Here is a 72,089-nt window from a genome sequence, read left to right on the forward strand (position 1 = left end):
CTCCCGGATTGGATCGGGTAAATTATTTTAATCTTGCTACTAATAAGCAATATACACATTTTTTGTTATGTCAATACTTAATTAATACTTTTGAAAATTCTAATTTTACATACTAGTAATGTTTAAAAATACTTTTTTACAAGAGGGTTGATGGTAATTTCCGTAATAGAAATAAATTATTATTCTCAGCTGCAACAGGGAATGGAGTGTGACAGGGCAAGAGAAATAAACTGCTGCTTCAGGACAGCAATGTAAAGAAACTGCAGCAGAAAATAGTGGAGGGAAGGATCTCTCTAGCGGATTTCCTGAACGCAGCGTCCCACCGCATAACGACCCCAACACCACCAGCCACGGACAGGAGGGGTAAGAACTGCGAAGATGTGGAGTTGTGCAACTTCGGCGTGGTCGAAGGTAATTTTCGCGCTCATGTTTTTTTTTACTAAAACAGTACAAGGGCATAGTAAAAGTATTCAGAATCCTCATTTGAAAGAAATATTGCAACTCAGTTTTTGTAGAGATTTTTAAGTGGCAAATGTGATACTGTTACATGGGTCATGTTATACATCATTTTAAAGGTATTTTATAGACAAACATTTTGGCAAAAGCATAAATTAATTATCATTTCCCGATTCAAAATTGCGGCAGTTTTTTGGGGAAATAAATATGTTTTCATTACTCTTTGTTTCCTATACCAATACACTTAGCCCTTCTCCGGTTGAGTTTACTTATTCGTCATGAATTTAGGTTTACTGTGAAATGCTACAAGGAACGGTTTTTTGAATAAAAAATTCCAAAGAAATTAATTTTTGAAAATTTGCAAAAGTTTATTGTACAAAATTGTTAAATGGCAACTTGTTTCAAGTAGCAAGTCATTTTATATGTTTTAAAATTCCTAACAACTTTGTAATTCACACTTACTTCGTATCTCTTTTAGTTTTTATGTAAATAACAAAAGAAAAACTACTTTTTTAGATCAAATACCGGTATTGTACATGTTATTTGGGCTTAACACTTAAAAGTGTTAAAAATCCAGATAACATACTATAATATTATGGTACAATACCTCGTCAAGTAATCCAAATGTTGATTGAGGTCAACAACCTACAACTTTCACCGTAAATGCGGCATTGTCAAGGTTACAAAAACTAAGACATCGATGACACAGGCACACAATAAATACACGAATACAAACATTTAACTGACATCGGTAGGCTCATTAATCGTAGCTGCTACATAAATACATAAAATACGATTAATTACGATCCTTTATTTTTTAAGGAGAATATTGTAAAATGTAGTATTCTTGTTTATGGATATATTTTTATCAAACTTAGCAAATTTATTTTAAGCTAACTGAAGCACTCTTTATACGGCTACCCTGTAGCAACAAACGTAGGTACTTGTTAAACCTAATGTTAATTAAATTGATTTAACATCCTATCAAGTACCGAAATGGAAATGTACATAGTCTGCAGGTTTGCTGTGGCGGTTTTTTAAAATAACAATTACCTATTCGGTTCAAAATTGCTGCACTTTTAACAGAGGAGCAATTAATTATTCATGTCTTTACAATTAATTCTAGGTAATAAGTATAATCAAATGCTCTTGTATTAAATTATTTGTATGTTTTCAATTATTTACTGAAGAAGCACCCGCATTGGCTGTATTGGTCAATCCATATAGTGATTAGAGGAGTTCATGCCTGTATAAGATGTGAGGCAGCGGCGTGCACATTCGATACGATGTCTGCCGACTGTAGACGACAGCAAACAGCTAGCAGAAGATTGAGGATCCGCGGATTTTCCTACCCAGCTTGGAGAGAAGTTCATGCCTGATGGGGCAGCAGCGTGCACATTTGATACGGTGTCTGCCAACTGTGGACGACAGCGAACAGCTAGCAGAAGATTGAGATCCGCGTGCCAAATATGTACAATAAAGAAACCAACAAAGTTGTGCAGTCCCTGTGACCATGTCGTGTTATGCGGTACCTGTGCCATGGACCTCGTAGGGCAGGAGATGTTTCACGGAGTCATTCTGGCAAATGGTGATATCGGGGAAACTGACATTCCATTGCTAATCACCTGCCCTGCATGTCGTGCCATCGTGGGCAGTTTTAGTTTTGTATGTACTTCATATGTACTTCCCTTCAAGGTACAGATGGGTCCCAAAATCTTCCTACTGTTGGCAGTTTTGAAAATGATAACTCGGAAGAAGTGGATGATATCGAGCCGTTGGTCGAGCCACATGAAAATTATAAAATTGACGGACCTCTTTCCAAACAAACTATTGTTCATGAATTTGTAAAATGCATTGGAAAACTCATTTGTAGATTCAGCTCTTAATGTCGTGTTTTTTATGAACTTGTCCATCCACGGCGACTGGGAGAATCTCAATAATCGGTGAACATTTGTGATTTTCAAGTCTAGTTTGACTGCCTGCTGGAAAACTGTAGAATGTGCGATATAGTGTTGTTTATCTTCAAGCGTAGAAAGTAGTTTACCCTGATTCATAGGTCATAGGGGTAAATCCCTTTTCTTTGTATTAGCTCTACATGCTGTTCTGGCACAAGTTTGGATGACTTTACAAGTTCCATCGGTGTGGGTATATGAAGCAAGATTTGCAAGGCTGTCCACCATTAAGCGATAGGAATCAAGAAACCTAAACCACATTCTCCAGATCTTGATAGATATGCTGATAAATCTTTCTGAGTTACTAGGGATCAATTTTATTTCCATGTTGGGAAATACTGCCAAGTTCTTGATAATGAAGGCTTTGTTGTATGACGAAAGGTTGTGAATATATATTGGTATGAAATTTGGAAGTTGACAGCGGGTGTTACACAATGAGCACAGGGTATATCGCAACTGACCTGTTATGTGGTCATGGTACCGATATGTCCTTGCTTGTACCAATGTGTTGTCAAATGCTGTTCCGCACAGCTCGCAGTTTGTCGCTTCATGTCGTGTTTGTTGTCCCTCATTTAACGCAACCATGCTTAAAATTTCTAGTGTACAACTTTTCCACACTTCTACAGCTAACTCCGGCATTTGTATAAGAAATTCTCTTGCAGCCAATTCCGATCCGTGTATGTAGGGAGAGGTTTTTATGTAAGGTTCATCTAGCAGCTCTTTGGGTGGGTTACTTGCTACAATATATGCAAAAGAGTTTGCCTCGTGTAATTGATAAGCATTGTATGTCTAGGGAACTGGATAGAGTGTTGTTTTAAAATCAGCTGTGACTACAATCGGTACTTTAACTTGCATCTCATAGCTAACAAGCCTTACAATTTTACTTTTTTGCTGCTCCGGCAATATCACTTTACAAGGTTTTAATTTTCCACAGAGCATTAGATGCTCACTTAGCCAGTACTGAGTTTTCAGAACACAACACCTGTTTTCTTTTGAAGTGCTACACCTTTAGCAGATTGTGATTTTATTGCTGCCTTTTGTAATTTGTGGTTGCTTTGTGAAATCTAATATTAATGTAAAATGTGCCACACCTTCATCATTTCTAATGAGGAGGAGATCAAAGTGGTCTTCCTGCTCATCAACTATCATGAGGGGAGAATATGGGCTTCTTAATCTAGTTCAAAAGTGTGTTTTGTTTTTTTCATTTTTTTTTTTATTTGAGGAATTGGTGTTAGGAAAGAAATACCATCAAAGTTACAACTTGACAGTTGTTTTCACATTTCCTAAAGCTATGCTCAGTAAGCACCGAGTCATGACGTACGTTGGGAATACTTTTACCTAATATACTATACATAAAACAGCGGTCGTCACTGTTTTTTACATTTACAATACATTTCCTTTTACAAATCTTTGGAAACAGTGGCAGATACCCACTGCCAACAGGCAGAGCATAAGAAAACTTGCTAAGTCTTAGTGTGAGGCTCTTGATCTCATGCAGAGTCCATCCACTGCCTTTCGCCTGCGCTTCAGACACTTCACGGAGCAGTTTGGAGGCATCTTTCTTCAGCATCTGTTGTAGCTCATCACAGGCGCTGTGTACAAGGCTCGATGTGGTCTTGAAATTCATAAGTTCGCAGTGTCATTCAGACTGCTCTAGTACAATTTTATGTTTGAGGGATTTGCTGAAAAGCAGCTCATTTTGTAGTATCTCGAACACCACTTCATTAGCAGCTTCAATGAATGGCGGTAGGCACTTGCGGATGTTTTCATTGTTTCCAATAACATAGTCTTTGGCTGATTGAAGTTCTTTTTCAAATACTGCGTCAGCCTTGTTCTTGTACTTGTAGGTGATGATGGACTTGACAATACGCTTGACATAGGACGCTTAGTCGCCTTTTGAGGTGGTAGTTTCCTTTTCACGGCACTGCCACTGGCTACAAATTTAATTTGCTATGAAGGTATCTTCATTGATGGCTCGTGTGACTCTCATCTGTCCTCATTGTTGCTCGCTGCTGACGTGATTTATTCGTTCAACGCCAAACACATTTGCTGATGCACGTTCTTGCATCAGCAAGAACATCAGCCGTGTTGATGACGGTTCTTGCGGATGCACTTAGGGAGTAGGCTTCTCAACAGATGGCACACTGTAGATACATCTAAAACATTCATTTCAAACATTAAGTACATTGCTATGATGAATTAAATTAGAGATTTTCTACTTACTATATTTTGTTTAAGATTGTTTACATTAAGGATGATCTTTAGAAATTTTACATTATTTTTTATAAACTCCTACCTATTTTAATATGTTACTTTAAGTTTTTTTGTCTATGGCATCAGGTCAATGATGAATGATGCAATGAAAATGATCCAGGACATAATAATTTTGATACCGTTTGAATGTTTTGTAGAGAATGAAATTAAATGGAGATTATAAGATGAGAAAAAAATGAACACACTTTTGGGATAGGAGAACAAGCACTGTTTTTATTTACTTTTTGATACACAACATGTGTTAGCAATAGAGAATAATTTAATTTGATTAAGAACACATGTTAGTTGCAAGGAAAAGAGATGTACATTAAATAAAACATAGAGTGTTAAATAATATGAATGGTTAAAGTTTACTGAACATACCGGGGGCCTTGAATCCCCAGTGGATTCAACAAAAACAGTTCACGAATCCACAGTTGGCAGGGGAAACACTTTGTGGGCAGATCTTCTGAGGTTGCCACTTGATGTTTTTAAGTCTATCACTCGCACAACCCCATCAGCCCCTGGATGAACTGCTGTAATTCGAGCGAGAGGCCACGAGAGAGGTGGTGAGTCCATATGTACCAGAACAAGGTCACCCACTTCAAGATTTTTTGATTTCCGAGTCCACTTGGTACGTTGTTGCAAGTTGTTTAAGTATTCTAGGTGCCATCTATGCCATATGCGTTGATGAAATGCTTGAACTAGCTGCCATTGCTTGAGACGGTTTTCAGGAACTGTCAGGAGATTAGGTTCAGGTACTGCTGTGAGGGGTGCACCAATCAGGAAGTGTCCGGGAGTCAGTGCTGCGAGATCCGAAGGATCATTTGAAAGAGGTGTCAGTGGTCGGGAATTGAGCATTGCTTCGATTTGGGTCAACAATGTGATGAATTCAATGAGTGTTAAGACTGAGTTTCCCATTACTCGACGGAGATGATGTTTCACATTCTTTACAGACGATTCCCACAATCCTCCTTGATGCGGAGCGGCTGGTGGATTAAAATGAAAATTGATGCCTTTAAGTGAAGAGAATCGTTGAATCTTCCGTTTGGAGTCTTGACAATAAAGAGATTTTTCAACAATCTTGCGTAGGGTAGAGTCAGCACCAATGAAGTTGGACCCACAATCCGAGTAAATGTCGGAAGAATGTCCTCTGCGAGATACAAATCGAGTCATTGCAGCAATGAAAGATTCAGTCGTTAGGTCTGTTACTACTTCCAAATGTACAGCTTTCGTGACGAGGCAGATGAAAGTACAAAAGTATGACTTTATGTGTCTCACTGCCTTGAGGTTGAAGATTTTTACAGTAAAAGGTCCTGCATAATCTATGCCGGTGTGGAGGAAAGGTCGAGCAGGAGTTACACGAGACTGAGGGAGATCAGCCATGAGAGGACACACATTTCTAGGTTTGACTTTGAAACATCTGACACATTTATGGATACGAGAGCGTATGGCACAACGGGCAGACAGTATCCAAACATGTTTGTAAAGTAATGCTTGAGTAAGCTGAGGGCCTGAATGAAGATTGTAGATATGGTAGTGGTCAATGAGGAGATTTACCACATGATGCTTTTTTGGCAGAATAATGGGATGTCGAGCATCTTCAGGAAGTGATGTCTGAGAAAGACGTCCTCCAACACGCAATAATCCAAATGAGTCAATGAAAGGTGAAAGACGTTGTAAACGAGTGGAGCAAAATGATTTCCGTTTGAGGCAGTTGATTTCTTCTGTGAATACTTCTTTTTGTACAAGTTTAAAAATGTGATATTTTGTGTCTTTCAGTTCCTGTGTTGAGATGAAACCTTGGCGTTTTTCAGAACCTTTACAGTTGTGTATGAAACGAAGGACGTAAGCAAAAATCCTAAGAAGTCGTTCCCATGAAGAATATTTAATGAGAAGATTGGTCAGCGTAGATTCAGTGGTAGTTGACACAAGTACAGTTAGAGGAGTGTGTTTTACTTCATCTAATGTTGAGATATCTGTAGGTGAAAAAGTTACATCAGGCCAGTTTGAAGGGGGAAGAGAAAGCCAAGAAGGCCCTGACCACCAAAGGGGGTGAGACACAAGCTCAGTGGCTAGAATACCTCTTGAAGCACAATCAGCAGGGTTTTCCTTGCTAGGGATATAACGCCAACAGTGATAGGGGACAAGTTCTTGTGTTTGGGCGACTCTGTTAGCCACGAATGTTTTCAGCCTGTAAGATGGAGTTTGAAGCCATGTCAAGGTTACTGAAGAATCACACCACAAATAACATTGGTTGAGTGAAATTAAGGGTTTGAATGAAGAACAACAGAAGTTTACGAGTTGAGCTAATAAGTGGGCAGCGCAGAGTTCTAATCGTGGAAGAGTCACCTTCTTGAGAGGGGCGACTCTAGTTTTAGATAAAACCATACGTGTAGTCACTTCTCCATTGGGTTGGGAACATCGTACATAGACAACAGCTGAAAACCCACGTTCAGAGGCGTCTGAGAAGCCGTGAAGTTCAACACTAGAATTTGGAGAGATTTTCAATGCTCTAGGGATCTGAATGTCTGCAAGTGCTGGTATCGCTGAGATAAAGTTACTCCAAATTGCACTAAGTTCTGGAGTGAGAGTTTCATCCCATTGTAGACCGGTCGTCCAGAGAAGTTGAATAAAACATTTCGCTGTCATAGTACATGGGCTAAGAAATCCACAAGGATCGTATATTTTAGCGACTAGACTGAGAACGTGACGTTTAGTTAGTGTTTTTGGCGGTAGGTTGAGATGAAATGAAAAATTGTCCGAGTCTGGAGACCAGTGTAGGCCAAGAATTGAGAAATGGGGATCAGGTGTATTTTCAAGAAAGACTGGAGAGTCTTTATGAGTGTCTGGAAGAGACTGAAGAAGCTCGGGAGAATTTGAAGTCCATTTTCGAAGTTCAAAGTGTCCACGGTTGAGTAGTTGAATGAGTTGATTTTGAAGGTTCTTTGCTTCATCTACCGTGTCTGCTCCAGTTACAATGTCGTCTACGTAAGTCTGAGTGCGCAAGACATTTTCTGCTTCAGGGAAGTCTTTACCTTCGTCTTCAGCTAACTGGTGGAGGGTACGAATCGCTAAGTAGGGTGAGCTATTTACTCCAAAAGTCACTCGAGTGAGTTTGTATGTGGATATATCTTCAGAGGGATTGTCACGCCACAAGACGAGTTGGAACAGTTGATCGGAAGGTTTGATTAAGATTTGAAGATACATTTGGCGAATATCGCAAGTGAAAACGATATTGTGTATTCTGAAATGTAGCAATATATCACAAATGTTGGTCTGTAATTTAGGGCCGGTCATGAGAGAATCATTAGGGAAATTCCAGAGCTGGTTTTGCAGCTTGCATCATAAACGATTCGGAGTTTAGTTGAGGTACTGGATGGTTTCACAACTGCATGGTGTGGCAAGAAATAGTGAGGAGAGTTGATATCTAGATGAGGTAGTTTTACCATATGACCTTGAGAGATGTGTTCATTTATATTGTCAGAGTAAGCTTTATACAAATCAGGAGAGAGTGTAAAACGTCGTTCAAGTGAGTGAAAACGTCGTTCTGCGATGAGTTTGGAAGATCCTAAAGGTGGATGATTTTCTTTAAATGGTAGCTGAACTAAGTAACGGCCATTTTCGTCCCTAGAGTGGGTAGCTTTAAACAGATCTTCACACTGTTGCTCTTCAACCGATATCTTTGAGGGTACAGATAATTCCTCTAATTTCCAAAATTTCTGTAGAGAGTTATGCAATTCGTTGTCAACCGTTGAGAGCAGAGAGATGGATGGAGTGTTGGCAGGCTGGGAATCGGTTGAACAAGGTGCATTCCCCATAACAACAAAGCCAAAGTGAGTTCCCATCATGTTAGGCATGTTAGGGCCGAGAGAATAGTTTTCATTCGTTAAAAGAAGAGGGAAGAGAGAAGCTCCGATCAGCATGTCAATGGGCCCTGATAAGTGGAAGCTGGGATCAGCAAGGGGGTAAGGTTTTACTTTCAATAGAACTCTTTGTGATATTTGAGATCTAGGGAGATTGACAGATATTTTATCAAGTATGTGCACTTCATGGTTGGATGCAACTAATTTTCCTGCCAGTGTGTTATCAGTGAGGTTCACAATACCCTTTGTGAGAGTTGGAGATTGAGAAAGACCAACTACTTGTAAGTTGGATTTGAAACGAGGTGCATTCAGTAGTTGAGCAGTTTTTTCACTAATAAAATCACACATGCTGCCACTATCAATCAATGCTCTGAACACATGAGAAACGTTATTTTGAGCAGTAACTTTAACCAGTGTTGTGCCTAAAATTACAGTTTTAGGGATTTGATTAGCAGGACTGGCTTCCTGTGAGCAAAGAGATACGGTAGGTTTTTCATTCGAAACATGAGTGGTTGATGGTTGTGATGATGTAGAACCTTGAGATGTCTTGTCATGTTCAAAATGAAGTAAGGTGTGATGACGTTTGTGGCATTTGAAGCAAGATGCTTTAGACTTACATGTTTTAACATCATGTTTTCCGAGGCAAGAGACACATCTGTTGTTGTCCTTTACGGTTTCACAACGTTCATTTGAAGAAAGAGAGAGAAAGCTAGGACAAGCATAAACCTTGTGGCCAGTTGATGAGCAGACAAAGCAGGGAAATGAGAAAGGATTTTTTGAGTTGTCTTGATTTGATGGAGTTGGAGTAGAGACCATTGTAACTTTCTGAGCTTGAATGAAAGAGGGCTTGGATGTGAAAGATTTGGGTTTAAAATTTGAATTGTGGTTGTTCGTACTTTGAGCAAACTTGGTATGTAACACAGCGTCTTCCATTTGGTTACACTCTTGATTAAGAAACTTGACTATTTCGACTACTTCTGGTAGAGAATGTGTTTCGCATTTTATATTAATTCTAAAAGCCTCTAGTTGTTTTAGAAGGTCATTGTCTAGTTTTCGTAAGAGTATGGTGGACAACAGAGGGTTAGAGTTAGAAGTAATGTCACAGTCAAGAGCTTTAAGTGCTTCTGTGTGTTCATAAAACAAGTTGAGGAACGTTCTGAGACATTTGTTTGAGGTAGAGGAAATGTCCGGTAGGTCGATCAGTTTGTTTAGGTGAAGTGTAGTTAACCTTCGGGTGTTGTGGTATCTGTCTCTGAGGAGCTGATAGGCAATTGAGTAATTGGCTGAAGTGATACTGAAAGCTTTTACGAGATTTAGTGGTTCATTTTTGAGCTTGCTGAGAAGATATTGAAATTTAGTGACGTTTGAAATGCTTTCATTCAGATGGATGCTAGTGTCAAATAAGTTGATGAAACTTACCCACTGTAGAGGAGAACCATCAAACGTGATGAGGTCTAGTTTTGGGAGTCTTACGTGAGCAGATGATGAAGCTGAGATGTCACTAATTCTTGTTGAATCTTTACTTTCTTCTGGAACATCTTGCGGCTGCTGTTGGAGAAGGGCTTCAATCCGAGACTTGGCTTCGACGAATAGCAGTCGCAGTTTGTCTTCAGTGTCACTTACTGCATCCAAATCTAATTCTTCTGATATATGTTCCAAGGCTCTTTCCAGGTAATTTTCATCTTTTTTTAGGCTTCATGTTTCTTTTCTAACTGGTTCGAGAAGTTGTTTAAAGTTCTGATTTGTATCACTGACAAGATTGAGGGGGAAAGTGTTTCAAGCTCTTGTACAGATTTGAGAATCTTTTCAAAAGAATTTTGTATGAGAAGGGTTGATTTGTTGAAGTTTGAGAGTGAAATTGATCTGGTAGCCATATTGGACAAAACAGATGGAGTGAAACTTTACTAAGAATTAGATAGAGTTTGTGACACTATGAGAGTGGGGAGAAACATAAAGAGATTGAATGATAAAATAAAGATATTTCGATAGCTTGAAAGTGTTCTGAAAATTGAATCCAAAGACTGAAATTCAAAATCCAGGCTCGATTAGGACCAATGAATGTTTTGTAGAGAATGAAATTAAATGGAGATTATAAGATGAGAAAAAAATGAACACACTTTTGGGATAGGAGAACAAGCACTGTTTTTATTTACTTTTTGATACACAACATGTGTTAGCAATAGAGAATAATTTCATTTGATTAAGAACACATGTTAGTTGCAAGGAAAAGAGATGTACATTAAATAAAACATAGAGTGTTAAATAATATGAATGGTTAAAGTTTACTGAACACCGTTGGAAAGAAGAGTTTCTGAACTTTAATTTTCATATATAAACGAACCTCGTAGCACTAACAGATCAATAAAAATTATGTTATAATTTGAATAGTATTTTGCGTGCGTAAAATTTTCAAGCCGCGATCGGCAAAATCTCGTAAAACATGTTTTCTTGAAAAAAATCTACAAGTCGTAATTTTGGCCTATACAGGAAGTGGTTGGTACCATTGGAAAGAGCTTGAGTTCTTCTTTATTTTCGTATAGAGAACTTTGTCATACAACGTTAGGAAGTATTTTTGAAATCAACTGTTTTGTCAGAGTGAGTTTTTGCTCAAACAAAAAAAAACATGTGTTTTCTAAATAACAAATAAATAATTCAATAATTGACATAGAGGAATGACAGTCATGCCTCTTTGAAGCTAAGAAAACGCTCTTTCTCTATGTAGTGATGACGTTTAGTTATGAGATTCAGGTGGCATTCGTCGCAACTGGAAAAACAAGCGTTGTGTCGACATTTGTGTTCTGCTCGCCATCATAACAAAAAGGTTATTAGTGTGGTTTTTCGTTACTATTTGTGTATTTATCATCAAAAGTGTTTTAGTGTAAATGAAGTGTATAGTCGTGTATTGTGTGAGTTAGTAGTAGTATTTATCCATATTACAATGGGTAAATACTACTAGGAGTACGCTCCGAAGTCACGTATGAGAATGAACGAAGACCATTTCATACATAAAAAAATGTTATTTAACAGTAGGCCTATCCACATTCATATCAGTTGATCAGCTGCTCAAGCAGTTTTAACTTCATTAAGGCACTAACACCAAATCCATAATACTTTTTCACCAAAGCATTTTCTTTACTGTACTTTGGACTTGCGTCATTAAAGCAGGACCAGGAATCATGGAGTTGGTATATGAAAGGGACCTTGGTTTAAGGTCATTAGGCAGGTTTGAGAAAATTCACTAAGGAACTATGTATAATCACTGAATGTATTTCGATGTATTTATAATTTATTTTTGTAAAAAAATACAACCGACTTCAAACGCTCTAAAAAGAATGAAATAATTTCAATAAAGTAAACTTTTGTACTAGGCAAGCTCACGTGTTTCAAGTTGGCGCGGCTCAAACTGCAAATATGATTGAAATTAAATATTGTGTGTGTATTTTAAAAATCAATAAATTGTAGCTGGATAACATAAATATATAAAAAACATACTGAACTGTTTTGTTGAGCGGAGCGAGCGAAGCGAGCGAAGCTCTTTGGGATCAACTTCAATGCAAACAATATAACACCATCACTCAATAACGGCTGAACACATTTCAGCCAAACTTAACAAGACTACTTAGACTAATAATGAGATGGTTTGTAAACAAACAAATTTCAATTAGATAATGCTAATGCAATTTAAAACGAACTTAAAATTTCAAATTTTTAACATTAGGCTTATGGGACTAAAGTAGCTATGACAGTTTTTTTGTTTACAAGAAAAATGTAAACAAGAGAATCATAAGGTATTTCTGAACTTTCTATACTTTTCTTTTAAACGTTTTTAAACCATTCCTATAATTTTAATAAACAAGAAAATGCCGTTAAAACATTTTTTAAGGCGCGGAATTCACTGAAAATCGAGAAATTATACGGAACTACTTTCTCAATGCGCGGAGCATAAACAAGGAGCGGAGGGATACGGACCGGTGACTACTTTCTTGGGAACCTATTTGTGTTGCCAGCTGATTAGAAACAGCCAATGTTAGAAATCAGGATTTAATAAGCGATATATCGAACCGCATCGAAATCGGTATTTAATCCGATAATACCTCATAGGTTATATTAAGTTGAATTACATCGACGGTACAGTAAGTTATTACACTTATTGATAAAACGCAGATTGAACACTGATCTAATTTAGGCAGGTGGGGAGGTAGGTCGGGGTTTATGAGTATTCGTGACTACATTAAGTGTTTTGAAGTAAGGTTAGATTAGGAAGGTAAAGTGTAGGTTATAGGTAGGTGATCGGGTTGTTTATTTGTGTTGCACCATATAATTTTTATCTTTTGGAATGGAATAGTTGGTTAAGGTTAAACGGGGAAACGATTTCAAAAATGCTTGCATATGGTCTTAACTTAACAAACCATCTACAGTATTCTAGCTTTGACTTTATATAAAGTCAATGATTCTAGCAAATTATTACATACTGACCAAAAGAAAAGAGAACATTTGGTTTTGGATCTTTGACCATAGCAAAACTAACATATAATTTATGGAATGTGAAAAGTTGTATATAATTATATACTATTCTGTAATATTAATAATTGTTCGGCAAATCCTCATTTTAATGGCTCGGCAGAAAATGGAATCTGCATTTTGTGAAACAGTTATTTGGTAACAATTCAGTCATTTCAAATGTTGATAAAATTTCCTTTCTCTTTTTTATACTTTAATGCCCTTTTTGGATGTTAATATCAGATTCCAACTACTGTAATATTTTCCTGGTCAAAACTACCTTACACTTCTCGAAGAGGTAAATTTGAATTATTATAATTTTAGTCTTTAAAACCAGCATTAGTAAATAAATCTATTGACCTTTTTGCATTTAGTTACTTATACAAATATCAAATCACGTTTGTTCCGCTCAACTGGCTTTCACCTCTCTGAAAGCAACCCTAGTTTATATATTAAAGGAAATATTTTCTTATATTTTATGTTTACTTCAGAATAATTAATCTATATGAATAGGAAAATAATTTAGTTTGATATTATGATAGGGAAAAGAAGCTAGTTTAGTATTAAAACGTTACTTTTCCAAGTTAGAAACATTTAAATGCGTTATAATCATTTTAAAGATATTCGTTAATACCACTATAATGCCGATCTCTGATTACGGTAATAAAATAACACTTAACGCATAACTATGAAAAAGACATGCAGATTAACACCTTTAGTTATAGATAGTCACCTGCAATATGGACACCCTCTTTCAATTTTGTATCAAAAATCATCATAGAGCCGCGCCGACTTGAAATACGTGAGCTTGCCTAGTACAAAAGTTTACTTTATTGAAATTATTTCATTCTTTTTAGAGCGTTTGAAGTCGGTTGTATTTTTTTACAAAAATAAATTATTTCATGATTTTTAGTGACTGTATAATTTTTTATATATTAATTACTTGAGGTTTTTTGATAAGCAGAACTGTTTGAAACAATCAAAAGTTCCACAGAACAATCATTATTTAAAAACTGCTTGAGTCACCTGTTCAGGTTACATAATCAATGGGTATGGAAATAAACATCTTTAGATATTCCTTAAGAAAGAAAGAGTTTTCCATTACATTAGGCCTAATGAAAAACTAATTGTCTTTTCTAGATACATTGAAATGTCAGACATCATCGTTTCCTGCAATCGGTGTATTTCTACGTTATAAAAAGAAATACAGTAACGTCTCAAGCCTTTTGGAACAATATGAAAGTTATTCCTCAGCTACCAGCACTAAAAAATCTCTCAAAAGTGGAAAATTGGTCGTTAACACGTATAGTACCTTTGGAAAATATTATATGAAAGATTGGTTTAGCTTAAAGTGGTGTAAGTCATGTAGGGGGTTTTGTTTGCTCAAGATACAGCCTAGTCGAAATTGCAAATCATCTTCCTCTAGGACTTTCCGAAGCATATCAATAAACATTCCACATCTGCAAATGCATGTTTAGTAATTAAAATATTTAACACTTTTAAGACAATTGACGATTATGCACTGTCACACTTCTTAGGTCGTGTAAGGAATAATTACATTTAATTTATATTTAGAACTATTTTACGAATGCTTTGGTTTTTACAATACACCTTTATTTGTCAATATCATACAGCTATTCACTGAAACATATATGTTTTTGTAAGTCAGAATATTCAATACTAAAAACAGAATTACTGTATACACAAATCAGGTCAAACATTAAAATATCTTTTTTTATAGTAACCAAAACAAAATGCATTTTTCTCAATGTGTCACATTTAGGCTCCATGGCAAGAAATAGTTTATTGATCAATATGAAGCAACTGTTTCATAAAGCATTGTCTGTAGCTTCATTTAAATGGTTTCAACTAACATCTGTAGGAATGTTATTATTATTTATTGCCTTCCCTGCACAAATGTAAACAATCTGCACAAATGTAAACAAAATAAATGTTGAATATTTAAGGTTTTCAGAATCTTTCACCGAAACAAATATTATACTTAAACATAATATATAAGGTACCAAATAGAAACTCTCCTGGTTATTTTGGTGGTGGAACCACACTGATCGGTAAAAGAATCACAGAGAAATTAGTGAACATACATAGAAAAAAAAAAACATCGCCACAAACAAATTGAGAACCTCCTCCTTTTGTTGGTAGTGGGGAAGTCGGTTAAAAAGCAGCAATATTGCTCGAAAATGCTAAATAATATTAGGTTTGTCAATCTATAGAAACTCCAACAATTACTTTGTGATGTTTCATTACTCTACAACATTCAGAAATAAATTATAACAGTGAGAACCATTATACATTGAGGGTAAGGACATCCCTTACATGACCCATAAGAATTATAAACATTTCAAAATACAAGAATTTAAACCTTTTAGGTGTTGCATGGGAGGAAACACTATTTTTGAACCATCAGATACTGCTGAATTTGTTGTGTGAATGATCAAACAAATGTTAACCCGAAACAGTTTTAAAACTTTATATATTTGGATTCACATTTTAATACATTTACCTACGACCGTTTATTAAAATAGCCGTTTCAGTTCAATTGTTAGAATTTAAAAGTTTCTCATAACATCATAGTTTTATCATAACACAGGTAACGGACCAATGAGGTTCAAGTCATGGTGGAAGGAAATACATAGGTGTGCTATTCCCGTCATATTCTGACGTCACCCAGATTGCAAACGAAAAATCACCTGACTGTACAGTATTGCCATATTTAAATATATATATTTGTTTTTGATTTGATTGTTATTGTTTATATTTTTTTTTCTAAATGGTGAAATGGTGTTTGCAATCTTGGTGACTGTGACTTCAACAGCAAATTACGGGAATAGCACACCTTTGTATTTTCCTTCCACGATGGGTTCAACTATTGAGATAGAGGAATTAAAATTGTAATGATTCGAACTAATCGGCTAATTTAATTGTCGAGTGGTGCTTAACAATCAGTGTTTGGTACAATGTTTAGTTCCATAATTTTCAGTGGCTATGATACTATAAACGAAAACATAACCTCTCTTCTTAGAAGTTATGAGTAGTGATTTTAAGTAATTATAACACTGTCGTAGGTAAAGTGGTGTACGCAACTCGCGTAAATAGTGTTAACGACACACGTAGAAGTTTTTAAAGCCCTCGCCAAGGGTCGTACCTTAAATTTTCTACTCGTGACGTTAACACTGTATTTACGCATTCGTTACTACTGTAGCCCTATTACTTTACTTTACCATATCGTAAGATAGTTTTAAATGCAAAATTATTATGCAGGAGTAAATATTTTGTATCAAGTATTTTTTTCTCCTGCTACTTCACACCCAACCAGCACATTGCAGAGTACTGTCAGATGGTCAACTCTCTGGAGGACGAGATCTTAAAAATCGATGGTGTTGGTGAGGTGACTGTTTGAAGGGATTTCATTGCTAGGGCGGTGGAATGGGGTTTACCCCAAACAAACACAGAGGGTCAGTATGTTGTAGAGATGGCAGCCAGGCTACCTTCATATATCCTTAATACAGGTGACATTTTCATCATCTGTCACCCCTGGCAAGGAAAGATGATCCCTAACATCTCTCTGGCATCTGACGCCCTAGCCCACCAGTCACGGACTGGTGAGTCTCCAAGGACTACTCTGCAAGGGACTTATCAGGCAATCGTCTTCAGGGAACTTCCCGAGCTTTCCTGAGTTGGGTATCCATATGTCAATTCAGCTCATCCGTCTCAATGTTGGGACCTCAGTCGTCTTTGCCAGGCCACTTTTCAGGGTTACATCAAAAATCAAACTGTAGGGGACATTAGAAGTGCCGAATTTCAAGCCACATTGAAGATGCGTCCCACCATCTTCGGCATTTGACTGTTCCATGCCTAGGACTTTCGCCCACCGCAGAAAGAAGCCAGTTTACTGGTGGAAACCCAAGATTGCAGGACCCCAGAGAATGTGCCTAGGGCTCTGACGAGCAGCGCAGCATGCCAGAAACCGGCCTGAAGGTAATGCTAGATCGGCAGAGCACAAGGCCCCCATGTGAGATGACCATGGTGATATCAACAGGAGTAACATCAGGTACTGGAAGCAACTGTATCAGGACATCCAGAATAATCCTTGGGTGATAGGCTACAAGATTGTAACCCAAAAGCTAGTGACTTGATCACCCCCTACGGTCATGGATCATGGAACCTGTCGCCGTGGCTACTGTCATTGAAGTGTTATTTCCAAAGCACCCACCGTGACCAGCAAGGGAATTTGGAGATTAGGGCGTGTTACCAGCTTTTCGGGAAGAGGAACTATCCTTCGTTGTCTGATCCCTGAGAAATGGAAGAGCACCTGGTGACTACAATCTTACTTTACATTGTAAAAAAGTAACAACAATTATACAGACGGCTATATTCAACCCTAAACCACTGCCACACAATCAATACTTCTTAGTTTTTCTTATAACTATTTTTATAGTTATTACCATGAACTAAACCTAGCAAAACTCAACTAAGCTAAGTGTAAAAGATTCATCTTAAAAATAACCTGGGCCCTATGGCCCAAAATGTTAATATTTGCAATTTCATGATGATTATATTTGATCTAGTGAAACATGTTGATCTTGTTCAACATGTTTAGCTGATGGCATTCCTGCAGAAATCTTAAAGCTTGTTGGTGTTCATTAGACTGTTACTTGACATACAAATCAGTTACCTATACTCAAAGAATTCAGTACACAATACAGCACTTGTAATCATGGACTCTGCTATGCTGTAAGTTAGTTAAAACCAATATTTAAACTTAAAGTGTGACCCTTTTTTACATTCTAAGTGCTATTGAACTTGGATTTTAATGCAATGTAGTGTAAATTTTAATTGGTTGCTTGTTATTATGGAATTTAACTTTAAAATCCTAAAGAGGGTCCCCAATTTCAAAGTTTTACATCGATGGAAGTATTGTTTTGTTTTAAAATATGGGACTCTTTTTATCTTAAACATTCAGTACATCATGAATTGGGTCTAAAAAATACCTCCAACTCAGCAAACCTGCAGACTAAGCGAAATTCAATTTGCCTTATTTGAATTTCACTTAATCTATTTAAATAGGTAACATAAGGTTTGACAAGTACTTAGGTTTGCTAATACATGGAGAGTAATAAAGTGTAATTTTTAGTAAAATACTTAATAGCTTAGTATAAAATAAAAAAATACCGTGGGAATTTTTATTTTAGCAAATTTCCTATACAGGGAATAAGCTATTACCATAGGTCTCATGGTGAGACCTAGACCCGGGACCGATTTACTTTTTCCTTTATGGCCCCAGAGGCCAAAACACACTCTGTTTAAACTCATATATATATACAGGGTGACAAAAAAGTCTAGAAACGGCTTGATATCTTTTTAACTAAATTCGTTAAAAAATTCAAATCTTTCACACCAACTTATATGTATGAAAACTATTTTTTGCAAGCATTACAATTTTTTTACCTTCACCAGGGGACGGCCCATGGGGAGTAGGTACATAATCTTTAATTTAAGCATAGGTTTATATTCACATCTTTTTAAAGGTCTGGTCAAGTGGAGTTCATTGCCCAAAACCGTGTCAAAAAAGGTTAATCCGTTACAAAATGGCGGCAGTCCAAAGTTCTTGCAGAATATACCTGCACAGGCTTAGAGTTGGTAAATACTCATAGTCAACATTAGCCGGGAAATCTGAAACCCGGTTAAATTTGTTTTGAAGATTGAATAAACTTAGTCTATGAGCTAGCTGACTTTAAAATACAATTTCAGCTCTCAAGCTAATGTTTAATACGAGTATTTACCAATACTAAGGCCTGTGCAGGTATTTTCCGCAAGAACATTGGACTGCCACCATTTTAAAACGGATGGATCTTTTTTGACTCGGTTTCCGGCAATGAACTCCACTTGACCAGACCTTTAAAATGATGTGCATATCAACCTATGCTTACATTAAAGATTATGTACCTACTGTTAACACCGCTGCCCCCGCCATCACTAATATCATTCGTTTTGTCCTCCACCACTTCCAAACCGGAGGAGGACATCATAGTTAAATATATTATTATTGGCAGAACACAGGTTGTTGGTAATTTGAATAATAAAACAGTATATTATAAAAGAAAGAGAAGAGAGAGATAGGTCTTGTTTGGATGAACAACAGAATGTAATTGATATTTTTTTTACAAAATATAAAAAACATAAAACAGCTGAACATATGATATTAAATACAAAGTAAAAAGGGAAATTAATAGTACAGAACAAATAGAAAATATAATGTAATGTATAATGTAGTGGTAACACCTACTCCTCATGGGCCATCCCCTGGTGAAGGTAAAAAAATGGTAATGCTTGCAAAAAGTATTTTTCAAGCATGTAAGTTTATGTGAAAGGTTTGAATTTTATAACGGATTTGGTTAAACATTATAATGTCATGTATAATGTAGTGGTAACACCTACTCCTCATGGGCCATCCCCTGGTGAAGGTAAAAAAATGGTAATGCTTGCAAAAAGTATTTTTCATGCATGTAAGTTTATGTGAAAGGTTTGAATTTTATAACGGATTTGGTTAAACAGATATTAAGCCGTTTCCAGACTTTTTTTCACCCTGCATATCATACTAATATTATAAATGTGAAACTTTGTGTGTTTGTTTGTTTGTTTTAAGTTCAATCACGCTTTAACTACTGGATAGATTGGGCTGAAATTTGGCACGATGATAGCTCACATTCCCGATTAACATATTGGCCTAATCTTATCTGAAAAATCCTATCGGGCTCCGACCCAGTGGCTCTGTCGTTCCCCATGTTAACCTTATAAGTACTCATATTTAAAAGGAATTGAAGAATTTAGTCAGCTGTTTCAACCATTTAAGTTGGTTCTATGATATCATAGACAAAAAGAATTAAATATAGACTGTCAGCTGTGCTGCGTTTACCATAGGTTATGGCGCACAGCACACCGCTGGGAGCTGCCCCATGTAGTTACGCGCTACGTAACTACTTGGCGCTCCCAGCGGTGTGTGCCACAACCTATGGTAACCACTGCAAGGCAGAAACAAAAACTTATATGCAATGGGAACTGTCAAAGTAGGATTGTTTACAGTTATGTTTTATGTTTTTAATTTATTGAATGATTTGTGATTGTGCAAATGTTTGATAGTTTATTATTTTCTAAGGTTTAGGTGCAGTGGTAGAACATTATGGCTATGGTATATGTGTTATACTATAGCATGCCGTAAATTTAAAGAACAAAATTTGGTGAGTCGGTGGCTCAGTCGGTAGCGTCGCGGACTTCGGGCCCAAGGCAGTAGTGTCGTGGGTTCGGATCCTGGTTCACTGCCACTAACTTTTATCAGTCTGTACCGGCTCACCCCTTGCTTTGCTGGATACGTTCCACGCACAGATCTGTAGTCTATGTGGACGGGCAAATGCAAGGTTAAAAGAGGCCGCTAACCTCTTAAAAAAAAATTTTACCAAACTGTGTCCTTCCCAATTGCAAACGCAAAGCTTGAGTATTACTGCAACAAGCATTTTATACTTATATGCCAACCCTTATATGCTTATATGCTTATATATGCTCAAGCAAAAATTATCCGATGTTCATGAAATTTGGTACAAACGTGTAAACCTACGTTTATTCGAACAAGTTTGCAAACAAGCATGATCGGACTATGAGAATGGGGGTTTGTGGGGGGTTTTATGGAGTAACAATTGGTTTTTCCCATTTTCGACCCTAAAAACACAAAATTTAACAATTTCTTTCCAAACCGTTTTGTGGAAATTAAAAAAGGAAATAATTTTGTATATTGAAGAGTATTTGTATGCCTAACGGTTACAGAGATGATTAAATAAATTGTAAATTTAAAATTCCCATGTTATTCTTATGGGGAATAAATAAACTGTTTTAGTTTGCTTGTTTATGGTTAATCAAATTTGCCATTTTTGTACTACTAAGCTATCAACGCTATCATACTAAGCTATCAACATTTCAATTAAAAAACACCTCAATACCTTCCCTGTAGCAGCAAACCTAAGAACTCATTAAAATTAATGTTATTAAAATAGGAAATAAATCTGAGAATTTTAAGGAAATATTTGAGTAGAAATCCAGCTAGGAAAATGGAAATTTTCTTAGTCTGCAGGTTTACTGCGGTGGGGATATTTTATATTTTCCCTGTATTAAATAACCGTACAACAATATTCCAATGTACTAATTTACTTGTTTTTCACGCTGTTCAAAATGGTTTAGAGAGAAAATATTTTATTTTGATATGGTCTAAAATGAGAAAAACAAAATTTTACCCATTACCCTGTTCCTGTAGTTCGATCATAGTTCTGCGCTCTCTCGTCTGACCAGATTTGTACAAAATTTCATTGAAATTGGATGGTATATAAATGAATCTGAACGGATAGGGTTTTTTGCCACTGGAACATCAAAACTAAATATTAAAGTAGTCCCAGGTCTATGTCTTACCATGAGACCTGAGACAGTAATAGCTTAGTCTATTCCCAATACTGTATATATGAGAAATTCGCTGGATAGTAGCTAAGAAACCAAACTAAAAAGTTGTAGGTCTAAAACTATTTTAAATTATCCATAATCTTAAAACAATAAGGGGTTTCCCTGTAACATCCTTTTTCCAGCCAATTTACTTTAAAACATAGGTAATGTAAGTGTCAGATTTTTATATTAATTGTTAGGTGTAATTTTAGCTAATAATCAAGCTGCAATTGCAAATGGTAATTTCCTTTAGGGCTTTGACCCCTCTACGTTGAATTTATATCCAGAGTCCATTTTCAATGATCTTCGATCTTTGGGTCAGCATGTCTGGTTTAATGACAAACTTTCTTTATAAAGGTTAAAATCTGCATTGTAATTTACAGTTGGCGGTTCTAGGGCCTTATCATGGGGGGCTTGCAGGGTGTTCTTCACCAGAAGGAAGTCCAAGAGCTTCTCGCACGGACAATTTTCTATTTTTAAAGCCATATTTAAGGTCTATAACCACCGTTACGTTTTTATAACGAAATTTATGTTTGAATTTATACTTCCAGGGTCCAATTGGGGTGAGGGGCTTTCTAAAGCCTCTATGCCCCCCCCCCTTTGAATTGCCACTGGTAGTTTAACAGCTGTTACTTTGTGTGAATGTTGAGCCACAGTCAGAATGTAAACAAGAGACTAAGCAGTTCACTTGGTCTATGTAAATGATGATTAGTGGTATTATATGATAGTTGGCAAAACAGTTTTTTTACTTTGCTGCATCACTGGTCCATGGTCTGTGAGTACTGTGAACCAAGTGATACCCGCTCTAGATGTGTAATATTAAAATGTACCCTGGTCCGTGACAATGATCTCAGCATCGCATATATGTGGCAATCGGTAGCGAGCGTGTTGAAAGGAAGACATGATGAGCATTATTTCACACTCGTTTTAACGGATCAGACTATGATACAAAAATAATCAGATTACCAAGGCACTATTGGCTGTTATTTTGTGATGCTTTCTATAAGCAGGAAAACACAGTGAACAGTTTCACAGAGTACTTTTGATATATTATCGCATGAAATGTTTGTTTGATATAAATATGTAGGCCTATTCAAATATTTCATTCAACGTTATAGTTTTTTTCTGTTGTTATTATCAGTATATCTATAAAAGCCCTGCCACTCTGCTGCATATAGGTTAGGTTAGTTAGAATCATTTTAGTTTATGATAATGACAAAATATCATTTTTTAAATTCAACCTTTTTGATAAGTAGGGACCTAGTCTTTAAAAAGAAGGTAGTTATTACTGTACCATGAACTAAACCGAGCGAAACTCAACTAAGCTAACCAAATACCCGCAGAACAGTGTAAAAGTTTCTTCTTAAAAATAACCTAGAGGCCCTATGACCCAAAATGTTAATTTTAACATAGCTATTTTATACAACGTGAAACAATATATGTTACCCACATAGCCTATAATTTTTTTTTTTTTGTAATACATGATGTTATGTATGTAGCCTACCCCTACCCAAGATGCGATTAGCGTTACTTTATATGACCAGTCTAGCCTAACCTAGGGTAAAAACACACATACAGCGACTGGGAACAGAGCGGAACGGCGCGATTTAGAGTGACAAAATCAAACCAATACAATCAAGTAGTAACACGCACACAAACTGCTGTTGCGAGCATAGCGGAGCGAAACGGTTAACTTAGGAACAATCTCGTTTGTTTTTCTAGCATTTGGGAGCGGAGCGGGCAACGATTCTGTGGACATTTTTAGGTCCACTTTCCCCAGTAGGCTGCTCTGTATGCCCATTCCACCCTAAACAAAACTTACCCAGAGTGTTTCAGAACCTTCTCGAACCTTTTCTTTTTGAAAGAATGCATTCAAAGGTTGAGGTAGAATGGTATTGCATAAATCATGATTAATACTTCTTAACAACACGTCAGATGTGCGCCGCTACCACACGTCTGTTCCAAATGACGCCACATTATACGTTCCTAATCCAGTTACTTTTAAAACTGTTTAAAAACAGATTGCCCTCAAAGAAAACCTAGTACCGTATAGGAACGGTAGTGCCTCTTAACCTCATTAGCCGAAATGGATGGAATCAACTTCACTTTTATCTGCCCGCACCTATAATATTGATTATGAAATTAAATTGTTCTAAACTATTACATCTAACCTAATCAAACTTGCTGTAACATTTCAAAATATGGTTTGATAGTAGAATTCTGAAATTTAGGCTAACTGTTCTTAACTAACCTAACCTAACCAAACTGTCTGTAGCATTTCAAAAATTGGCCCTTTTGATAACAGATATGGCTTTCGCGCTCAATTGACTGTTCTAGAACGTTTAATCCTTAACTTATTATGCGCGTCTTTTGCTTCAAAATAGACAAATTTTAAAGGAACCTCCATCTTCGCAGAAATTTAATGTGAGTGAGTAGGTAAGTAATTCATAATGGGGTCTAGAGTAACTGTTTTTTTTTCATTATTTTGCAATACTGGAACGGGAAGGGGTTGTGACGTAATTTTGACATGTGAATAGTCATTTTGTAATGTTTTAAGCCAAGCCTTTTGCCACGGCCACCTTTAACTTGTCTAGCGCCAAACATCGCATAAGATAACATGGCAAACAGATGACACCAGCTCATTAATTTGCATACTATCCATTTAAATTTAGATTTAAGAACATAAATGTATTCAAAGATTGAAAATAAAACATATAGAATTGAAGACCAAAACAAGGTTTAAAAATCAAAAATATATTTTTGTACATTTAAAAGGGGAGTCCATATTTTCATAGCCCAGTACCGGTAAGCAAGTTTTCATATTATTAACAAATACACAAATACTATTAGCTGCCTCAAAAAACAAAACAGCTGTTACAAGCCTACTTGCGATGTTGCCACTTCTAAGGCCGCGGCCTTTTTGCTGTGCTGCAAATTGCTGCAAACTTGCTTTGTGGTATCTTGGAAATGATCGAGCTCCCATTCGTGTCGCTCTCGCTTAAGTCGCTGCATGTGTCCGACATCAGTCGCTCACACTCTCAACGCTACAGCCCGCCTGCTCCGCTCTGAATTGCTGTATGTGTTTTTTTACCCTAAGACATATTAGGTATAGAAGCACAATTAATTGGACATAAGTTATCTAGATCCTAACATTTATAGGTACGGTACTACAATTCAAAATGGCCTTGATTTACGCAATATCGTAGCCTTAAATGGTATCTTCATTACGCAATTGGCTATTATTAAAAATTGAAAATAGGGCACTGCATTGGAGTTGCTTATTTGGATAAACCCAAGCAAAAAATTGTCAACTACGACTTGGCTTATTTTCTAACTCTGTCGACTATTAGGCCCCTACAGGCCTAGGCCTAACTAAGTAAAATTAGGATGAAACATGTATTCATGGTGATACTCCAAAGTCAATTAAAAACCAAGTACATGCCTAGGAGTAAAGTTTGGCAGAGAACCTGTGATGTATTAATATCGTTTTAAATATAAATAAATTGAGGCCTGTATCGATCTTGATTCGGTTCGATACATAAGAAGCTATCGTTTCCACAATATAATTTTGTTATTTGAATGTGTGTCGAATTGAGCTAAATTATTGATTTTCAGTAGGCCTAAATGAAATTATCAATACAATGCAAGTATTGATAAAAATGCAAGCATTTTTGAAAAGGTAATTTGAAGTGTTTTTCTCAAGATTTTAATTTTACAAAAACAGTATAGAGGCGACATAAACTAACAACTCGATACATTATAACCTAAACTTTACCTTCCTAATCTAACCTAACTTCAAAACACTTAATGCAGTCACCAATTCGCATAAAGCACGACCTACCACCCTGGCATGCCTAAATGAGAACTGTAATTTTACAGTTGCTTGTCGTGTGGTTGAAAACAGTCAGCTGTAGTCTTAGTTAACCCACAGTTCATTCCACTTCTAAATGTTATCCATCCTACCTTGTTTATTGTAATGTTGTATATTTCTGCGGCTATATATTGAGAAATATTCATCAGCGGTGAAAAATAATAGTATAGCCTATTTGGATTCAGGAGGTAAAAAAATATAAAGTAAGATATCAAAATTAAAAATTCGTTTGGAGGCACCTATACGGAATAAATACGTATCGTTTGGTTACTTAGGTAGGTAAGGTTAACCTAACCTAACTAACCAAACAATATATCGAATTAAACAATCGAACAATATCACTCATTCGGTTATTTGTGCCAACAGATATGGAAGTTTACCCACACAGGCTGCTATTCTTGTCTTAAGTACAGTAATTTAATTAGCCTACTGTTTTCTAGAAGCGGAGCAACACACATTGTTATTCGCTTTTCCGCAATCCGGGCCGAGAAAAACCTAGCTTAAGTTAAGGCCCAGAGATATAGGCTACCTACCTATCTAAGTTAAAGGCAAGAAGAAATTGATCTATATAAGGCCTAGGTCCTTAAGCTTAAGTTAATTGGACTGTAGAATAGGCCAAGGTAGGCCTAGGCTATTAGCCTACCTTTGATTGTACGCTACCCGAACACGAACGTTGTCAGTTTTTATAGGGCACAATGGGCCAACACTTGAAAGATCATATCTCAACAATGACAATTAATTTTTAAACAACACAGTAATATATTTCCTTCCTTGCCAATGGCCATGAATCCCTCAGATTTTCTTGGTTAATGCATCGAGCCTCTTTAACCTGGATCTAGTCTTTTAGTTGCGATTGACGACTGTAGTATCACAAACTACACTTCAAAGTGTAACCATAACACCCTAACTACTACAATTAATTACTTTATTGCTATTTAACTAACTGTGTTAACATCAACATAAAACTCAGCTCAGCAGACAGCACCCAACAACACGAACACACAATCACGAATCACAACACAATCCAATCGACGACGACGACGATAAACAAATTTTGAAAAAAAGTGACTCTTTAAAAAAAAAGTAGTAATAATTAGGCTGATATTATTCAAGCCTACTGAACAAACAACCATAATAACAACATGTAACTACCTAAATAATTTTATCGAATGAAAGTTAATAAATTTCGGTGGATATTTTTAAATCCGATATTTATTTCCACAGATAAATATTCTTTTTTAAATAGTTATAAGTTAGTGTAAAGCGTTCTTATGCGTAAAACTGTTTACTCCATGGATGAAAGAAATAATAGACAATTTGGTCTCTTTGTCTAAAGCAAGAAGCAAAATAACAAAATTGTTGCTCGTAAAATGTAAACAAAAAAAAGAAGAAGAAGGTAGCTCCTAATGTTATTCTTATGGGGGAAAATTAAAATGGTTTTTTTAGGATTAAATAGTAATTACTGAACAAATATGCTCCAAAAACGATCCCCGGCATGATATTATACTATAGAATCTTTGTGCAAAACATCAAGTTGATAGATGTAATCGTTCTCGAGTTTTTGTAATCCATAGAGATGCTTTTCGTACCAGTATGAGAATTCACTTCGTTCATTCAATTATTTATGTGCAAATGTAGTGTTATTGAAATAGTGATTGTTCACAGGTTAGGCCTATCCAGTGTAAATGAAGTGTATAGTCGTATATTGTGTGAGTTAGTAGTAGTATTTATCAATATTACAATGGGTAAATACTATTATTTATGTGCAAATGTAGTGTTATTAAAATAGTGATTGTTCACAGGTTAGGCCTATCCTACAATGAATAAGAAGGGAATAGGTGTTCACTCTATCCAGAACATTTTGGACGAGCAAACGGACATAGATAGTGAAAATGTTGTAAATAATGTAATTGACAGTGATTCTTTTGAAAATTTGGAAATTGGGGATATAGCACCATTTAGTGATGATGATGAGTCTGATCCAGGAGCATCAGGAACTCTTGCGGACTATAACCCTCCTCTTACTATGGACAATCCTGATTCCCCCCCTGTTGTCAGCCCCCCCCCCCCTATTTCACCCCCCTTTGCAACGTCAACCCCTCAAAAACCCTTGAAAACCCCACTATTTTTTAGTCGGGCAGGGACTTTAAGAGAGGACAATCGGTCCTTATTTATTACATAAGAAAAAAAACCTACTTTGCGTAAAGATAGGGGAAAGCTCTACACAGCTCTAAAGAATATTATAATTAATGAAAGTGACATCGAGGACGATCTGTGCGACTTTAGTTCTGGAAGTGAGGACTTTTACCATCCAGATTTCAAAGAATTAGACACGAGTGACCGAGAAGACATACCTGCCAACTTCTTGCCAAAACCGAAGCACCAACTGGATTTTGACTGCGATGGTTTCTCCCCCGACTCGCCTCCACCTGTAGTGAAGAAGAGAAAAGTAACTCACCAGATCCACCGACGCCGCCCCCTCCCAGACCACCGACACTGCCCCCTCCCAGACCACCGACACTGCCCCCTCCCAGACCACCGACACTGTCCCCTCCCAGACTACCGACACTGCCCCAGCCCAGACCGACGCGGCCCCTTCCTAGATCACCGACTCGGGCCCCTCCCAGACCTCCGACACTCCCCTCTCCTAGACAATCGAGAACTAATACTGCTTCTAGAAAACCTGAACCCCCTCCACAGCGGGACCCAGAGATTGGGCTGAGGGAAATTGGTCCAGCGCCACCACCAAGAGAGCAACAGCCCCCCACAGAAGATCCCCCCGCTGAAGAGACAGTTCCGCTTCCCCGTCAGCGGGAAGGTCCCCCACGCCCGGAGCTGCCGAATAGTCCACCGTCGGTCAGGGTGTACCCTCCAGAGCCAGCAGGTGACATCAAATCTTAATTTCTTGTTCCTAATACTGGGCCTATATGTAATGTTTTTGAAAATCCCTTATCGTACTTTTCCATCTTCTTCACTGACACTATGTGGAACATGTTAGTCACTGAGACTAACAGGTATGCCCACAGTCGAATGGCCACTTTGGAGAGGTGTGGTCTGCTGGCCCCACAGTCACGCTTCCGCAAATGGGTTGATGTGACAGTGGAGGAGATGAAAAGTTACATAGGTATCCTCTTGTCTATGGGCTTAACCCGTCGCAAAAGTCTCCGTGACTACTGGAGTACTGACCCTCTCCTGTACATACCTTTTTATAAGAAAACTATGCCTTTCAAGCGCTTCAAAATTATAACGAGCATGTTTCATCTGTCTTCTAACGTATCTCCACCTTCATAATGTAGTTGTTTTTCTAAACCACGTTAGCTAATCAATAAAAGGTTACAGTACCTGCAGACTGCCTTGTGGGTTTTGTTAATCCAGTAGGATTACGTACGTTTTGGCAAATATATTGCCATCATCAGATCCAGAACTTGAAGCTTAAAATCTTGATTTTTCGACACACATGGTCACGTCAAAGTTTAAAATAGAACACGTACACAAAATGAACATTAAATACATGTAGGCCTACTATTAAAAAACCAAACAGGATATAATATGATTCAAGCATCTCTCTTGCCGAGTCTCGACACAAGACTCCCGCTCGAATATGAACAACCCTGTCCTCAAGAAGAGACATTTGGCCCGTTATTGAAACAGTGCATCGATGACCAAGTTAGGGGAGAAGTCTTGCAGAATGGCTTCAGGAAATGTGGACTTTACCCCTGGAATGCCAGCGCTGTCGACTACAGAAAGGTTGCAACCAAGAGAAGTAACAGAGAAGAAGGTAATACTATAAGACAACTGTATCCAAGTAAGGAGAAATGCCGATGAATGGCAAGGTGAAGAGAGAGACTTGTCACTGTACAAGGTATGGCGCAGTATGACTGAAGATGCTACGAAATCTAGTCTGGAAAATCCAATTGGCGTAACATCACTGACACCTGAAACTCAAAATATTGTGGAACTCACAAATGGAAATGGCGGTTTAACTGTCCCACAAGTAGAAGAGACAATTTTGGAAGAGGTCGTTGAAAATGAAAACTTTGAAATTCCTGTGTTGACAGATGTTGATGCAGTGAACAAAATTTTGCAGGAAGCAGGAATGGTAGTTTATACTGAACCTTTGACACCTGACAATAAAACACCTCTGAAAGAACAAGTCCCAAGTACAAGCAACACACAACTACGAGAAGAATCTCCGAAAGAACAGACTTCAATTGCAGGAAGTAATGTATTTGTTCCATCACCATTCAAAAGGATATTATTTTGGCCTGAACCGATTAAACCAGAAAATAAATCCATAAGAAATGAGGAAAAGATTCCAAGTAGAAGTGTTGCTACCTCAACACAGTAGGTTCATATCATAAGAAAAAGATAGAAATGAAAGAGGAAGAATTAAAATGGCAAAACGACTACTCGAGAGAAAAATTAAAAGAGAAGAAACAGGAAAGAAAGTGAAATAAAAGATCACAAAAAAGACAGACTCATGTACGAAATGTAATGCTTCATGGAATGAAGAAAAACAAAATGGACTTGAAAACACATGGATTGACTGTGATGCTGTGATGAGTGTGACTTTTTGTCTGAAAATTGTGACAGTTACAATGAGGAAGTAAATTTATAAGTTAGTTGGTTAATACAACCAGACAATACAACAAAATGAAAAAGTACATGAGTGTAACAGTTGTGATGAGTTGAAGCAAAAAATAAGGAAGCTGGAAAGTACTCTTAAGGAACTAAGTCTGGAAGTACTTATGTTAAAACAAAAAATACAGATATGAGTATTTCTACAAGTAACTCAAAGACAAATCAGCCTCATGTGGATGCAAGAATATGTAGAAGTAAAACAACACAATCGGAATGTAATAGAACCAATCCAAAACCTGCAGTTATAGAAACAGTCGGACATAATACCCTACATGAACTGGATGATGAAGAAATAAATCTATGGATTAAAATCAAATTGAACATCCCAAATAACAGTTTTATTTTGTGTCCTTCAGTAGGCCACCTAGTGAAGGAAGTAGAGGACCTGGAGCTCATTATGCAACTCTGCAATCAAATATAAATGCAAAATAAAGACTACATAATGGCAATTATTAATAACAGAACTTTTAACACTCAATCTGGTTCTTATCACTGGTCTGTATTAGTTTATAATCGATTTCAAAATGTTGCCTATCATTCGGACTCACTTGCTGGTCTAAATAGTAGTTATACTAAAAAGTTTGGTGTGAGATTGGCACAGTTTTTTCGGAATTAAGAAGCGTTTGAGCTGAAAAATTTGGAATGTTATATCCAGAGAGGAACAACCGAATGTGGCGTGCATGTCTTACACAATCTTGAAATAGCATGCTCCTTGATAACAAGTAATAAACCAATAACAAGCCCAATTTTCACCAAAGATTTCTCTGCACATAAATATTATGATGGCCTAAAACTATTCTCAGAACACTCAGCTTCTGCTCAAGTCTCACTGCAAGACACTAGGAATAATCAACACACAATCGGTTCTACTATGGAAACTATATGCAGAGTAAATGAAAATCCCACTGTAATTCATAACTGTTGTAATGAGACTGAAACTGTTAAGAAATCATCCCTCAGGACTAGGAGGCAACCTTAACTTCCCAGGAAAAAAAATCTAATACTGGCTGACAGCCATGGGAGACACCATACACCTAATTTGTCATCTATCTGGCAAAAAGGCGGACATGACATAAGCTGCATCTTTAAGCCCAATGCAATTATGAAGGAGGTTTTATCTGATGTTAAAATCCTCATAAAATCCTTTACAAAGTGTGACACACTGGTTGTGTTGGGTGGGTCCAATGATGAAGATAGTCAGGCAGAGAGAAATTACTGTGAATCCATCAGGATATTGCTTGAAAATACAAAGAACACTAACATCATTACATCAGCACTTCCCTACAGGCATCATGTCCCAGGCCTCAACAACAGAATATGGTTCCTTAATACGAATATTGAAAAACTGGTGGCCCAACATAAACATGCCTCTTTCCTGGCCATAAATAAACTGCCCCGCCACCTATACACACAACGCGGTTTACACTTCAACAAGCAGGGTAAAAAAACAATAGCTTTTATGATAAGTAATTTTTTCTTAAACCTAAACCTAACTCAGCAAGTTTGAAACATAGAAGAAAAAAACTGTATTAATATTGTGAAAGAGAACATGAGGAAAATTATTGACTTGAATAAAGGTAATGCCTCAACAGCATTTGCTCACACTATTTCTAGGGACCCCAGTCACGAGAGAAACATGTCTGCTGGGGTAGAATTTGTGTTTAGAAACAAATTTGGAAGGCCACAAGAAACTGACTTTATTAATACTAAACTGACCTGTCAATCTGTCGTGGGGGGAGCAACGGTGTACAGTTTGGTGACTAAACAAGAGTGTCATGGAAAACCAACCAAGCAAGACTACGATGAAGCTTTTAACCAACTCATAGAAGATTTCAAGAACAAAAAGTTTGAAACCCTAATCTGTTCACCTATGGGCTGTGTGCGTGATCTGACACAGAAGATTTTGCTAAAAACATAATAAAGCTGCACAACCTGACAAATGCTACAATTATGATAGTATCTTACGATCGGCCAGCAGCAAAAAGGAAACTATGGCATGGTCTTACACACACAGAGTTTCTGGAACAGCTGCAGAACACAATTGAAAACTGTAAAAACAAGGAAGAGTCAAGCATGTCAGCATCTGTATCAAGCTTTCCAGTAGAAGAGAAGCCAGCACATGGAGAGACAGATGTAAAAGTACCAAAAGTGTTGTGTTTTGGAGCTGAGTTTTAGTGTTTGTTTTACAATGGCAAGAAGTAGTGAGATCGATTACTGGCTTTTGGATGCAGATAATGCATCAGATGTAAGTGATAACGATTCATTTGATGTAGACTATGCCCAATTTCAAACGTTAGGCCTAGAAAATGATTTAGAGAGTGACGATGAGATTCCTCTCCTTATTCCTAGACATAACCTCCGCCAAGACAATGGTGAGCCTAGGCCTATTTCTCCTATGGAAACTGAAACCCACACTATTCCTGTTGAAATGCACATTCCTCAAAAAAATTCTGTCGATGTGACAATCGATGAAGTTGTATTAGGTGCGGGAGATGTACACCTTGGATATAACCGTAGGCCTACAACTGATGTGCCTTCTACGGTTTGGGAGACAATTGAGGACTACATTCCTCACAGAGAAAATTTTGTTGGGTTTGGTGGTGTTGGTCCTCAAATCCCTGTTGAAAATCCCCTAGATCTGTTCCATTTTTTTTTTTTTATGACACGCTTTTGGACATAATAGTACAAAATACCAACCTCTATGCGGAGCAACAGCACAGAAAGCTTGGCATGATTTTCCCACAGTTTTCAAGGAACTGGAAATGGAGTCCTGTCACCAAAGACGAAATGTGTTTGTATTTAGCTCTAATCATGCTGATGGGTGTGGACCAGAGGCCTACTATTAGATCTTACTATTCCAAAAACCCCTGTTTGCGCTCAGACATCTTTCCAAGTACAATGCCATGTGAACGTTTTGAGGCCATTTCTAAGAACTTGCACTTCTGTGATGATACAAAGATCAGTGATTATCAGGGCCAAAAGGGGTTTTTCAAAATTTTCTCTGTAATTGAACATCTGAACGCTAGGTTTCAATCCTCTTATAGACTGTCTCAAAATATATCCATCGACGAGTCTCTGACATTGTGGAAGGGCCGTTTGGGCTTCAAGCAATATTTGCCCCTAAAAGCAGCCAAATTCGGGATAAAATCGTTTGATATATGTGAATCCTCCTCAGGCTTTACGTGGTCCTTCATTGTATATACCGGAAAAGGCATGGTCTTTGATAATCCTATCATCTTACCTAAATCAAACATGTCCACTGCGATTGTTCTCTCCCTTATGGAGCCACTTCTTGATAAAGGATTTACTTTGTTGATGGATAATTGGTATAATTCCCCTGAGCTTTCAAAATTATTAAAAGAAAAAAATACAGACACATGTGGCACCCTAAAATTATCAAGGAAAAATGTTCCAGATGAAATCAAAAGTCAAAAATTAGAAAAAGGAGAAATTGTAGTAAAACACAGTGGAGATGTGATGGTGATGAAGTGGCACGACAAAAGAATCGTCACTCTCATTTCTACCTTCCACTCCCATGAAATGGAGCAAAGACTTAGCAAGAATGGGAGGCAAGAAATGAAGCCAGCTTTGGTGTATGAATATAACAAGCAAATGGGAGGGGTTGATATGAGGGACCAAATGCTGCACGCATATCAGCTAGAGAGAAAAAGGGGCTTGAAATGGTACGTAAAAATATTTAAACGCCTTTTGAATATTTCTGTATTGAATTCCTTTATAATCTGGAAATCTAATACCCAGAAAATTGACCACATTTCCTTTCGATTAGATCTTATAAAGATGCTTTTTGAGACCCATGGCCCTGAAGTACCAAGACCTGTTTTCGGAAGACCTTCAATTGAGCCGAGACCTGCTAGACTTACAGAAAGGCACTTCATTTACCTGATACCACCTACAGGAAGTAAAGTAAATGCACAAAAGAGGTGCTGTGTATGTGCAAAACGGGGAGTAAGAAGAGACAGCAGATATTGGTGTCCCAAGTGTGAAGCAGGACTGTGTCTTGGAGCATGCTTCGAAGACTACCATACAAAGGTTAACTTCTAAGAGGTATGTAACTATTGTATCACATACAAACTTTTATTTCAATCATATATTTTTAAAGCCTATAATCTGCTCTTTATTTTGGTGAAAGAATTATAAACATACATGTATAAATAAGTTAATTATTGACGGTTTTATGTAAACATATGACGGTCCCACTAACAAAAACTAACTTTTAAGAGGTATATAAATAATGTATCACATTCAAACTTTTATTTCAATTATATATTTTTAAAGCCTATAATCTGTTCTTCAATTTGGTGGAAGAATTATAAAAATCCATTAATAAATAAGTTAATTATTGTAGGTTTTATGTAATCATGTAACGGTCCCAGTAAAAGCTTTGGAAAAGTGCCGCGGGAGGGGGTGGTCTGCCATATAGAAAGTCATGCGTTGAAGGGTTAATCTTTAATCAATGCTAAATGCTCAAAATATGTATAATTTCACTCAATCTATCGCAGTTAGATGAATTAGTGTAAACCTTGAAAGTAACTGTCGATTTCTAGTTGCTCATAGAGTATTGGATTCCCCTCGTAAACATAATCAATCACTTAATTTGTAAGGGTTCATAGAATTGGTGAATATTTATAATAAAACTAAACCCTTAATAGCAGAATCGCCTCGCCAATTCGCCGAAGTTAAGTTCCAAGAGGTAAACAAAACAAATTAGCAGATGACACGAGTTCAGCAACAGCTGATCTTGTGGTTCACCGCCGTACCACCGGGCCGCGCATCAGTCGCCCGCGCCTGCGCAAGGACCCCAGCCACAGCGCTGGATGTGCGCGGCGTTCGCAGAGACAGTGAGTTGGAGTCGGCGAGAGTCGACAGTCAGCAGGAACAGTGGCCTGAGCAATTAGGCAGAAGAAGGACGCCCGACCCTACACTCTCGCTCACGCCAAGTAAGTGGACGACATTCGCCGTTGTTGTAACTAGGGCGCCTAGGATAACTCGACCTCACTCGCTATCGCTTTTATTACGCCTATCGTTTATTCACTGTTAATCAATTACGCTATTTAAGTCAAACGTCCGCGGGCAGTTTAGTCATAAATTTAGTTGAATAATTAGCAGAGATCGCTTTATTTAAACTTGTGATTATTCCTATCGTTCTACTCTACTATAACATAGAGTGTTATCTGTTTTATTAAAATAACTTTGTAAATGCTAGTTGCATGCTAGTTGGGAGCAATGAAGCCAATCTTTGAAGCAGTAGGTCATTTCCGGATACCTACACTAAACATATTTTCTTGGACAGCCCCTCTTCCCAATATAGGAACAGAACTAACATATACCTAATGAAATCTTTGCTACCACTTTTCTTTCCAAAATTACCACAATTTACTTGGAACTTCAGTGAGCCAGGTCATGGTAAGGGAGCCATGGACGGCATGGGACATTCATTGAAGAGAACTTCAGACTTGGAAGTAAAACATGGCAAAGACATTACTTGCAAAGCTGATATTGTAGCCGCATTAGGCAAAAAGAGTTAAACTCGTCTTATTGAAATACCATATACAGCCATTGAAAATGCAAAAGAATTGCTCCCTAAAAACATCCCAGAAGTCAAAGGTATGATGAGCATAAGACAGATTATGTGTGGTAGTGCAGGCTACATATGGGAGGAGACTTTCTTGTTTTGATTGTGCTGCCGACCAGAAATGTAGACTATAACCTAATGGAAATAAAATGCACCAGAATTGAATCTGACTGTAGAACAAAATCAAACCTGACTGTTAAGAAGAAGTTAAAAGTTTCAGATATTTATTCGTCAGAAGATGAAAGTGTAAATGAAAATGGAAATGTCACTGGCCGGATATGCAACCACGTTGTTCAAAACAGATGAAAATAACATTTCATATGTCCACTTAACGGACATAATATCAGTTCTCAGTCCTCTGACACTTGAAGTAAAAGGGGGCCGTTTCCATTACAAGTTTGATCAAGACATTAATGTGCAACAATAAGACTTTGTTTGTATTTTTCAATGTTTTGTATATATATATATATATATTTTTTTTTTTTTTACTCAATAACTCATTTATTTAGCTAGATTGACATTACAAATGCATTAGCCAAGTCAAATTTACTAAAAAGAACTATAAACTAGGCCTAACTTTTAAAATATTAATTAAAATTAAAATTCATGAGGACTGTCCGTCAGTGAGAAAGGCGCTGACACTGTAGTAGCCTTTACCCGCGAGAAATTACCTCAAGTGCCTTTTGAAGCTTTCAGGTTCTGACATGGACTTGATTTGAAGAGGGAGAACATTGAACAGTTTTATGGCATTATAATTTAGATGTCTTTCAAAGAATGTGGTTAAAGGGCTGGAATTTTTAGATTGAAAGTATTGCGAAACAGATATGAGTGGGTAGTTGCGGTGTGAAAATGAGAATAATTTGACTTCAGAAAAGTGAGGACTTCCAGACTGTAAATATATCATGAATGAATATCATATAGGCCTAATAGGATAAAAGAAATAGGTGGTTACGTGATTGTTTACAAGATGATTTTCCCTATTAAAAATGCCATAATGTTTCTCTATGTATGTAAACTAGCAGTTTTGAATTATACCCAGTTTTAATTGACTACTTGATTCCGTTTGTTTGGAGGTGAGAGGTAAGCGTAAGCTCCTCAGGGAGGGGGAGCTGTCTATGACAGCTCCTCCTCCAAGACCGCTGTGAGTCGACTTTGTTCAGCAAAGTCGTACTGTGCTATGCACAGCCTGCAAGGGGTGCCTCTGCACTCGCTGAAGGCAGCGGATCTAGCGCTGGCTGTGTCGTGACTAGACAGCCCTAGGGTAGGGAGCGGCTGCTCTAGTACTGGCCTTGGGCGGAGGTGACAATCACCAATCCGGCCAAGGCCCAGATAGCTAATGTTACCGCCAACTGTTACAGGTATGTGTGCAGCTGTGACAGGACTGAGCTGGAGACGATGAGGGGTCCTACCCCGAAAGGGTCCAGTCTTGGATATTAGCAGGCGTAGTGAGTGGGTCACGGTTCGGCTGCTAAACTGCTAACTTTTTTGCTTTTCTTGTTTTAGTAATGGCTGAAAGTAAACGAACGGAATCATTACCCCAGGTGGGTACCTGCTCAAGCGGGGAATCCCACTCCTCCTTTTTGGAGGACAAGCCCATGGATTCTGGGGAGGGCAACGATCAGCTTTCCTTTAACAATGATAATGTTACTGTGCAGAACACCGCTATGGAGACGGAACCTGGGGAGATCCTGGACACGCCAGAGGTCTTCTCGAGAAGTTCCTTAACAGCAAGAACTCCACCCAATTCATCTACTGATGTGCTTGAGCTTTGCCACAGGTTAGATGCAGACCTGAATAAGCCACTAAACACCAGCAGTGCTGGCGACTCTCCATCTCTGGCGGATGTTTCGTCCGACTCTGAGATCACTTTTACAGTTATGACCAAAACTGAGTACAATATGTCTGTTAGAGAAAGGAAAAAGGCTGAGGGCACGTGGATCCCTAACAGACAGTGGAGAAAGAGGAAGCGAGAGTCCTTGAGTTCTCCTGGGGAAGGTTCAGGCGTATCACCGATGCGTAGAACCGGATCCGATAGTAACCCTGGGTCGTCTCAAAATCCTCCTTCTAAGAGAAATAAAAACTCTAATCAATCAGCAGATGGACTCGTTGCAGGAAAGGCCAGCTACAGAGATCAGCTTGTGGGTCACAAGTTGGCAGTAGCTCCAGCGGCCTATCCCGATGCGAGATTCTCTGTTGAGGAATGTGATTTGTTGCAGGACAAACTGATGGAGTTGGTGTTTGGTGATGATGGCGCCAACATTCCTCATCAGTTTGAAAAAATTTACCATGAGAAGGGTGCTCTTGTCGTAACTTGTGGTAATTCTGAAACAACTGACTGGCTAAAGAGGGTGGCACCGAAGCTGGCGCTGGGAAATGAGGGGAGTATGGAGGTCATTGTAGCAGACTATAAGGATCTGTTGCGCACGACCAAAGTGCTCCTACGCACTGACAGGCGCTTGGCCAAGGTCGAAGCCTCTAAAGTGTTTGTTCAGATTGAGCGGCAAAATCCTGGTGTCACGACAAAGGACTGGCGCGTCATTGGTGGGAAGAGGAAGGATGATCATCAGATTCTTGTTCTTGCTATTGATGAAATGAATGCGCAGGTTCTGAAAGATCGTGGCTGGATTATCTATCTGGGTCTGGGGAAAATACAGCTCAGAGTTATCTCTGGTGCTCCCTCTGATGACTCAGGTCCTTCAAGCGAACCTACAACACAGTAAGGCTGCCACGGCTGTGTTCTGTCTGAGCACGGTTAAGCAGTCCTTAGATTATGCCTTGATTCAGGAACCCTGGATCAATAATTTTAGAATTGCGGGGATGGGAACTATAAAGGGTAGCATCTTCTCTGCAACTGTACCACACCCTAGAACTTGCATTTGGGTTAAAGAGGGGCTAAAATGTAATCCAGTTCTAGAGCTTTGTTCGAGGGACGTAACAGTAATTAAGACTGTATGTACTAAATCCAACATAAAACTGCTGCTGGCCTCTGTTTACATGCCACAGGGCGACGATGGACTGCTCCCATCGGCCGAGGTCAGAAGATTGGTCGACCTCGCACACGAGTCTGGATCCGAACTCGTGATAGGCTGCGACTCCAATGCCCATAATACGGCCTGGGGATGCAGGGACACTAACAACCGAGGTAGGTCACTTCTAGAATACATAGCTCCTTGCGGCCTACTTGTTGCAAATGTAGGCTCAGAACCAACTTTTTTAAGCAGGATAGGCCAATCAGTAATTGATCTTACCCTGTGTTCGGCGGGTATGGCTGACAGGATTATTGACTGGTCAGTGTCCCTTGAGCCATCCCTGTCTGATCATAGGCACATTGTCTTCGGGTTGGGGAATTTCTGCGGCGAGGTTCGCTTATTCAGGAGCCCAGTTAAAACCGACTGGGCATCCTTCAGAGCTGATCTTCGGGGCAGAATTGCCTCGAACCTGAACACATCTCCTATTAACACAGTTGATGCGCTTGACGAGGCGGCAGATCGTCTAACTAGGTGCATAGTTACATCCTTTGAGGATAATTGTCCTTTGAGCAAGGGAAAGAGCAACAGGGCTAGTTGGTGGGGTCCTGAACTTGCCTCTCTTAGGAAGAGAGTAAGGGCCCAATTTAGGCGAGCAAAGATAACCAATAATTGGGATACATACCATACAACTCTCACAGAATATAACCATGCAGTACGTAAGGCCAAAAGGCTCTCATGGAAAAATTTTTGTGGAAATTTAGAGAGTATCAAGGATACTTCTAGAATACATAAGGTACTTGTTAGAGACAGGCATGTTACTTTGGGTGCCGTTGAGGGACCGGATGGTGTAATGGCTTTTGAACCTACCGAAATACTAAAGGTTATGGTAAAAACTCATTTCCCTGGTTGTATTGTTTCTGAAGTGCAGCAGGAGGAGGTGAGTCCAGAGCGGCCTAACCTGGGCCGTCGTGCCACTCATTCTATGTGGAGCACTGCTTGCCGCATAGTCACCTTCAGCAAGGTAAGATGGGCTGTTGGCTTATTACGACCCTTCAAATCGCCGGGTCCTGATGAGGTAAGACCTGTTTGTTTGCAGGAGGGTCTTGATACAATTATACACCCACTCTGTAAACTTTTCAGAGCCAGCTTAGCGTTAGGACACATTCCCTTAGGGTGGTGTAATTCGCGTATCGCATTTATTCCTAAACCAGGAAGGGATAGTTACACTGACCCTAAGTCATTCAGACCCATTTCTCTATCTTCTTTCTTTCTTAAGATCCTAGAAAAGTTGGTCTCAAGATATATGATGGATACAGCTATTAGGACACATCTTTTACATATTAATCAGCATGCGTATGTCTCAGGAAGATCATGCGAGACTGCGTTGCACCAACTTGTAAGCAAGATTGAGAAAGCTCTAGAGAGCAGTGAAGTGGCCCTGGGTGCCTTTCTCGATATTCAAGGTGCTTTTGACAATACTGGTACTCCAGCGATTCTTAATGCGGTGAGAGCAAGAGGTTTTCACGGTATAATATGTAGATGGATTGAATCCTTGCTTCTCAGTAGGAAGGTTAGGCTCTCACTCCACAATGATACGATCGAGGCAAGAACTACTCGAGGATGTCCTCAGGGGGGGGTTCTTTCTCCTCTACTTTGGAATTTGGTAGCAGACGACCTTATAAGGACCCTCAACGAAAGTGGGGTTTTCGCCTTAGGTTATGCTGATGATGTTGCAATCCTTGTGGTTGGAAAGTTCCACGGAACCATAACTGACCTTATGAATAGAGCTTTAAGGGTAGTGGACCGTTGGTGCCAGGAAGTTGGGCTCTCTATAAATCCCAGGAAAGTTGTAATGGTACCCTTCACAAGAAGGAGGAAACTGGACGGGATCGGCCCACTAAGACTGCAGGGTACTGTAATAGAGCTGCAGAATCAGGTGAAGTATCTTGGTGTAATTTTGGACAGATCACTTCACTGGGGACCACACCTTCAAAAAGTCATTGAGCGTGGCAAATGGTCCCTTATGGCATGCAGGCGGATGGTAAGTGGCACATGGGGGTTACAGCCTAAACTTATGCACTGGCTGTATGTATCTGTTGTTCGACCCGCCCTTACATATGGTTCGCTTGTGTGGTGGCCAAAGATGGAATCAACTATAGCTGTCAAAGCTTTAGCAGGAGTTCAGAGGCTTGCTCTTATTATGATAACTGGGGCAGTAAGTAGCTGTCCTGGAGCGGCACTTGACTGTCTGCTTGACATGCTACCTATTGACATTTATATTAAGGTGGTAGCAAGTAAAACAGCCCAACGCCTTAGATGCGAAAACTTATGGATAGCCTCAGGGAACAATAAAGGGCACTCTAAAATTGTTCAGGTGGTACATAATGATGAATTGGACTTACCTTCAGATCACATGTCCAAAAAATACTCCTTTGGAAAGCCTTTCAAAGTACTAATACCAGATAGGAAGGATTGGTCTGGCGGAAAAGGACCCATACCCACAGGTGACTTAGAATGCTATACTGATGGTTCTAAGATCAAAAATGGGGGCACTGGAGCAGGTGTGCATTGGATGAATGGAGGCACTGGTATTTGTCTTCCAATGGGGGTGTACCCAACTGTCTTTCAAGCGGAGGTCACTGCCATTCTAGTTTGTGCTCAAGAACATCTTAACAAAGATATCAGAGACAAAACAATCAATATCTTTACTGATAGTCAAGCGACCTTAAAAGCATTAAACTCTTACGAATTCAACTCCAGGCTCGTGTGGGATTGTCTTGCTTCTGTGTCTGAGTTGGGTAGGAGAAATGACCTTACGCTTTGCTGGGTACCAGGACACTCAGGCATTAAAGGAAATGAAGCTGCAGACAGATTGGCAAATACTGCCTCTGCGACATCATTGTTAGGCCCGCAACCCTTCTGTGGCATCTCACGAAACAGTGTATGTTCTGCGATTGCGTCATGGGCCAAGGAAAAGCATCGCAAACGCTGGGTCGATGTTCCCCTTCTTAGGGTCAGCAAGCTTACTCTGTTTAGGCCTTCCTAAAAGGTTGCCTGTGACCTCTTGAGACTAGACAGACGAAGAATTAAATTAATTGTTGAACTGATAACTGGTCATGGAAGATTCAGGAAACATCTACAACGGATGGGCTTATATGATGGTGAACCGATCTGTAGGTACTGTGATAGGTCAGAAGAGACAGCTGATCACTTACTCTTTGATTGTATTGAGCTCTCTGACGCTAGATCGATAACTCTTGGAAATATGGCTAGAGGTAGATTTCTTCCTGAGGATGAACTAATTGGGAAGCTACAGGCATTCATTGGGCGCCTCAACTTGTAGGTCAACAAGAAAGCAATTAAGTATCTGGGGTGCGCAATAATTCAATTTCGGATGAAGTGCTTTAAGGTCTCGACCTGCCCCTGTCAGATAAGATAAGATTAAAATTCATGAGGACTGTCCGTCAGTGAGAAAGGCGCTGACACTGTAGTAGCCTTTACCCGCGAGAAATTACCTCAAGTGCCTTTTGAAGCTTTCAGGTTCTGACATGGACTTGATTTGAAGAGGGAGAACATTGAACAGTTTTATGGCATTATAATTTAGATGTCTTTCAAAGAATGTGGTTAAAGGGCTGGAATTCTCAGATTGAAAGTATTGCGAAACAGATATGAGTGGGTAGTTGCGGTGTGAAAATGAGAATAATTTGACTTCAGAAAAGTGAGGACTTCCAGACTGTAAATATATCATGAATGAATATCATATAGGCCTAATAGGATAAAAGAAATAGGTGGTTACGTGATTGTTTACAAGATGATTTTCCCTATTAAAAATGCCATAATGTTTCTCTATGTATGTAAACTAGCAGTTTTGAATTATACCCAGTTTTAATTGACTACTTGATTCCCGTTTGTAGGACGGGCCAATAGCTAGTATTAACACATTCGCAGCGGCACGTCAAATGGCGGGCGTATCCCCAGTGCGGCGCGGCCCTCAGCGTCGAACAAACCCGATTGCCGCGTGTGATTGGCTTTCCAGTTTCGGTCTGACGTATAGCAAATAACGTGCGAGGATGTCCTGTTTTACAACAAGAGTCGACGTAGTTCGCTAAACACTCACGATAGCAGCACTGCTTGGAACTTAGCCGGTCCCATTGGAATTGTAATGCCAAATGGAGGGAAAGACGGGACAATAAGTACATTTTTGAGATTGTCAGTCGGGGATTTTACGAGGAAATTTACTACCAACCTACACCACAAAAAATACAGTATACCATTGAGCAGTCCTGTGTGAGGTTTCAAGTTTCTAGCTCTAATCCTGGCTTAAAGAAAAATCATTTCGTACTGCATTGCAGCTTGGGAGCGATCGCACCCACCAGGATGGCTTTGGGTTCCGTATGGGAGCGATCGCTCCCATGCCACCGCGAACGTGTTAAGTAAGTGTAGGCTTAAGCCATTTGTTGATGAGAATTGTATCGTAAAGCTTGAATCTTATGGTGGGTTTAGGAAAGATACTGTTGGTAAAGTTACTTTTAAATGTGAGTTGAACAAGGTAGGCTAGTACCGGGTAACAGAGAAATTTATTGTAATTATATCGAGTGATAAGAGCATACCGGTACCAATTTTGGGACTAGTGCAATGCTGTTGGTCATCTAGTAAACACTTGTGGAAATGTAAAGTTTTGTTAACAGCCATTCCAAAAATTTTGAAACCAAAATGGGAAAAAACAAAAAAAATTTAAATTAGTTTTTTAGTTGTTAGGTGGGTCTTTAATAGGTCAAACCTGGCAAATAAGGAAAAAAAGTGTTGAATAATTTTGTTTTTTACTTGAATATCGGATTGTTTAACAATGCCTTTGTTACATGCTAACAAACAAACACCAACAACTATTTTTTACCATTTTATTTTGTTGGGTTGCATCACCTGTTCTTAGTTGGTTGACTACATCTGTTTGGAGCAACTCTTCATTTGTTCAATGGTGTTATCAGGTCTTATTAAGGTAAGCTGTGTTAAGTCTTTATTAATCGTTTGCAATAACACTTTTTGCTGTAACCTCCGTTACTAAGAATATGAAAAAGTTTAGGTTACTACTTAATCCTATGCTTAACCCTTTGCGCTCGGAGAGGTCATTTAACGTCTGTCCTACGCAGTCGGATGTCCACATATAGTGGCCATCGCCATTATCGTGTCAGCTCAGAATTAATACGGCAACGTTGTGTCTCACAGCTCGGATGGCCACACATAGTGCCCATAACAAAATCTGACTTCCGCTCGGATGGCCTGTGCCAGTGCTCACAACACATTTTTTGGTACTTGAGTATTAAACGGAGGCCACCTAACCTACAGTTTCTTAACTTAGCTATGATAATACTGATTATTAGTAAACCTTCATTCGATGTTTTCACTATTAGCAAGTTTGGTTGGTTAGGTTAGGTTATGATAGTTTAATTTTATAACTGATATAGCTGACCAGACACAGTGACAGGCGATGACAGGTAATGGCGCGCGCTCCGGTCAACGACCCTGACCTTGGCCTACTTGGAGGGGATTCTGCGAGTAGACACATGACTCATCTGATAACGCTCGACTCACAACAATACTAGAATAGTTCTACTACAACATCTATAACAATTTAACCCTCTATAAGTGCCGCGGCGCGTTTCGTAATGGTGGCCTCCGTTTAATACTCAAGTACCCATTTTTTATATTTGTTTAATAATAGGTATAGTAGGATGTCTGATAAGTGCTGCAATCTATCGAGTAACTCTTAAACTACATTAGCGAATGCAATTCCCGCCTTTTTAACGCCAAGAAAAGGAAAAAAACGTATCGATCCGACGCTATGTATCACGGCATGTCACTTGTTTCAGTGTTTACAAAGTTGGAGTGAAGTAGTATTTATAACCTTTTAGTGCATTTTTCGTTATTAGTTATTACAGAATATCTTTTTAATTAGTTATAGTGATTGCACAGTTTTAGATTTGTACACGGTTTTGTAGTTATTAGTATGTTTTTAAAACAACATCATGGATAAAAGTTTGCGTTCCGATGAAGTGAGGGACTTTTTGTTTGAAGATCTTGGTAATGGTGAAAGCGGTAGCTCAGAACATGATAGTGATGTAAATTCAGACGTCGGCGAGCACTTTGATAATGAACTTCGTGAAGAATTAGGCGTGTTTTATGATGCCCTAAATGAAACTGACTATTACGACAATGAAGAGTATATAGATGATCCAGAGTTGTTCAATGAAGATGGAGACGATCGACCAAACGGGCAAGAAAGTATGGAATTCGATAATGAAGACCGTCCAGACCATCGTAACATTGCAAATTGGCAGGACATCCTTGGTGACCATCTCTATTTTCAAGATGGTAGTAATAGGGAAGAAAATATAGGTGGTTATGTGCTAACTGACAAGCAAGTAGAAGTGGGAGAAACTGGGGAAATCAACGCCAGGCGTCAAGGAGAAAACGGAAATGAACAAGGGCAGAATGGAGCCGCAGCTGGTGACGGGTGGCGAGATTGGATAGATGGTGACAATGCGTTTGCCAAATTTCAATGGACAAATGATTCCGGCTATAAACCTCCACGAGGAAAAACCCCTAAATCCCCTTTAGATTTTTTTCTGCTTTTTTTTACCGACGACTTGCTTAATGAAATTGTCAAGGAAACTAATCGTTATGCAAAGGAAAAGATTTTGAAAAAAACTCCCCTTCAGAAGAAATCTATGTGGTGGTCATGGAAAGACATAACAGTACCCGAGTTCAGGGCTTTCTTAGGTGTTCTATTAAATATGGGTATGCATGATAAACCAGAAATAAATGATTATTTCTCAACTGATTGGGTCGACTACCAACCTTTTTTCAAAGATGTCCTAAGCAAAGAAAGATTTTTGCAGATTTTCTGGACACTCCACGTGAGTTCTCCTCAAACAGGACCAATAAGAGGAACCCTAACTAGATCTGGGAAGGTGAGGAATGTCGTGACATATCTTGACAAAAAAATTTAGGGAGTTTTATATGCCACAAAAGAAGGTGAGCGTTGACGAAAGCACTGTAGGCTTCAAAGGCCGAATAGTATTTAAAGTGTATAACAAGGACAAGCCAATTAAATGGGGCATTAAAGTGTTCGTACTATCCAAGTCCAGTACAGGCTACATAATGTGCAATGGAACCGAACTTTGGCAAAAGTACAACAGAAACAATGGAAAGAGCTGATCTAGGTGTAACAAGCCGTGTAGTTTTACACCTTGTAAACAAGTTGAAAGAAGCCTACGGAAACATTGAAGGGTTACATGTTTTTACGGACCGCTTCTACACCAATGTAGATCTTGCGACCGTAATACATGATATGAAAGTACATTTGACTGGGACTATCCTGCCCAACAGGAGGGGACTGCCGGAACAAGTAAAACCACAAAGGAAGAGGAAGGAAAAGGGCAAAGGTGGAAAAAAGCAAACTAAGGAAAAGGAACAGCAAGTTGCCAAACTAGTTCTAAAAAAAGGAGAAGTTAAGACCTTTAGAAAAGAAGACAAAATGGCTCTGTTGCTGTGGAAAGATTCCAACCTATATGACAATAAAATGCAGACAGTAAGTCGTATAAAGAAAAAAGGAGTTCAAGAAGAAGTCAGGAAGCCTACAGTAGTTTGTAAATACAATCGATCAATGGGAGGCGTTGACATTGCTGACCAGTATCTCATCTTACTCCTTCACAAGGAAATCCATCAAGTGGTGGAAGAAGGTTTTCTTTTGGTTGTTGGAAACAGCTGTCGTGAACTCTTTCATACTATTCAACTGTAATCAGCAAGTCAAAGTGCGGCAGTGCAAGTTCAGAAAAATGCTTATAAAAGACCTTGTTGGTGAAATCAGGAACATGAATAAGAGAGGAAGACCTTCCACATCTCAAGAGGACGAAAGGCTAAATGGGAAGTTACACCTGCCATACCATCTTGAAGCCGGAAAATCCAAAGACTGTGCCGTGTGTAGTGACAGAAGACCAGGGAAAGAGAGGAAACGAAGTAAGTTTTTTTGTAAAACGTGTTCAAACCACCCAGGTCTTCATATTGGCGAGTGTTTTGAGAAGTACCACTCAAACAAAAAACTGTAAGAGTAAGTACTTTTTAAGGCTCTTTTAAAGTGATCACATATTGTCGAAACATATACATAGACTTTAGACAACCTTGATCGTTTTTGAATTTATCAATTATTTGAGGCTCAAATCTCTTTTAATGTCATGTAATATTTTGTTAGCCAGTTAAAATAATACGTATTTTTTGACAAAACAATATTTTGTAGGTGAAAACTTGTAAAGATACACTTTTAGATAAGTTTGATATTTTATGTATTATTGTTTGATTGTATTATTGGCTGAATTAATTCAGCTGTACCTAGCCTCTTTAAATGTTATGGAATATGGCCGTAGGCCTATATTTAGTGTTTTTATTTAGTGTTTATTTTAGTGTTACGTACTGTGTGAAAATGGACCCCTCTTTACCTGGGCCTTCACGTGACTTACCTGATAGTATCGATCCAATTTTTCTCGAACATGTGGACGAATTAGATGAAGATGACCCTGTTCAGCGAGTAATGGATGGGAATGACGATGAGGGGGACGGTGATAATTATGTTAACGATAGTGACAGTGGTGAAGACAACCCGGATATTTATACCACAGCTCCACAATGGTCCATTACAACCTCAGGTATGCGACCTATTACATTTACTAGAACCGATACATTGCTGGTGCCAATTCCAGGGCAAGGGACCCCAATTGATTGGTTCAACCTGTTATTAGACGATATTTTGTTAGAAAGTATTTGTAGGACTACCAACAAGTACGCCTGGGTGGTATTTTGTAAGCCCAATCTATGCCCTAAATCAAGAATAAATCGCTGGAAAAACTTGACTGTACCCGAACTAAAAACATTTATTGGTTTAGTGCTACATATGGGTACAGTGAGATTGAACAGGCTCCAGGATTACTGGAAAACAGATACACTTTTTCATCTAAACATATTTAGAAAAAGTATGGCAAGGGATAGGTTTTTGAATATTATGCGTGTTATTCACTTCAGTGATGAGACAAGGGCAGACAATAAGACTGATTCCATTGGGAAAATCACACCAATCGTTAATTATTTCAACGATAAAATGTGTCAGATATACTATCCGCAACGGGAACTGTCCATAGATGAGGCTATGGTGTTGTGGCGGGGTCGACTGTACTTCCGTCAATACATAAAGGGAAAGCGACACAAATACGGAATAAAGTTGTACAGCCTTTGTGAGCACCAGGGACTGATTTTAAAATTCTTAGTTTACACCGGCTCTTCAGACCCAGTAGTAGGTGGGACAGGTCACACCGAAAAGGTTGTAATGTATTTGATGAACGAGAAGCTAGGAAACGGTCATGCTGTCTATATGGACAATTTTTATAATTCATATAGTTTGGCTTCCAGATTGTTAGCAAATAAGACATATTGTACTGGAACTCTGAGGCAAAATCGTAAGATTATACCCGGCGAAGTAACTGGAAGCTACATTGAAGAAAGGAGACACGATTGCTCGGTATGGTAATAGTGTGATGATAGGTAAATGGAAGGATAAGCGCACAGTACTGTACATCTCAACAGAACATGAGAATGAGATGATCGAATTTGAAAACAAGAGAAAGATTACAAAATTGAAACCCCTCTTCCCATTGTAAAATATAACGCGTTTATGAGTGGCGTTGACAGAGCCGACCAAATGTTGAGCTACTACACCTGCGAGCACAAGACAATAAGATGGTATAAAAAATTGTTTATGCATGTAGTACAGATGCTGCTACTGAATTCCCATTGTTTATACAATATGTACAGCCAAAAGATGACATACTATGACTTCAGACTGGATGTCATAAGGGCTCTCTTGTCAACACAACCACAGATCGTTGAGAGTCCTAGACAAAAGCGCGCAAGGGAGAACGCTCACAAGATTACGAAGAGCAATGAATGTGATGAAAGAAACAGAGTAAGAAGGAAAGCCTGTAGAACATGTTGGAAAAATACGGGGAAAAAATTAAAACAATGTACTATTGTTCAACCTGCCCTGACAACCCTGGCCTATGCCCTGGCAAGTGTTTTGAGTCTTACCACGACTCTCTACCTGCACCTGTAGTCGACTAAGAGGAAAGAAGATTGTATATAGTGTAAATAGTTATTTTTTTCAATATGTTATAAGGAAATCTAAACTGTGTCATTTGGACATCGCGGGACTGCGGTGCAGCGAACGTGTGTGATAGTGTGGCAGACATCAATACCCGACTTTTCAACATAAAAGGTAAGATTTTATATATGTATTTTGTATATGTATTTTATATATTTTGTATATGCGGCGTGTATATATTTTGTTTTGGCCATATATTTAGTAGTTTACGTGCAGGTAATGTGTGAAAATGGATCCGGTCGCGTCTCACACCTTGGCGGGTGGGGTGCGGTATGTATATGTATATGCGGAGTGTATATATTTTGTTTTGGCCATATATTTAGTAGTTTACGTACCGGTACTGTGTGAAAATGGACCCCTCTGTACCTGGGATCAGTGCGCAGTGCTTCCGGGCGGCGAACAATACATGTAAATTTCGGGTTACAGTGCGTATGGTCCGCCGGCGACCCATAAATTTTTTTGCCAAAAAAACATTGATCGGAGTCTGTAATTTCGATTTTGACACCTATTTCCGACTTTTCAACAAGAAAGGTAAGATTGTATGTAAAAAATTTGTTTAGCCATTAGGTGAATTATTGAATTAATTTACCGCAGCGAATGTGTTAAGGCAAAGGTTTTATCAAAATAGCATAGCCTAATTTAAATAGATTTTCACAAATAAAAGAATTTACTCCTGATATGGTATTTTTGGTTTATTATTACTTAATCTATCTATAATAGTGAGCCTTAAATTATAGTTCAAAATAGTTTTGAGGTTATTAAATTAAGTTTTTCATCATTAAAATTCATTTTAACAAACTCATAATTATTTAATTATTTATTTAAAGTAATTGGTGTCATTATTGGAACACAACTCGAGAAAATAATTCAAAGCTGCCGAAGCACAGCTAGCAAAATGGCTGCCAAATTGGCAGAGAAATATGAGTGGCCACCATTAGTGGCCATCTGAGCGGGAGAGACAGCGAGTACGTAAATAATTCCGAGCTGTCTGCGACTACGTCACAGATCAGAGCATATGTTTCGTTACTGCTGTCGGAATGGTTGCGTGAGTGTGTTCGTGTTTATTGTTATGTTTCAAAATGGGTGACGATTTGCGTTCAAGTGAAATAAGAGAGTTGTTGGACCAAGAAATAAGTGACATTGATGATGATAACATTGAAGATAACTTTGATATATATGTACCCCCTCAGGAAACTGATTCCTAAGATTGGTTGGACTTCTCAAGTGGAAGTGAGGAAGAATACGTTCCCAATTTTGATGATTTGGACACAAGTGATAGGGAGGAACTTGTCGACGATCCTGGGGAGCCTGAAGAACTAGGTAGTTTACCTAGTACTAGTAATGCACCTAGCAGTAGTGGGCCTAGGCCAAAGAAAAAGAAAAAACGTCCTCCAAATAAGCTTTGGATTCGTGTGTATCCTCCGGAGCCAGAAAAGGAAATAGAGTCGAAATTTACAAGGAGGAACACTGGCCCTCAAGATCTTCCCCCTAGGAATAGTAATCCAATAGATAACTTTAATCTATTTTTTAACCAGGCCATTTGGAATATTATCTGTAGGTGTACCAATGCGTCCGCTAAAAAGAAACTTGAGGAGAAATGCGACAACTTGTCCCCTCACTCTAGGCTGAAAAGATGGGCCGATTGCACGATTGCAGATATCAAAAAGTTCTTTGGTTTATTTATCAACATGGGCCTATGGAGGACAAAAAATGGCTATTGGGACACTAGGGAATCGCAGACTCGTCCATTTTTTTCTAGAGTAATGAGCTGCAATAAGTTTTTACTTATTTTTTCCAACCTACAGCTGACCACCCACAATGGATTTCCTTGAGGCCATCCCGAATTCGACCCTTGGTTCAAGGTAAGATACCTACTAGACCATCTAAATAGGGCATTCAAGAAGTACTTTATCCCTGGTCAAAACGTTTGCCTCGATGAGAGCCTTATAGGCATGAAAAACCGTTGCGCCTATATACAGTACCTACCGAAGAAGAAGCACAAACAGTTCAGGATTAAAAAATTTGAAACATGTGTCTCTGCAACCAGTTATGTCTTACATATTGAAATGTACAGTGGTACACATTTCCTCCAAGAAACCAGGGCCTTTTGTTGAAAAATGTGTGTTGGAAGTGATGGAGAAGAGTGGTCTCCTCGTCAAAGGCCACCACCTCTTTACAGACCAATTTTATACCAAAGTACCTCTGGCATTGAAGTTGCATGAAAGGAACACCTTCCTCACTGGAACTATCAACAAAAGATCACAGTACCTTGCAGAAACAATCAAAAATAGTACCCTAGAAGCTGGACAAACTCTTTACTTTAGGCACAAAGAGGTGCTTCTTGTTTCGTATCGGCAGAGCGCTTCAAGAAAACCAGTTTTCGCCTTGACCTCTGCATGCCACGCAGAAGACAAGCTTGTCCAGAGCAAAAAAGGTCAAGAAGCAGTAAAGCCTATCCTTATTCATAAATACAATCAGTGGATGGGAGGGGTGGATGTCAGCGACAAATCAATCTATCACTTATCGTGCAACCGACAGACAACAAAATATTGGAAGAGGATCTTTTATAACTTTCTTGATATCGCTCTTTTACTTCATATGTCTTGTATTCATTAAATACAGACAAGCCATTAGCCAGAAGGGACTTTTATGTAAATATTGTAGAAACCTTGGCTAAATCAGGAGAAGTTCCGACTCCAGGTCCAGCAGGTGACACCGCACACAAAATGGAGAAAGTGCCCAATAATTTGAATCGAGTTTGTGCTGTGTGTGGCAAAAAGGCTACCTATTGGTGCCCTGGCTGCAATGTTGGTTGTCCACAAGGAGTGTTATCATCAGCTTCAGCACTTTTGGAGGAATACAAGAGATGTCAAGAAGCGAAAAGTGCCGGAACCAAGAGTAAGTGAACCCCAGACAGTGCGGTTGTGTCGTGTATAGAGTTGTAAATTTTAAAACTTTCTAATGCTAATTTGGTCCCTAAATTTGGTGATAGTCATAATTTTTTTACCCGGAACAGAAATGAAATTGCTGTCAGTGTCCATAATTTGGAGCTTTTTAACTCATTGGCCTACTTCGACGGTCGCTAACCGCCGTGACGCCGCGGTCCCTAGTAATACAATGACGAGTAGCGACTGCGCACCAAGTAGTTGTCCGTTTCAATGCTAGATAGCAGCACTAATCAGGCAAACTGCTTTACCACCATTAATAAAAAAATAATAAGTTTGCGCTCAATGAAATCGTATATAAATTATAGGCCTATAAATATTTGAAAATAGTCACTTTGTTCTAAATTTTATGAGGATTACAAATATATAATAATATAAGGAAGTAGATTTGCAAATCTACTTCTAGGTGACACGGTAGAAACAGAGATTATGGAAGACTTAGAAAATAAATGAGAAACGTTCAGAAACAGTATACTTAACACAGCAAAAGAAGTTTGTGGTAAAAAGAAGAGAGCAAGGAAGAATCCATGGTTTGATGGAGAATGTGAGCAAGCTATAGCCTACTGGAAAGAAGCGAGAGGAAAAAGAAGTGGTTGAACAGTAAGTCTAACGAAGATAGAGAAGAATATTTTAGAGTAAACAAAGAAACCACAAGAACCCTGCGTAAGAAAAAGAGAGAGTACTTGAAGGGATTACTAGAAAAAGCAGAAAGAGATCAGAGAGCACAAAATGCCAGAGACTTTTATAAATGTGTTAGGCACTTCAGAAGTGGATATACAGCAAATGCATTTGGCATTAAGGACAAAGAGGGCAATATTTTAGTACAGAAACAGGAAGTGACCAACAGATGGAGAGAGCACTTTGAGGAGTTACTAAATGGGGAAGAAATTGACAATAATGAAGAAATCCCCATATACCATGATGTACAACCTCTTGTTGAGAATCCAAGTATTGAAGAAGTAGAACAAGCATTAAATTCCTTAAAGGATAACAAATCTCCTGGAGAAGATGGTATAGTAGCAGAATTATTTAAAAAAAGGTGGCAGGACTACAATAGAAAAACTCCATGATATAATATGTAGAGTATGGAACAAAGAAAAAATGCCAAAAACATGGAAAGAATCTATAATAGTGCCAATATATAAAAAAGGAGACAAAGGAATATGTGGAATTTACAGAGGAATATCTTTGCTCAGTCATGGATATAAAGTTTTATCAAAGATTATTCAAAAGCGACTCGAGGAATACACAAGTAGTATAATAGAGGATCACCAGGCAGGATTTGTAAAAGGGAGATCTACAATGGACCAGATTCACATACTTAAACAAGTTATTAGTAAGCACTGGGAATACAATAAAGAAGTACATGGGCTTTTCATTGATTTTTCGAAGGCCTATGATAGCCTTGACAGGGGAAGAATATATCAGCAGATGGAAAAGTTTGGGATCCCCAGAAAACTAATAAAACTAGTAGAAATGTCCTTGAATGAATCAAAATGCAAAGTAAAAATAGATGGAGAGTTATCAGAAAGCTTTGAAGTAAGAACAGGCGTAAGGCAAGGTGATGGAATGTCACCTATACTATTTAACATAGCCTTGGAAGAGGCCCTCCAACAAGTAAGACAAACAAATATAGGTTTAGAAATGGGAACAAAAATAAACATCCTAGCTTTTGCGGACGATGTAGTAATTCTGTCCAAAAACAGAAATGACCTAGAGGAGCTAACCAGACTGTTCATAAAAAAATCAGAAAAAATGGGCCTAAAGATTAATGATGAGAAGACAAAATATATACACTTCACGAGACAGCCAAATGAAGTGAGGACAAATGAAATTAGTATAGATGGACATACTTTTGAAGTTGTTGAACAATTTAAATATTTAGGGGTAATTATATCAAGCAGCAATAGTGAAGAAATGGAAATAAATTATAGGATTGCTCAGGCCAATAAATGTATGTATTCTTGTAAGAAATTGTTGACTTCAAAGATTCTCTACATAAAACGAAAATAAAAATATATCATAGTATAATTCGACCAGTATTAACATATGGAGCTGAAACTTGGATTTTAAATAAAAAAGAAGAAAACAAAATGATTGTTTTTGAAAACAAAATTTTAAGAATGATATATGGACCAATACAAGAAAATGGAGAAAAAGGAATAATAGGGAGATAAGGAATATGTACAATGATTATGATGTAGTAGCACACGTGAAAGCAAGGAGAATAAGGTGGGCAGGACACGCACTACGGAGAGAACGAGGTTCACTACTAAAAGAAGCAAGTATAGGAAAGCCAGAAGGGAAACGACCATTAGGAAGGCCCAAGAAGAGATGGTGGGATAGTGTTTCCAAGGACGTCAGAGAAGTGGGGGCAGAAGTGGAAGAGGCAGAAGATCGAGAGAGATGGAAAGCAGTTGTTGGTGCGGCCAAATCCCGCCTTGGGCATAAATGGCCATGGGAGTGAGTGAGTGAGTGAGATTTGCAAATAAGTAAATAAGTTATGGGCAAAAAACAGATTTCAGTACATAGCGTTTAGCTAAGAATGCATAGCCTAACCATAGCTAGGAATCTGGCTGATAATTTACATCAATATCATCACCTACTTCTTCAGGATCATCAACCAGCCCTTCAAAATCACTTAAATTTTCTTATAATGCACCACTGTATATCACTACTTTTGATTTTTAACACTAAAACAATGATAAACGTAATAAACCACATCAGTCATCGGTCCGAGGTTAACCAAGCTGTTTACAAATACGCACGTCAGCTGTCTGCTACAATATTTTCGGAACTAAAATGAAAAGCGCTTAGAGACAGACCTCCGGAGAAAGCTCTGAATCTGTCAAATAAAACGATACCTAACTCGATCCAGTTCAATCCGATTTTGTCAGTCATAGAGCCTTCGCCGTAAACAGTGTTTGTGAGTCGCCGCAGCGACACAAAACACTACACAAAGTGTGTTATATGTCGCTGCAGCGACAAATAACACTCGGAGGGTTAACTTAAAATGACATTTGGTAAAAAAACATTTTTGGTCGCTTTAACTCGTTGTGGTCGTTTTCTACGGAAAAAGAACGTCATTTTGAAATCAACATTGAATTTCGAGTAGAAGAACAAAAATTTCTAAATTCACGTGCAAACCCTAAGCAGCATAAGTAGGCCTATTTAAGTTAAGTTTACCATAAATTAACTAAAGGTCTTAAAATTATCTGATTAATCTTTTGTGCTTCTAACCAACCACTGGATTTATCCTCCCCCCCCCCCCTCCCAAAGATTTGCTGATGTTGCAAAGTTGTGACTTCAAACTTTCCTGTAGGGACCCTTGAGCCACTTTACAGTGAAAATACATTTAGGCCAACAACTTGAAATAAAAGGGCTAGTAAATGAGTTCGCAGAGGATACGCGTCCGGTAACCGGACGTGGATTAGGCGTCCGGCAGTTACTGTCATAACCTAACCTAACCAACCAAACTTGCTGATAATGAAAAAAATCAAATGAAGGTTTAATTCTCTTCATAACATAAAATTATAAATGCCAAAAATTCTAACAAAAGATGTACAGTTAAGAGGAAATTACATTCAAAGAAAATCTGGGACAAAAAGTTAAAGAAACCGATGGGTTTCGAACCAGGGACCTCTTGGTTGTCAGCCGAGCACTCTATATCCATTATACCACGAACAACGCTGGCTGAATATCGTATCGTTGTGGTAATGGCGTTCCGGGACCCCACAACCCGGTGACGTCACTACCGGACGCCTAATCCACGTCTGGTTACCGGACGCGTATCCTCTGTGAAATGAGTTGTAACAAAGTGAACAGTAACAATATAAATATTTACAAATTAGGATAAATAGACAGTTATAGTTAGATAGCAACAATTATGAAGTGAATAAGTAGCTTAAGATAAACAAATAGGACCTACAGACACAGTGTGAAATTAAGTTATTGTAACTTAGGCCTACAACAAATAAAAACATAGGATGGATGCAGAAACAAACATAAATAATACAGTTAGGCAAGGTTACTTCTATTTCAATTTTATGTTACTTCAATTTTTCCCATCCATTGAAAGAACTACCAAAGTTTTATTTATGGTTTGGTTATTAAGTTTAAGAAACACATAGACTAACCAACAAAAGGGGGGTTTGACTTAGCCTACTTTTAACACGTTTAGAATACCTAGGCCTAAACTTACTCATACATGGATAGTTTGAATTAAGTACTTGTGCCTTAAATTTACTAACTTCAGATGTCTAGGCTAGGTCTAATAGATCGTAACCGGCAGCTTTTAGCTGATTCTCGCAAAGTGGGAAATCGGCGCAACTGTATACCCACATTTCGATATCCAAGATTCCAAGCTTTGGCTTGACTAAACTACAATTTTAACACTAAACTAAACAGTACAATGTAATGAAACATAAAACAATCTAAAATGTTATCCCCCAAAGATACAGTTTGCTTGATGATTGAGCTTTCTCACTCTCACATTTGCCTTTGCAATTGCATTTGCACATGCGTCCATCCATATATTCCAAATCCAAAGCACGTTTGCAGTTGCACGATCCGATGCACTTTCACTTTTGCTTTTTTTTTTGCAGACTTCGTTCGTTTCCGCGTTTCGTTGTTTCGTTGTTCGTTCCGTTGTCTTGTCGCCGTCGGTGCGTCGGTTCGGTTCGGTTCTTTCTACTTCAATTTCAATTCAATTTCTAATTCAATTTCTAGCTTGCTTATAAAAAGCTGGCATGGTTAAATAACCATTTAGCCCTACTATTTCTATTTCACCTTACATCCACGGCCACATTTTTTAATCCAGGCCATGGCCTGGTACAATTGGCAATGTTGCAAGTAGTGTTGTGTTGCTTAGCGCCAGACGCAGACGTCCCATAGGCCATACAGACACACAGGTGATTCGGTAGCTCATTAATTCGTTTATTATTCATTTAAGTTAAATTTATGAACTTAAATTTATTAAAAGATTGAAAATGAAACATAAAATTGAAAACTAAAACAATATAAATTGAAAAATCTATTTCTGTACATTTACAGTGGAGTCAATGTTTTCATAGCCCAGTAACCAGGCTTTAAATAATACAAAAATACTACAACAGTATTAGCTGACTTGACTCCAAAGAAAACAGCTGTTACAACTTTGCAACGTTCCCACTTTGAAGGCCACGGCCCGGAGTTAAAGGTGGCCGTTCCTATGGTCTTCCACCATGGTCTATAGTCAGGCTACTATGGTGGATAAGGCACGGTTTGTTTCGTGTTAAAATTATATTTTCATCCAACGCTTTAATTTAACCATAAATACTAGAAAAGAACTACGTTATATTCTGCTATAAATTTGGGATTTTAACCAAAACCTAAACTTATTGTTTTGTTGACAGATTAATTATTACCTAGTGTACCTGTTGCTCGAATTCGAGAAATTGCGATGTATTAAAGGCGTTATTTTAAAACGAATAACAGTCATAATTTCTGATGACTTGGAGTTTCTTTCTAAATATCTTGTAGTCTGAGAAGGGGATTGTGTACATCATCTACAGCAAAATATGAACACAGACTGATTAAAAAGTAATATTGGAGATATTGGCAATGAATAATGAAATTTATAACTAAATTTAAATTGACTGGGACCGGTGGCATCGTCCCGTCGTCCAGCTACTAGGAGGTCACGAATTGTGGATATTTATACTGTGGATGCAATACTCCCTGGTGTGGATTAACGTCCGCACAAGTTAATACTACGACTATCTGCAGTACTATCCTGATAATTAGACCAATAGTATATACCAAGGCAAAGATGTGGTTCGGATTCCACTACAAACTGTAGGTCCCTTAGTAGCCATTAGCTGTATGGGATACTAATTAACAGCTGTGTCGAAGGAATATGTCGGCCTTAGTCACACTAAAAAGGCTACAAGATCGCGCCACCCATCCTACACTCATCTCCATTCTACTATATTCCCCAGAGGTTATGAGTTAATTATTTTAAGGCTTTCTTAATAAATGTAAGTTGTTTTTTTAGCGAATTTCCCTTATAGGGAATAAGCTATTACCGTAGTACTCATGATAAGACCTGGACCTGGGACCGATTTTTTTCGTTTTGAGGTCCCTAGAGGCCAAAAACGCCATCCGTTCAAATTCATATATATATATATATGTGTGTGTGTGTGTGTGTCCGTTAGCGCGATAACTTAAGCAAAAATGATCCGATTTTGATGAAATTTGGTGCAAACGTGTAAACCTACGTTAATTCGAACGAGTTCGCGAACGATCGGACCATGGGAACGGGGGTTTATGGTTTATGGGGGTTTTATGGGGTAAAAATGGGGTTTTCCCATTTTCTACAAAAAAAAACATAAAATTTTGCAATTTCTTTCTAAACCATTTTGTAGAGCTTAAAAAACAAATAATTTAACATATTGAAGCGTTATTATGCGCCTAATGGTTACGGAGAAAATTCTAAAAAAATGTAAATTTAAAATTCCCATGTTATTCTTATGGAGAACAAGTAAACTGTTGTAGTTAGCTTGTTTATAAACATATTTTGATCAAATTTGTAAAATGTTTTTATTTCTTACTAACTAGGCTATTAACATAAAAACCGTTTTACCCTCCCTGATGCAGAAAACCTAGGTACTTGTTAAAGTAATTCTATTTAACTAGGAAATAAGGGTCGCCGGAATTTTATCCCCCTGGAATTTTACCCCCTGGGCAAAGCTGACGTCACTATGACGTAGTAACCTGAGTGGCCAAAAGTTTGTTCGCGGCCAGAATTTTACCCTCGTGGATTCGGAAGTCTAATGAAAATAGTCAGAGGGTGATTAATTAGATTAGCGATAAAAACCGGAATTTTACCCCCTGTCCATATAACTAGCGTTTAGGCAACTGAAGATGTACGGGCCGGATTTTTACCCCCCGGAATTTTACCCCCCGGAATTTTACCCCCTGGCTGATTTTAAAAATTGTGTGATTGATTGTTTTTTTTTATTTCTGTTTTTAATTAATTGTAAACATTTCATTATTTAGTAGCCTATCTTTATTTATTTATTTTGTAATCTCAACTAAGTAAACAGAATTCGCTGTTTTATTTTGATCATATTAACCAACAGTTGGCTTCAAAGATCGAATCCTGACACTCGAATCTCAAAATTAATATTAAACCCCTGTTCGATTAGTTAATGTTACATATAAATTAAGATAGGCTACTTAATAATAAAATGTTTACCATTAAATTAAAACTGAATGACGATAATTAATCATTCTCACTACAGTAATTTATATCTGGCCAGGGGGTAAAATTCCGGGGGGTAAAATTCCGGGGGTAAAAATCCGGGGGGTAAAATTCCGGGGGTAAAAATCCGGGCCGTACATTCTAGGTTTTTATAATTTGATGTGTTCTGATTAAACTCACAACCGTGAAAATATATGTTTAATTCCGCGTTTAATCCATCGAGCTGATGTCGCGAAACTCAAAAGTTTGCGGCCGGAATTTTACCCCCTGGTTTGTGACGTCACGTTTGCCCAGGGGGTAAAATTCCAGGGGGATAAAAATCCGCTACCCCGGAAATAAATGTTATATTTTTAAGTAGGTAGACATTTTAGTGTTAATTTAATCAGGCAAATGGAAATTCGCTTAGTCTGCAGGTTTGCTGCGGCGGGGGTATTTTGAAACTTTATTTCATTTACAATCTGTTCAAGTTGAACAATAAGCAAATGATATAAATAATAATACAACATTAACTTGAAGAACATTTTTTTTTAACAAGTATTTATTTACAATCTATTCTATAATAGAATAATAAGTAAATTTAATAACCATTTTAACATGGGTTAGTTACACTCCATCAAGTGCACTAACATACAAAAACTTTTAAAAAGTTTAACTAAAAACGATTTGGAAGGTCTATTGGATTAACTCTTTTGAGCCTATATGTAGCTTCACTAATGTCGAGGAGGTTGACTGCAAGGAAATTTGGATGGGTTTCTAATTTTCTTTGGTATTTTTCACTTCGTTTCTTTATTTCTTCTTTAACATAGGGTAATTTTGTATCTTGATGAATTACTTTATTTGTGACAAACCAAGGTGCTTGTAAAATTTTTCTCAGTGTTTTCGATTGAAACCTTTGAACTATTTCTATGTTTGAGTTGGAAGTGGTTCCCCAGAGTTGGATGCCGTAGGTCCAAATAGGTTTCAATATAATTTTGTATAAAAGTAATTTATTTTCAACAGATAATTTTGAATTTCGACCAATGAGCCAATTTAGTTTGTTTGTTTTTAAATTTAAATGAAGTCGTTTGTTCCAAATGTGTGAATGCCATGTAAGCCGTCTGTCGAGATGCATACCAAGGTACTTAACTTCGTTGGATTGTGGAAGCATGACATTATTCAATGTTACTGGGGGACAAGTTCTTGTAGACATAGTAAATGTAACTTGAACGGATTTTGTTTCATTTACTTTAATTTTCCAATTCTGTAGCCACTGAGACAAATCGTCTAATGCAGCCTGAAGGTTTGATGATGCCAGAATAGGATCCTGATTTGATGATAAAAAAGCAGTGTCGTCTGCAAATGTTGCAACCGTAATACCCTGAGTACTTGGAAGGTCATAAGTGAACAAAATATACAAAATAGGTCCAAGAACACTGCCTTGTGGTACACCTGATTCAATTTCATGCACATCTGTAACTATATCTTGATATTTAATTTGAAAAAAGCGTTTGGACAAATACGATTTCAACACTCCATAGTATGTATGGGGCAGCAAAGTTTTAATTTTGAACAATAATCCTGTGTGCCAGACTTTATCAAACGCCTGGGCTACGTCCAAAAAAGCAGATGAACAAAAACGTTTATTTTCAAGATCTTCCTTGATTACATTCACTATTCTATGCACTTGCTCAATGGTGGAATGCCTTCGGCGGAATCCAAACTGATGGGAAGGCAATAATTCTTTTTCATTAATTATCATTTGGAGTCTTTTTAAGAAAAGTTTTTCAAAAACTTTAGAAGTAGTTAATATTTCCTCTAACTAGAGGTAACATCAGGGTATGTTAACAATAAAAGTGATCTAGCGCGTAGACTGCGATCTTGTGTGTTGCAGTGGCCGCGAACCGGTGCGGCGACCTTGTGTAGTCAGTGGGTTAGCGGATCCGTTGTGTAATGTCAAGTGCAGCTGCAATGCGGTTATTAGTCCAAGGTGTGTGCAAGGTAACCGAAAACTGCAATTCGGGTTATGGCCGGTGAGTGGAGCCGATAGTATAAAGACTAAGTACTCCAAACTTAACATCAGTTTGAAACATGATCTTCAACGTCTTGTTTGAGTTCGAGTCCATCGCCGAGGGGAGGGAAGCTCTGGCGAAGCTTCGACGCCACTTCGATGTTGTACCTTCAAAGACGTACGAAGTGGTAGAAGACGTCACCAGCTATTCACCAGGTAAATAAGGTAGTGGAATAATAACAAATGTCTGTTAATATGTGTCTATATTTTCTCATTGAAATATTACAACATTTGGAGAGCGGTTGGTGATGCCGGTACATTTAACTTTGTATGTCCCGTTAGCCAGCGTATCTACATCCGATTGGGACAGAGTTTGTCCGAACCGTTTTGGAAGAAACACCATCCTCACTATGTTGTCCACTAATACCTCTAGAATAACGCTAATCCCGTACTGTGCGTGGCTGTGTAATCGTGCCGCTGTAATTGTGTAGCCAGCAGGGTTTGTAAGTTCGGTCATTGCGATTCTAGAGGGTCCCTCGACAACCACTAGCTTGTTCAGTTTTGTACGGAGATCAGCAGACATGGTTCTGAAACATATAATCCTGTTAGTGCTGCGATCGTGTCACTTGCCGCTGTTTTGTGTTTGGAGACCGGGGTTTATTTATCTAGTACGCTAAATTGTGATTTCACCACACTATGTTTTTGGCTGTATTACATACGGGCTGAAAGTTACGTTTTGCTAGCCAGCTGTCATCGTAATTTGGGGACCAAGCAGGTTTTTATAGGGTGGCAAAATCAGCTGTCTTCTTACTTAAAACATGAATGCATTTTATACAATCAAAATCCATAGCATTGCAATAGAATTGTGTTATTATCACCGTTGCCTAGTAACAATTTTTATTTTTGCTGATTCCTGAAATTATTTCTTAACATAACAAATTGTAGTTGTGTTGACTATAGTCGTGAAAAGTGGTAATAGGGTGTGGTGAAAAATAGCGTTCGTACCACGGACCGAAATGGTTTTGTAGCACTCGATCGATTTCCCGACTTCGTCTCAAACTTAAAAATATCTCGAGCTGGTAAAACCTAATTTTTGGCGCTAGCTATGAAATATACTATTGTAGTACTGTCCGAATAACACTTGAGCAGTTGAAGATTAACAAACGTAGTCAAAGTAAATATGAGAAAATAACAACCTTCCTTCCCGACTTCGTCTCAAACTTAAAAATATCTCGAGCTGGTAAAACCTAATTTTTGGCCCTAGCTATGAAATATACTATTGTAGTATTGTCCGAATAACACTTGAGCAGTTGAAGATTAACAAACGTAGTGAAAGTAAATATGAGAAAATAACAACCTTCCTAAGAAACCAATACAGCCTACGATCCATCACTACGGTAAACTTGCTAGACGAATGACAGTAATAATAAATCTGATCAAGGCGTAACTACTATTTTTCCACCGACTGTCAAAACTCCAGCCAAAACCACAAAGTATTTGATGTTAAAAATACAACTAGGCAGTGAACGGTAATATTCTTTGTAAACCAGATAAACTATTTTGTCAATGTTATAGTTAAAACTCATACAACATTTGTAAACCAAGACACACCAATATCCACAGTAAAACGCTGATTTGACAAACTGTACTCTAAACTAAACAATCTGTTACAGCTGGAAGAATGGCGGCGGCTATGCGCCACGAATCACTGGTTCGATACCGTGGGGGAAAAAGACCGACAGAGGGACAGGGCCCGCCTGTAAAAAAACAATGTTTGACGCTCTGCTCCATACTCAATTCCCCCCCGCTGCAGCCACGCCCAGACACGTCCGAGCCGTCAACCTCTACAGCACCACCACAAGACATACGACCTGCACCATCATCACCGATCATCATATCTGATGATGATGATGATGATGATGATGATGATGATGATAATGAACTGCCAGAGGAGTTGGATCAAATGATATCAACACTTTCATCGTCGGGGTACAGCTCATTGGATGATGATGAGATTATCGATTTATTTAAATAAACATAAATGTACTGCTGTTTACTGTTATTGTTACTTTTACAACCCAAAAGTATTGTAGTGTAACTAGAAACCAGAAAACAAGAGGTCTGTAAACCAAATAAAGTTTAGCATGCATCATAAAATGGTCAAACTCACAAAACCCGTATACGCTTCAACTTTTGTTTATAAAAAACGTATGTATACACAAAACCACGCTAAAACCTACAAATAAAACCGAGCCGCGCAGTAAACATGATAAAAACTGTAGGCAGTAATTGGAAAAATGCCTCTTACAACTGCCAGCACAATTTGCAAAAGACTGTGGCAGTTCATAAACAACTATCGTTAATTCTTACGAAAACCTTTTTTAAAAAATAGAGCTGAAATAAAGTAGTAATTAGTAATCAAGAGAGACAAACAACTGCTACTCACCAGCGTGTGGAAGGTTCGTTGAGTACGAGTACCAAGAGTAGAATGAGTACTCCAGTAATCCTCAACGTGTTTATATGCACACTTCGAGGTCTAGGAAGTTGATCCACTAATAGGTCGAGGACACAAAAGGGGGTTAAGGACAACCCTTAAAATGGGTCAATGACAATGTAAGATTCAGGTTAAGGACGACCATGTGTCAAGGGTACACCCCCGACATAAATACCCTCAGCACTCTGTGATCAGCACTCATTCGCTCAGTGCTCAGAGTAGTAGTAACATCTGTGTGCTCGGTGTTTGTGTGTGTGACTCGGTGTGTTAAATGTTCTTTTATGATGGAGTTTATAGAATGTTCCATTTGTCATGAAGCATATTTTATATCAGTGAAAGCGTTGGCGAGACACCAGCAAATGTGTCTTGCTACTAAAGTGTATTCAAAAAAATTCAGCAAGGGTAGGAAACATACTCTATCTACATCGTCTTCTGATGAGGACGTTGCTCATCCGTCTTCTAGAGGAAAGAAGCTACGGAACAGCAGCCCACCACTTGCTGAGAGATTCGAGGAGTCTGCAGCTGTGCCTCCAACCTCTCGACTACAAACTCCAGAAACGTCTACAAACGTCCAACTACATACGACTCGACAGAGCGCCACCACATCACAGCAGTCTGGAACACCACCTCGATTAAAATGGTACATGAAAAGAGGTCTACTAAGTTGTCGGGATTTTATCATTGACAATCCCAACGCTTACTACCGTGACACGAAAGCGTTCCTGAGTGTTGCACTTCCGGTTGCTGAGAAACTGCTTCGTGAAGAGTTTAAAACATCGCCCAGTCTCAAATACAACATGGTGGTGTTGTCAGTCTTCAACCATCAACATGAAGGAACGCAAGAAGAATTCAACTTCAAAACATCTACCAGGACAGTCTACGGCGGCAGCGATGATCTCCAAGACATTCTCGCCCAAGACGGTGCCAAGCTACTCACTGAGGAGTCTGAATTCGAAGGGAAGGGGTCTGGATGGACACTGGACCATCCGTCAACGCTAACGCTTAGAGTAAGTAGGTTTACTTTTAAGAAACCCACTGGGAAAGCATACACAGTACTGCCAAAACGTATAACACAAAGGAAAGCCACAATCAATGTTCGTAATACAGACTCTAAATGTTTTAAATATAGTGTACTAGTGAAACACCTCCCGAACGTAGATGTTAATTCAGTCTTGACTGAAGAATCGTTCGTTGACTATGAGCACGTATACAACTTTGAGGGAATAAAATTTCCTGTGACAGTGTCGTCAATCGCAAAGTTTGAATTGAATAATCCCAATACCTCGGTAAATGTTTTCGAAACAGCTCCAGGCTGTGATATAACACCACTACGGGTAGTTGATGAGAAACAGGACCACATAGATTTATTATTGTATCGCGAGTCAGCCGAAAACGCTCACTATGTTTATATATCTAATTTTTCCAAACTGATACGTCCACAAGTGGCTGCCGGACACAATCAGATCGTAATTTGCAAACGGTGTTCGACGCACCGTGAGGTTCGAAAATGTAAACCGGATCCAAAGTCATGGCTCGAAGAGCACCTACGACTTTGTAAAAAATTTAAACTCGCAAACACTCGCCTACCAAAGGAAGGTGAAAACCTATTAAAATACGAGGAGTTTGAAAATCAAATCCCGGTGCCGGTCATTGTTATTGCCGACTTTGAAGCTACTCTTGTACCAATAGTAGGCTCTGATCGTTCATTCGAATGTCACGAACCCAATTCCTATGCTACCTTAGTAAAGTCAACACTACCTGACGAGAAATTGCACGAAGTAGGAATCAGTACGGAGCCGCAGGTACACCGTAGTCCCAATGCTGCTCAGTCGTTTATGTTTCATATGCAACAAATTGCAGCGAGTGTCGAACAACTTTATACGCGTTTCGAACCGGTCAAACCACTAACAGCTCAAGAGACGGAGCGCTTCGAATCAACCATGGCTTGCGAGCTGTGTGATCGTGCTTTCAATGACAGCACCTGTGTCAGGGTCTTAGACCACTGTCATATATCGGGTAACATGAGACACGTGATCTGTAGTAAATGCAATTTACGTAGCTCTACCATAAACTACATCCCGGTGTATTGTCACAACATGTCGAATTACGATGGTAATTTTATCATAAAAAGCTTATCATCAGTCCCAGACTGTGAAGTAAAGGTTATCCCTTGTACAAACGATAAGTACATATCGATATCAGTCCGAGTGGGTCGTATGTGGCTGCGCTTTCTTGATTCCTTTAGACTGATGTCTTTGAGTCTGGCAAAACTGGCCGACACCTTGTCAGAAAATGAACTCGTAGAATCGTCGAAACTCGTACCCACTGAACATTTAAATCTCATCCGACGTAAAGGGGTTTATCCTTATAGTTATGTAACGTCAGCAAAAGTATTTGATGAAACAAGCTTACCAAACCGTGATGCATTTTATGACAAACTCAATAACGAACCGTGTTCGGTGGAAGATTACACATTTGCGATGGAAGTTTGGGAAAAATTAAAAATGGAAACCTTTGGAGATTTCCATGATTTTTACTTGAAACTTGACGTCTGCCTTCTTGCAGACGTTCTGACATCATTTAGGAAAACGTGTTTGGAAGCGTACAAGATCGACTGTTGTCATATGTACACCGCACCTGGACTTGCCTACAAAGCGATGCTGCGTATGACACGTGTAACCCTTGAGTTACTTACCGATCCTGATATGTTACTGATGATTGAAAGTGGCATACGAGGTGGGTTAGTCCAATGTGTGACCCGCTATGCCAAAGCAAACAACCCTCATTTAATCAATACCGCTGACTACGATCCCAATGAAAAGCAGAGCTGGCTTCTTATGCTTGATGCCATAAACTTATATGGCGCATCCCAAAGCAAATACCTTCCAACTGGACACTTTCAGTTTGTAGAGTCACCCGAAAACCTAGACTGGTCCAGTGTCCCTTCGGATAATCCAACCGGATACATACTAGAATGTGATCTTAAAGTCCCTGATAATGTTCACGATCGTTTGCAGTACCTTCCGCCATTGCCTGAGCTAGAAGCACCCCCGGGAAGTAAGGACAAAAAGCTGCTTGCGACACTAAAAGATAAAACGAAATATGTAGCTCATTATTCCGTGTTTCAACAGGCCGTTAAACTGGGATTGATTGTAACAAAGGTCCACAGAGCAATCTCGTTTTCACAATCACCCTTTATGAAAAAGTTTGTAGACTTTAACGCGGAAATGAGAGCCAAGTCGACAAACGAGTTCTACAAAAGCATATTCAAATTGATGAATAATGCGAACTACGGAAGGTTGCTTATGAACAAGCGTAACCACCGCGACGTCAGAATTGTAACTAAAGACAGTACATTGCAAAAGCTTATTCGGAACCCTCAATTCGTGGAACATGTTATAATCGACCAAAACATCGTACTTGTGTACATGCAAAGAAAAACGGTGATCCTCAACGCTCCTATCTATGCGGGAATGTGTGTGCTTGACTTGTCCAAAGTACACATGTATCAGTTCTACTACGACGTACTTTGTAACCACTTTACAGACAAAGAGTTAAGGCTGCAGTACACAGACACAGATAGTTATCTGCTGCACTTGACCACTGATCGCGATCTTTTCCAAGTATTAAAACAGCCCACACTTGCTGCATACCTGGATATGTCAGTATATCCTGTAGGACATCCGCTCAAAGACGACACAAACAAAGGTAAAATCGGTTGTTTTAAAGACGAATCGCGTTTAGGAAAACAAATTCAAGAGTACGTCGGTCTACGTTCTAAAATGTACATTTATCGCTACGGGTCGGATGAAAGTGAAATAGAGTTCACTTCTAAAAAAGCAAAGGGTATAAAATCATCCTACGTGAAACGTTACCTATCGTTTGAAGACTATAAAAGAACATTGTTCGAAGGATTTGAACCGGAAAAAGCCGAATTCAATCTAATCCAAAGCCGGCTATTCAGGATTACAACGAAAACAGTTGTTAAACGATCTCTGTCCGCTTCAGACAACAAGAGAGTAATTACTAATGACCGAATCAACACGCTTCCCTACGGGCATTATAAACTTAGGACGATCGCGGAAGAACCTACTGCTGAGGAGGACAGCAATGAAAACAACGACAATGACTTTATATGATTTAACTCTTACGTCGACTTGTCTAGCCATAGATAGTATAAATAATATAGATAGTCTCGATGAATTAGAAATACTATCGATCCTGCCAAACTCAATAAAACGCGATGTTTGTAAGAGACTCAAACACATTTGGATGTCCCACAGGTATTGTCTTCCATTTAGTCGCAGTCAATTTCAATACCGATACTTGAATTTCAACCAACTAGACAAGTATGAATTTCTTATGTTGACTCATCATCACAGTAGGGTTCACCCTGAGTTTTGGCCATCGTATTCAGATAAAGGCCATGTATTTTTTGAATACTACGAGCATATTATAGGTAACACTAGTACGTACCGTTTATGTAAAAGGTGTTTTATAAAAACGTGTGAACCCTCCGATCCACTTGACGATTATGAAGAACACTGGCAGTCCTTGAATTGGCGATTCTTTAGTACAGTACATCACTTTGGTGTCGATCCCAGTGGGTTCGTAAGAGATATTCTAAGGCAAGAAAGCAGTTGGTGCGATTATTGCGTACTATCACCGTTGTTCCAGTTGTACAGTTTGGATTCATGTACAGAACATACCCATGTACACGACTGGGACAACGACAGTGATGGTGACGAATCAATTGTCGACTCTTTCGAGCGAGTTGAAATTTACAGACCTTATTAGATTTATGATCACACGGTCGACAACCTGTGGATCGATGTTTGTCTTCTCTGAGGGTTTAAATTTTTTTTATTAATTTTGTATTCTAAGTATTTTTGTAGAGATTAACTTGAATATTGTATGTTTTAAATACCCTGTCAACTTTATGTTCTGTGTAAAATATAACAGATTAACAATTGAATTTTTTCATGTGCTTTGTGTAAAATTGACTCAACATAGTCCATATATTGTAGTTGTTATGTCTTTTCTTGTTTTATCATCTAATGTTTTATTGAATATTGTAACTATGTTTTGTGTTCAACTTTGTTTTCTATGTATTTATTTAAAATTAAACGGATTAACTAGAATATTTAAATGTGTAAACTATGGTTATTTAGAGTCAAACATACTCTATACTTGTGATCGTTCAGTATTTATTTTTTAAACTTCTTTTTGCTTTTATCATCTTGTATTGAATATTGCAACTATGTTGAACTGTTGGTTCTGTCAACTTTATATGACCTTTGTATATATACATCTGAACTAATATTTTAAATAAAAAAGAAGAAAAGAATTCTCTTGTACTTTAATACACCTTACTTAGTAGGTCTTGACAACACAGGCTTACGTCTTGTGTCATAAATAATTAGATCTTGACCAGCTGTTTAAGTAAAGTAATCTTTGTTAACAAAACCAATGAGTGTTTTACCACTGTATAACTGACTCATCAAATAAATTGACATCTATTATATTGTTGTTGTACCTTAGCTAAAGGTAAAGGAGATAAATAAAGGAACAAAAGTTTACAGTAAAAATATATATTACAATAAGATACATTCAATACAGCAATTATATATTTACCATTTTGACAAATACTTCATGTTCTCTAATACAGCTTCTATAATGTTTGCTACACAGAATCGTCGAACCTCGCTATCAATCCACGGCAACATCGATGTTCTAAGTGCCGTCCGTTCATACCAAAAATCTTGAGTCTCTGCAGGCAACCTTCTTTCATTCAAGTCAGAAAGTAATCGTGGCAAATCACTTGTAATGTGGCGAACGAGTTGTTTGTCCAATGACATTGAAGCCAAGTCATTTGTAGTGTTTGAAGAAAGTAGAGCCATTACCTTATAGTGTTTGGTAAAATACCGTGTGTAACGAGAGATCAGAAACTGCACAGTTGGGTTTATTTCAAGTAGGATATTAAAGTAGCTCTCAAGGGATGGGAACAACCGTTTTAAAGAGATCCATCCATAATTTTGAAGAACCACTCTGGGAGTCTGTCGAATGATATCAGATTCACTTGAAGGTCTTGAAAGTGTAACAGAATTCAAATTGTGATTAACCGGCTTGTTTCTCAGACGATAGTTACAAAATGATACTAATCCATTTGGTCTATGTTCTAATATGACCGTATGTAGATAGAACGGATTGAATGGAGTTTCATCGGAGTAAAACTTGTCGATAGAGTGGTGAACTGTAGAGCTTTGCAGACTCAAAAGATCTTCAAATGTCAATTCAATTGAGGTTTGATTATTTACCAAACAAATAGAGGGAGAAAGGTCTTTAATTGAATCGAGACCAACAGCTGCATGAGCCTGGTTTGCAACTTTATAAATCTGTCTAAGTAAAAGATGTGGTTCCCATGAGTTAGGCTGCTGATCAGAACGCACAGCTGCTTTGCGTGGCTGGTGTATACTATGAGAGTGACTCACCACAGATGTTGTCGGTGCTGACGACGAAGACGTATATGACACTGAAGACGACGTTGAGGCTGGTAATGAAGATAACTTAGCTGCTGATGTATTCTGTAATAGTTGTTGCGAATGTTGAGGGGGCGGCGGCGGCGGCGGCAGTTGTGGCAAAATTGAGGCATGTAGATTACTTTGATGATCTTTCTGGCGAAAAACCTGGCTCGACCTAGCACGTGTGGCAGATTTTGTTGTTGACGAGTTGACTTGAGTTTTCTGAATTGACGGTTGTTCCGGCCGGTACTCTTCCACATCCTTTGAACCGTAATCCTCTTCCACTGCGTTGACATTTTGACTGCACTCGCGGGTATAGTAATTTGTTTCGACCGCACCTGCTGTTGTGTGTACGGAATCAGATACGTCTTGTAGAGTCTCACCAGTTAAAGATGCAAGAAGCTGGTCAATGTCCATAGTATTTACATCGGAGTATATTACATTATGCACTGGTAAAGCAGGCGGAGCTTTAGTACGTTTACGTTTCACTCGCGAAAGATCTTTACGCGGAACTGGTGCCGACCGCTTCACTGACGCTTCCATACTGGCTAAACCAGCAAACCAGTTCTAGGTTTTATACGGAGTGCAGGTCTGGACAGGTACGATCATCGACCTTGCGATGCAGATGGCGTCAAGGATAAATCCACTGAACTGAAAACAAGTCTAGACAGGTCGCGCGCCCGCGCGGATATTTTAAGAGAGAGATAATTTTGGTGTCGTAAGTAATACAGTGAGCTTTGCATCAATATTTGTAAGCAATTTTAAAGTTTTGACATCTGATTCATCCAACGTGTTTATCCTTCTATCATAGGTTCCTAATAATTTTGATGTTTTCTCATCTGATTCTTGCAGTTTCTTTATCTCTTCTTCTAAAGATACCAACGATTCAGATGTTTTCCCGTCTGATTCATGTAGCTTTTTGATTTTTTTTATCCAAAGATACTAAAGATGCAGACGTTTTCTCATCTGAGTCTTGTAGCTTCCTGAGCTTATCATCCAAAGATACTAACGATGCAGAAGTTTTCTCGTCTGATTCATGTAGCTTTTTGATTTTTTTATCCAAAGATATCAAACGTGTAGACGTTTTCTCATCTGAGTCTTTCAGCTTCTTGAGCTTATCATCCAAAGATACTAAAGATGTAGACTTTTTTTATCCGAGTCTTGTAGCGTCTTGAGCTTATCATCCAACTCTGTAATTAATTTAGATGATTTCTTATCCGATTCTTGTAAGTTGTTTAGTCTATCGTGATAGGATACCTGTTTTTCCTTTATGTCGCTTAGGTCGGTCTTAATAGTTTCCTCTATGGAGACTATTGATTTTTTTACATCCTTAACTGCTTGATGGAGCTCTTCGAGGCTAACAGCAAAGGTCTTTAACTTTTCTTCTACCTCATTTAAATCGTCTTTGTTCACATAGAAACGATTTAGATAACCTTTAGACACTTTTTGACGTGATACGTCAGGATCCACTGCAGCTCTGAACCTCTTGGTTCCATCATCACTCAACACATACGCATCGTCGTCTTCATCATCAGATAAGTGACGCTTCTGTTCTTGATACAAAGAGTGTCCAAACTTGTCTATAACGTGTCTTCTGATCATAGTTTGTACAATATATGTTTATCATAACAATATCCAAACCAGAATGGTGAAACGAACATGATATTAGCCTATTTAAACCCACTGAGGGAAAACCAAGGCGTTTGACATAAATCTTGATCCTGTTAGACGTCCTAGCTAGTTTGTGTAGCTCGTTTTTACTATACCCAAGAGTTGAACCGAGATGGAAATCCCAACCACTTTACGTATATTTTGTTTCCTTTACGTCTGAGTACTTTTTCAACAAGAAATGTGTCAGGATAGTTAGTTTTTTGTAGTTCAGGCTCGTAAAATGCGCCCTTTATATCGTTTCCTTCTTCGTCTTGTAAGTAGTATACAGGGGGAGATGACTGACGTACACGAACTACTTTAAAAAGCTCGGTACTCCAATTTGGAGTGTAGCCTTTTTCAAACAACGTTTTATATTTTGAGATCCTCACTTTGTCGTTTACTTTAAACTTAGCGACACTACCAGTCTTAGACATATTTAACT

General features: G+C 38.4%; 5 protein-coding genes across 5 annotated transcripts; 3 read left to right on the forward strand and 2 right to left on the reverse strand.

Annotated features, from left to right (window-relative positions):
• Window positions 1-4,047: 4,047 nt before the first annotated feature.
• LOC128984622 (uncharacterized) lies at window positions 4,048-7,871 on the reverse strand. Its single transcript, XM_054403956.1, has 2 exons — window positions 5,097-7,871; window positions 4,048-4,278 (listed from the first exon to the last, which is right to left on the reverse strand). The coding sequence occupies exons 1-2, from the start codon at window positions 7,869-7,871 to the stop codon at window positions 4,048-4,050; spliced, it is 3,006 nt and encodes a 1,001-aa protein (XP_054259931.1).
• Window positions 7,872-7,957: 86 nt separating this feature from the next.
• On the reverse strand, window positions 7,958-19,074 carry LOC128984623 (uncharacterized). The gene is made up of 2 exons (XM_054403957.1): window positions 18,995-19,074; window positions 7,958-10,190 (listed from the first exon to the last, which is right to left on the reverse strand). The coding sequence occupies exons 1-2, from the start codon at window positions 19,072-19,074 to the stop codon at window positions 7,958-7,960; spliced, it is 2,313 nt and encodes a 770-aa protein (XP_054259932.1).
• An 8,145-nt stretch (window positions 19,075-27,219) lies between these two features.
• LOC128984624 (uncharacterized) lies at window positions 27,220-28,301 on the forward strand. Its single transcript, XM_054403958.1, has 2 exons — window positions 27,220-27,491; window positions 27,836-28,301. Exons 1-2 carry the CDS (start codon window positions 27,220-27,222, stop codon window positions 28,299-28,301), a joined length of 738 nt encoding a protein of 245 aa, XP_054259933.1.
• Window positions 28,302-28,382: 81 nt separating this feature from the next.
• LOC128984625 (piggyBac transposable element-derived protein 4-like) lies at window positions 28,383-28,691 on the forward strand. Its single transcript, XM_054403960.1, has one exon. It carries the CDS (start codon window positions 28,383-28,385, stop codon window positions 28,689-28,691), a length of 309 nt encoding a protein of 102 aa, XP_054259935.1.
• A 4,248-nt stretch (window positions 28,692-32,939) lies between these two features.
• LOC128984626 (piggyBac transposable element-derived protein 4-like) lies at window positions 32,940-34,103 on the forward strand. Its single transcript, XM_054403961.1, has one exon. It carries the CDS (start codon window positions 32,940-32,942, stop codon window positions 34,101-34,103), a length of 1,164 nt encoding a protein of 387 aa, XP_054259936.1.
• Window positions 34,104-72,089: the final 37,986 nt, after the last annotated feature.

Source organism: Macrosteles quadrilineatus, unplaced genomic scaffold (assembly GCF_028750875.1).
Source record: "Macrosteles quadrilineatus isolate MER2022 unplaced genomic scaffold, UCM_ALF_1.0 Scaffold_2__2_contigs__length_208266976, whole genome shotgun sequence".
Taxonomy (NCBI): domain Eukaryota; kingdom Metazoa; phylum Arthropoda; class Insecta; order Hemiptera; family Cicadellidae; genus Macrosteles; species Macrosteles quadrilineatus.

What these genes read in the sequence shown, in the direction of transcription:
- LOC128984622 (XM_054403956.1), bottom strand. Translation starts at nt 7,871, where the DNA reads ATGTATCTTCAAATCTTAATCAAACCTTCCGATCAACTGTTCCAACTC. An exon ending in AAGTGTTTCCCCTGCCAACT is followed by an intron (nt 4,279 to 5,096) that starts GTGGATTCGTGA and finishes TCCTATGTCAAG; the next exon opens with CGTATTGTCAAGTCCATCAT.
- LOC128984623 (XM_054403957.1), bottom strand. Translation starts at nt 19,074, where the DNA reads ATGTCCTCCTCCGGTTTGGAAGTGGTGGAGGACAAAACGAATGATATT. An exon ending in GGCAGCGGTGTTAACAGTAG is followed by an intron (nt 10,191 to 18,994) that starts GTACATAATCTT and finishes TTACCTGGAAAG; the next exon opens with AGCCTTGGAACATATATCAG.
- LOC128984624 (XM_054403958.1), top strand. Translation starts at nt 27,220, where the DNA reads ATGAATAAGAAGGGAATAGGTGTTCACTCTATCCAGAACATTTTGGAC. An exon ending in ATTTCACCCCCCTTTGCAAC is followed by an intron (nt 27,492 to 27,835) that starts GTCAACCCCTCA and finishes CTCCACCTGTAG; the next exon opens with TGAAGAAGAGAAAAGTAACT.
- LOC128984625 (XM_054403960.1), top strand. Translation starts at nt 28,383, where the DNA reads ATGTGGAACATGTTAGTCACTGAGACTAACAGGTATGCCCACAGTCGA.
- LOC128984626 (XM_054403961.1), top strand. Translation starts at nt 32,940, where the DNA reads ATGCCATGTGAACGTTTTGAGGCCATTTCTAAGAACTTGCACTTCTGT.